The sequence below is a fragment of the Hibiscus syriacus genome, unplaced genomic scaffold (assembly GCF_006381635.1).
Source record: "Hibiscus syriacus cultivar Baekdansim isolate YM2019G1 unplaced genomic scaffold, ASM638163v2 tig00111388_pilon, whole genome shotgun sequence".
Taxonomy (NCBI): Eukaryota; Viridiplantae; Streptophyta; class Magnoliopsida; order Malvales; family Malvaceae; genus Hibiscus; species Hibiscus syriacus.
The window spans coordinates 536541-599624 of record NW_024063076.1 but is presented as its reverse complement, the minus strand read 5'-3'; the positions used below and the strand labels follow the sequence as shown (position 1 = coordinate 599624).

General features: G+C 36.3%; 5 protein-coding genes and 2 pseudogenes across 5 annotated transcripts; 3 read left to right on the top strand and 4 right to left on the bottom strand.

The window, feature by feature from the left end:
- The first annotated feature begins 26197 nt into the window (after positions 1 to 26197).
- LOC120159959 lies at positions 26198 to 29392 on the top strand. The gene is made up of 9 exons (XM_039170442.1): positions 26198 to 26524; positions 26967 to 27033; positions 27351 to 27383; positions 27478 to 27684; positions 27777 to 27839; positions 27911 to 27990; positions 28274 to 28514; positions 28785 to 29105; positions 29323 to 29392. The coding sequence occupies exons 1-7, from the start codon at positions 26198 to 26200 to the stop codon at positions 28478 to 28480; spliced, it is 984 nt and encodes a 327-aa protein (XP_039026373.1). The 3' UTR covers positions 28481 to 28514; positions 28785 to 29105; positions 29323 to 29392.
- A 5875-nt stretch (positions 29393 to 35267) lies between these two features.
- LOC120159958 lies at positions 35268 to 35771 on the bottom strand (annotated as a pseudogene).
- An 811-nt stretch (positions 35772 to 36582) lies between these two features.
- Positions 36583 to 37095, bottom strand: LOC120159956 (multiprotein-bridging factor 1b-like). Its single transcript, XM_039170441.1, has one exon. The coding sequence runs from the start codon at positions 37093 to 37095 to the stop codon at positions 36583 to 36585; it is 513 nt and encodes a 170-aa protein (XP_039026372.1).
- Positions 37096 to 38001: 906 nt separating this feature from the next.
- On the bottom strand, positions 38002 to 38478 carry LOC120159955 (multiprotein-bridging factor 1b-like). Its single transcript, XM_039170440.1, has one exon. The coding sequence runs from the start codon at positions 38461 to 38463 to the stop codon at positions 38002 to 38004; it is 462 nt and encodes a 153-aa protein (XP_039026371.1). The 5' UTR covers positions 38464 to 38478.
- A 3710-nt stretch (positions 38479 to 42188) lies between these two features.
- LOC120160051 (scarecrow-like protein 34) lies at positions 42189 to 45187 on the top strand. The gene is made up of 2 exons (XM_039170512.1): positions 42189 to 42289; positions 42593 to 45187. The coding sequence occupies exon 2, from the start codon at positions 42609 to 42611 to the stop codon at positions 44889 to 44891; it is 2283 nt and encodes a 760-aa protein (XP_039026443.1). The 5' UTR covers positions 42189 to 42289; positions 42593 to 42608; the 3' UTR covers positions 44892 to 45187.
- Positions 45188 to 46181: 994 nt separating this feature from the next.
- Positions 46182 to 47132, top strand: LOC120160052 (scarecrow-like protein 11). Its single transcript, XM_039170513.1, is given in 2 exon segments — positions 46182 to 46695; positions 46697 to 47132. Coding segments are annotated over 2 exon segments (759 nt in total). The 5' UTR covers positions 46182 to 46324; the 3' UTR covers positions 47085 to 47132.
- A 1505-nt stretch (positions 47133 to 48637) lies between these two features.
- Positions 48638 to 59757, bottom strand: LOC120160053 (annotated as a pseudogene).
- Positions 59758 to 63084: the final 3327 nt, after the last annotated feature.

Below are 63084 nucleotides of genomic sequence, written 5' to 3'. Positions count from 1 at the left end.
ACTTTAGTGCATGTCTTGATCAATCACAATGAAATACTGAGGAGTATATTCAATCATGTTTCCTGTAAAAAATGTTTTGAAACCCATATACCCCTAAACTTTACTCAAAGTAAAGCATAATAATCCTTTTGTATATAAAAACTTATTATTAATCAATGTTTTATATGCATTATGCTTATGAAAAGAAGTAATAAAATATAATCAAATGTTATTATTATCAACAAAAATTAGGAATGTGACATCATTTGGAGTCAATTTTTTTCAAGGAGAAGGCAAACATTACAAGAAGGATAAAAACCAAGTACCCCTGATATCAATTATAGGAATTCTTCAATCTTCTCACCAACAGTTTTTCTGAGGATTAACATATGTCTAGAGGATTCAGATCGTACTAAAGATGTTTGAGCATGAGAATCTCTCCAATATTCAAGTCGTCCTTTGCGGATTTTTAACTTGAATCCTCTTTTGGTTTCAAGATGTTAGTTTTTGGATTTTCATCTTGAACCCCATTTTTATTCTTTTTTTCATTTTCATTTTTTTACTTATTTTATTTTATTCATGTGTAATATCGTTGACTAAATCAGAATTCACAAGATTAGGCAATCATCTTCATCTATTTTAGTCAAAATTAGAGCTCCTCTGAAAAAGGGCCTTTTTCACGACGTAAGAGTCTTCCCAATTTGGCATTCACGTCCCTTAAAAGTCCTTTTAATACATCTAGCCATGACAGATAGCTCTTAACCTTTTTTCCTCAATTAAGGTCAACTAGTCGAACCTATTCTGTACCCAATCTGTTTCCTCTAATTTCAACTTCATTAGTAGTCTCAACAAAGCGATTTCCACTTCAATTGGTTAAAATTGCTTCTATCCCATAGACTAGTGAGAAAAGTGTTGCCTCAGTCTATGTGCAAACCAAGGTGCGATAAGCAAGTACAGTAAAGGGTAACTTTTTATGCCAACCTTATATATCTCAGTAGTCTTTGTGATAATCTTTTTGATGTTCTTGTTTATTGTCTCTATTTCCTCATTCATCTTTGAGTGATAAGGAGCCAATTATGATGTTTGATTTTGAACTTTGTGTAGATTTCAACCATTCAGTCATTGTTCAGATTTAAAGCATTATATGAAATATTTTTCTCGGGTGTCTCATATATTCAAAGATCTTTTTTTCAAGAATCGACAGATTACACCCTTTGTGACAATGGCATAAGATGCAACTTTAACCCATTTAGTTAAGTAAGATGGCCACAAAGATGAAGCATGCCCATTAGAAGCCTTTGGTGTGATTGGTCAAATTACATCCACGCCCCACATTGGGAAAGGCCAAGGTGCATTCATTACATGTAAATGTGAAGGGGCACATGAATTTTATCACCATAGATTTGGAACTTATGACATTTGCGGGCATAACTGATATAATACTCTTCCATTGTAGACCAGTAATAGCCTAACCTCATGATTTGTTTGGTTATTGTGAACCCATTGATATGCGTTCAACATATTCCTTCATAGACTTCTTTGAGTATCTTTTTGGCCTTAACTCATGTAAACATCTCAATTATATCTGGTCTTTTCTTTTGTTGTAGAGGACTTCCCTATCAAGTACGTATCCCATAACCAATATCCTCAAGTTTCTTTTTTCATTCTTCATAGCTTCAATTGGGTAACCTCGATACTTGGCATATTGAAGATGTTATAATACCACGAGAGACCATATTTTTCATCTTCCTCAATGTTACAAAGTGAGCTAGGGTTTCTCTTATGCTCATTCGGATAGGCATCATTCGAGCATGATCGTTATCTTTAAACATTGAAGTTAGCCAGGTCATCTACCATTTGATTTTCTTTACGCGGAAGATAAGTAAAAGGCAATTTTTTTCAAATTCTTTTATCAAATCCATGACTATATTCTTGTATTCTATCAATTTAGAATCTCTAATCATTCATTCTCCACAAAGCTGATAAATAACTAAGGCTGAGTCCCCAAATACATCTAGGATCTTAACATTTTGCTCAATTGTAGCTTGAATTGCCATGATACACACTTCGTACTCAACCATGTTATTTGTACATTCAAAATAAGTTGGTAAAAGGATAAAGATATCCTTTCGTGAAACCAACACTGCCTCAATTCAATGCCCTATTTGAGGCACCATCAAATTTTATCTTTCATACTTCATCTCTTGGAGCTTATTCTTCTTCTTCTTCTATGGACGTGAACATTAAGTCTTTGTTAGGAAACTCAAACTTCACTGGTTCATAATCCTTTAATGCTATACTTTCCAAGAAGTCTGCAATTTTACTACCTTTTGGCTCACATCAACTATATCAAATTCAGACAATAACATCTGCCACCTAACTATCTTTCTAGTTAAAGCTGAGGATTCCATCATTTATTTCAACGATTTTAACTTTGATATTAACCAAGTACTGTGATACAACAAGTATTGTCTCAGGTCTCAGTCTTTTTGTAGTATATAATAAGGTACAACACAACTTCTCGATTGGGGAATATTGAGTCTCGTAGTCAATGAACTTTTTAATAAGATAATAAATGGCTCGGTATTTCTTTCCATTTAATCGTGTTGTGCTAATACACACCCCCATTGAATTTTAAAAGATTGTTAAGTACAAAATCAGTGGTTTTCCTGGAATTAGGGGTACTAGAATGGAGCATTTGATAAGTAGTGTTTGGCTTTATAAAAACCTTCCTAACAACTGTCATCCCAAATCCTTGGGTTTTGTTTTCTCAACAAGTGAAATATTAGATCACACTTCTATATTAATTTAAAGATAAATCGAGAAATATAAATCAACCTTCTTAGGAATCCTCAAAATTCTTTTGGAGTTTTTGGTTGTGGCAATTCTTGGATTACTTTAACATTGTCAGGATCTATCTCTATCCCCTTTTTTCACTGATTTTGAATATGAGCAATTTCCCTTGAAGTGTCCTCAAAGGTACACTTAGTCGGGTTAATCTTCAATTGGTATTTCCTTAACCTAAAAAATAGCTTCCTCAGAACTTCAACATGCTCTTTTTAGTTTTTGATTTGGCAATCATATCATCTGTATATACTTATTTTTCTTTGTGCATCATATCATGGAATAATGTGACAACGGTTCGCTGATATGTTACCCCTGCATTCTTTAATCTGAATGGCATCACCTTTGTAACGCCCTGAAACCTGGGTTAATAGTTTTGGGCCCGAGTAAGTCAAATGGAATATATTGGCTTTATAGAGAAGATTGGTCAAAATTAGCTTTAAGTTTAGGCTTGGTTTGGGCCCAATCATACGAAAAATAGGTATTTTTAAATCAAGGATAAAATATGATGGCCAAAGGGCAATTTACCATTTTTCAAAACAAAAGCTGAAAACCATTAAAAATGGATTATATCACGCTTGTTTCCTTCTCTTTTTCCCAAATCTCCTTTGTCTCTTCTTCTTCCTTCTTCATCCCTTTATTTTCCTCCTTTGGTAGCTAAGAAATATGACAACTTGATAGTTCTTCAACTCTAATTGGGATTTTTAAAAATCATATCATACTCATCTCAAGCTTCAATTCAAGCTCTAAATCCGTTCATTTCACCATGGGAAAACCAAGAGCAGCTTTAGTGGGTTTTAGAAAACTATGGCAATCAACATGTTTTTAGAAGGTTTCAGGCCCTGGGAATATTTTAAATTCCCTTCTAAGCTTCTCAACAACTTTAGTAACATATATGTTTGATTCTTGTCTGATGTAAGGCTAACCAGGCTTCTTCAATAATGGAGAAGTTGGCAACCTTGTTGTTTCCCGATCTAGGAGAGACACCAAATGCTACACTTTAAATTGATAAGTAATCTGCAAAATTAAAAGAAAGAAATGATTAAGATGGAAATATAAATAAGAAATGGAAGAAGAAAGGAAATGATAAGAATTGAAATGGATAGAAATGTTATCAAAGATGGGTTGCGAAGTGTTGTTGAATTGTCCTTCAAATGTTGATGAATTCGGCCACCATTGGTGATGATGCACGTGATTCTTGATGAACATTGATGGATAATTCAATGATTAAGGAATGTGATGAATATGGTAAGGGGTTAATGATAGAGTTGGCGTGAAAGTGATGGATAATGGTGAAGGAAATAGTATCTTATAAAACTAAGAAGAACCAATGTTATAAAGAACAAAGACTTGTTTCTTATAAGTTTTATAAGGGATGGTAGTAAGGACTTTGACCCACTAGTTATATAAACTAGGAACCATAAGTATCTATGAAGGGATTATGCCACAAACTTCAGAAAAAGCTTGCTTAATCGATATAGTTCTAAAAAGAACTTGAAGAGAGAATAATCTCACAAGGGTTTTAATTTATCAAAGGGTTGAGTTTTACAAATGAATGCCAAAGCCTATTTATAGATTTGTATATGCTTGACTGAATAGATGAATGCCTTTTCGACAAATTACATAATTTAAATTGAATGATGCTTGGATGAAAGGAAATGTCATTGGCTGAATGGTCTTCTTATGGTTCATCTTGGCGCCAACTTTGAAGCAATGCCTTGCTTTGGCCAAATAGGGAGAAACCTCTTCACTTTGGCGCCCATTTCTCCCACACGTATGGCACATGTGTAGGCTGGTCATGAGGCACTCACATGGATGGTGTAGAATGCTTAAGTTGTGGACTCCTCCATGGCGTGAAGATGAGCAACAAGTTAAGCGTGACTTGGCATCAAACATGTGTCTAAATGACATGTCATCAATTGGGCAGCAACTAATTATGAAAGCACATTTGTGTGAAGCAACCTTTCATCATTTGAGCTAATTCCCATGGGTTTGAGCTGAAGTTGAGCTGGCCATAATGAAGGACATGTGTATAAGTTTTAGGACAGCTCCTTGTGAAAAGGCACTTCTCGGAATGACAACTCTTCGCGAAAAGGTACGAATTCACAAAATTTGACCTAGACCATATTTAGTGCTCTGTGTGGTGAAGATGATGGTGCAACTCTCCAGCTGAATTGAGGTCTCTAGCTAGCTCAAAAGTCCAGCTCAAGTGAGCTATGAGCTCGGGGGTCAGCTGACAACTTTTCACCATTTGTTCTTCATGATCTCCCGAGTCATCCTATGTAAGTTTTCCTAGCTCCTTATCCTTAGTTAAGCTCAAATTTAGCTCCCATCATGTGGCTGAATATGCACATATAAAAGAAAGCATTTATAAGATAAGGAATATAAGATATAAATATATAAATATATGGTTCATAATAATATCTTCATACATTCATAATATCATCATCAAAACTATAAATATAATGTATGTAAGCTATTATCATAATGGTATAAAGAAAGATTAAGTTAAAGAAAATCCCTTTGATTATTGAGAAAGGTTGGAGATACAAGTCCATTTTTGAAGCTGAATTGGTTCACATCATCCCCCTTTCTTTAAAGCAATTTGTCCTCAAATCGAAGGTGGTTTCTTTTCAATGTTCCTCCATTCTATAGTTGCTAATTTGTCAGAAATTGATCCCTTCAATAGGTTCTTGAGTGAGATATGCCCATGTAATTTTGCTTTGAACATTTAGGTCCCTTGATTTCCCAAAAGTGGTGTCTCTTAATACTCTAATAGGCATGATCATTAAATCCTCATAGGTCACGTCCATTGGTTCTTCCAAAGAATTCTTTGAATGCAAAATGGTATCCTTTTGATGTTTGATGGACACGTCTTTTTCATTCCCAAAGGTCACTTCCCCTAATTCTTCATTTTGGCAAATGGCGTCCTTGGGTACATCCTGCAAGTCAAAGAAAAAATATGCATGTTCAAAGTTAGAATAATCATCTTCAACCTTGTATTCTATCAATAGGCATCTCGAATCAAGCACTTTGAAGAATAAACACTTGTTCTTGGATCAGTTTCCTCCATGGTTGTTGCTTTTCCTTTCCTTATAGCCTCAACACTTTGCTTCATTTTGGCTTGATCATTCTGGACTTGTTTAGGCGTTAAAGGAGTAAGGATAATCTTCTTCCCTTTATGGCTGAATGAGTATTGATTGGTAAAACAATCATGAATAGTTCTTTTGTCGTATTGCCATGGCCTTCCAAGAAGTAGATGGCTAGCGTGCATAGGGGAACATCACACATAACCTCATCTTTGTATTTGCCAATGGAAAAAGAAACTAACACATGTTTGCTAACATCGAGTTCTCCTCGTTCATTGTGCCACTGCAACTTATATGAATTCGGGTGCTTCATTGTCTTCAAACCAAGCTTTTCCACCATTATTGTACTTGCCACGTTAGTACAACTTCCACCATCTATAATAACAAAACATACCTTTTCATTCACATGGCATCGGGTATGAAAAATGTTCTCTCGCTGTGCATTGTCTTTTGTGACTTGAAGATTCAAACTTCTTTTAATTACCAAAGCTTCTCATTGATCAACGGGATCTGCAAGAGTGATTTCTTTATTTATTTCAATGGGTGCCTCTTGTTCTTCCTCAGATTCAGATTCTATTTCACCATTTCCAAGTAAAAGCATGGTGTTCCGGTTAGGGCATTGTGTAGATACGTGGCCCCTCCCAAACATTTAAAGCACCTAATGTCTCTTGAACGTTCAGTAGTTTTCTTTTCTCGGTTGAAATCTTTATTTACTTGCTGATTCTTTGAAGATTCATCTTGATCTTTGACTGGAGGAGGAGTTGGCTTCTTAATGTTATTTGGACTCTATTTGGATACGTGGGTAATATTGCGAGATGTATGTCTCCTCTTTAGTTGCTTTTAATTTTCATTGCCATTTGCACCATCTCATCAATTTCGATGTAATGATACAACTCCAAGGTATTGGCAATTTCAGAATTAAGTACAGCAAGGAATCTTGCCATAGTTGCTTCACGATCCTCCTCAATGTTGACTTGGATCATTGCCACTTCCATTTCTTTGTAGTAGTCCTCTAGCCTTGTTTAAGATTCTGTAACTTTTGAAACAAGTCCCGGTGATAGTGAACAGGAATAAATCATTTCGCATAATACCTTTCATTTCATGCCAAGTTGAGATGATCTTTCTCTCCTTCTTCGGTTAAGGGTAAGTTGATCCCACCATTTAAATCATAGTCTATGAACTTCATGGTTGTCAATCTCACTTTCTTCATCTCGGAATAATTATGGCAACTAAAAACGTGTTCCACTTTGCTTTCCCATTCGAGATAGGCTTCAGGATCAGTATTTCCTTAGAATTGAGGAATTTTGATCTTCATATTGCTCAAATTATCATCAACAATGGCACGTCTAGGGCCTTGGAATATTGCTTGTTCTCCAGTATCTAAATTTTCTTGAACATCTTCTTCTGGAGGTGGTGGTTGTTGTTGTCTTCTATGGGCTCTATTATTACGTCCTGGTGGTAGATCCTGGCGTTGATCTATCTTTTCATGAAGAGCTTCAAACTCTTCATGAAACATTCTCATCATTTCTCCAATGAGTGCCTGCATTTGTAAGTTTGGTGTTCCTGCATTTTCTCTGGGGTTTTGAGACATGTTAGTAAAATATTAAAAACCTTACTAGCACACTCACAAAACCTCACTTAATCACTCCAAAGAAAAATTTCAGATTGCACTCCACTCATACTCGTGTTTGTACTCGGGGATATATGTCTTGGCTTTTTTTTATCCCCTTCTGATCTCACCCTCTCGTTTACCTTTTTCCGCTCGATTCTCTCTTGTGTGTCATTTTTAAGAACTAACTCAAGATTGATAAAGTATTTTCTTTCTCTTTTTGTTTTTCTTCTTTGTTTTTCTTTTTGTTGCTTTTGTTACAGCACTTGATTTTCAATCCAACAAAGCTCTGATTACCGCTTGATGTAAGGCTAACCAGACTTCTTCAATAATGGAGAAGTTGGCAACCTTGTTGTTTCCCGATCTAGGAGAGACACCAAATGCTACACTTTAAATTGATAAGTAATATGCAAAACTAAAAGAAAGAAATAATTAAGATGGAAATATAAATAAGAAATGAAGAAGAAAGGAAATGATAAGAATTGAAATGGATAGAAATGTTATCAAAGATGGGTTGCGAAAGTGTTGTTGAATTGTCCTTCAAATGTTGATGAATTCGGCCACCATTGGTGATGATGCACGTGATTCTTGATGAACGTTGATGGATAATTCAATGGTTAATGAATGGTGATGAATATGGTAAGGGGATAATGATAGAGTTGGCGTGAAAGTGATGGATAATGGTGAAGGAAATAATATCTTATAAAACTAAGAAGGAACCAATGTTATAAAGAACAAATACTTGTTTCTTATAAGTTTTATAAGGGATGATAGCAAGGAATTTGACCCACTAGTTATATAAACTAGGAACCAGAAGTATCTATGAAGGGATTAATGCCACAAACTTTAGAAAAAGCTTGCTTAATCGATATAGTTCTAAAAAGAACTTGAAGAGAGAATAATATCACAAGGGTTTTAATTTATCAAAGGGTTTAGTTTTACAAATGAATGCCAAAGCCTATTTATAGATTTGTATAGGCTTGGCCGAATAGATGCATGCCTTTTCGGCAAAGTACATAATTTAAATTGAAAATGCATGATGCTTGGATGAAAGAAATGTCCTTGGCCGAATGGTCTTCTTATGGTTCATTTTGGCGCCAACTTTGAAGTAATGCCTTGCTTTGGTCGAATAGGGAGAAGCCTCTTCACTTTGGCGCCCATTTCTCCCACACGTATGGCACATGTGTAGGCTGGTCATGAGGCACTCACATGGATGTGTAGAATGCTTAAGGTGTGGACTCCTCATGGTGTGAAGATGAGCAGCAAGTTAGGCGTGACTTGGTATCAAACATGTGTCTAAATGACATGTCATCAATTGGGCAGCAACTAATTATGAAAGGGAACATTTATGTGAAGCAACCTTTCATCATTTGAGCTAATTCCCATGGGTTTGAGCTGAAGTTTGAGCTGGCCATAGATGAAGGACATGTGTATAAGTCTTAGGACAATCTCCTTATGAAAAGACACTTCTTGAATGACAACTCTTCGCGAAAAGGTACGAATTCACAAAATTTAACCTAGACCATATTTGTAGTGCTCTGTGTGGTGAAGATAATGGTGTAACTCTCCAGCTGAATTGAGGTCTCTAGCTAGCTCAAAAGTCCAGCTCAAGTGAGCTATGGCTCGGGAGTCAGCTGACAAATTTTCACAATTTTTTTTTTCATGATCTCCCGAGTCATCCTATGTAAGTTTTCCTAGCTCCTTATCCTTAGTTAAGCTCAAATTTAGCTCCCATCATGTGGCCGAATATGCACCTATAAAAGAAAACATTTGTAAGCTAAGTAATATAAGATATAAATATATAAATATATGGTTCATATTAATATCTTCATACATTTATAATATCATCATCATAACTATAAATATAATGTATGTAAGCTATTATCATAATTATGGTATAAAGAAAGATTAAGTTAAAGAAAATCCCCCTTTGATTATTGAGAAAGGTTGGCATGCAAGTCCATTTTTGAAACTGAATTGGTTCACATCATTGTCTAGTGAGAGAAGTTGGAGAAACCTCCAAGAACGAAGGAATGAAAAACTTACATTGGGTTGAGCTTTGACAATTCCAGTAGTTTAGAATCAAAGGTAACTCATCTCTAACTCAACTCTACAACATGTAGGTCATTTAATGTGTGTGGTAAGTTGCATGAGTAACGAACCATATTCTTGGTACAAATTAGAAATCAATACTTTCACATTGTTTAGCCTCTTTATGACCTTTATAATCATACATAAGACATTAATAACAAGTGGGACTTTCAATAAGAAGTTAAAGGTCTAAAAATGTCATTTTTCTAGCTTGAAACAGGGCATTTATGGGCACGAGTATCATACTGAAAGAACAATACCGATATTATTCCTCAAACATTGAAAAATAAAAGAAAATTAAGAAGAAAGTATCAATACTCTTTCATTGGGTATCAATACTGGGAGTTAGGTATCAATACTTGCAGGGTGGTATCGATATTGAGATCACTTAGCAAATTCCAGTAAGCAATTTTGGTATCGATACCTAAGGGGGTATCGATATCGATATTGATACTCTCCATTAAGGTATCGATACTTAGTCAATTATCAAAACATCGAAGCTTAAAATGGTATAGATACCCAGGGTCAGTATCGATACTTAGAGGTCAGTACCGATACTGAAGGCTTAGTATCGATACCCACAATAGTTTTGGGTAGAGAACCTAATAACTAAAGGGGTTAGTTCTACGGGTCTATTTATACCATAATACCATGAAATAAAACTACAAGAGAGAACACTGAATTAACTCAGAACATCTAGAAAAGTAACAATTAGGATGACATAAAACTAGCCTTATTTGATGCTCAGGATACAAATAGGACACCTGAGTTACTCTAGAAGAATACGACATTTAGTTGGATATCCCAGTCAGTGTCAAGGCACTCATGGCCAGCTAGGCGCAGATGCCTTAAGACTCACAGAATAAGTTGGCTGGGTGTATATTTCTGATACAGAATTCAGATCTCACCCAGAGTACCTTCGCATAATCAAGTAGTCTAGAGGGATGCATGAGCTCCAGATATAAACCCTCACTCGCACCATAATGTTAGCCACAATATAATAGTCCAACACCTTTTATGTTCTTATACTTGTGCCACTAGCTAGCATATTTAGCGACTTCATGTAGTACAATACATTTTTAGTGAGGCATTGAGCTCGTAAGCTCAGCATTCAGAATGTGTTTTGTGTGCAAGTTAGGAGACCGTTTACGGGAAGTTATCGTCACCAGACATTCTAGTGCAGCATGCCAAATTAGCCAGAGTATCTCAAAGTATGTCTTGAGTCACTTTTAGAGGGCATATACTATTTATGGACCCTTTTGTATTTAGCTGTAACTCTATTTTCTTTAAAACTCGAATTGTATTATTTTGGATATTTTGAGAGCTCTCTCATATTTGTAAAACTTAAATATTATGCTTTTATTATTTTTAGTACAGATGGATTTTATCAGATGTTTTAAAATCAGTTATGTTTAAAAGAAAATTTTGGGTTAACCACTCAGGTAGTCCCGTGTGACGTCATGATCCAATGATCTCCAGGTCAGGCTGAATTAGGGTGTTATAACCTTATAGCAAAATGTTCCATACATTGTCACAAATATTGTCTTCTTCATGTCTTCAGGGTCCATCTTGATCTGATTGTACCCTGAGAAGCAGTCCATGAAGGAGGAAATAGCATGCTTAGTTGTGTTATCAATCAAGGTGTCAATATGAGGAAAGTAGGAAGTTGTCTTTGGGGCTCGCACGATTAAGATCTCAGTAGTCAACACACATTCTAACATTTTCGTCTTTTTTGAAACTGACACAATATTAGCGACCCATTTAGGATACTTAGATACCTGTATGAATCTAGCATCAAACCATTTCTTTACTTCTTTTATTTTCAACAACATGGCTGGTCTCATTCTTCGAAGCTTCTACTGTATAGGCTAGTATTCTGGTTTTATTGGTAGCTTATGTATAACAATATATGTATCCAAACCCGGCATATCCTGATACGACCAAGCAAACACATCTTTGAAATTATGTAACAGGTTTATGAGGTCTTGACTTATTTCTAATGATAGTGGGGTGCCGATCTTGACCTCATTTTTATCTTCTTTTATCCCCAAATTCATTGTCTCGTCATCTCATGATGAGGCAAAATTTACTTATTTTCTTGCTCCATCAATCTAACAAGTTCAAGGTTCAATTCACATTCATCATCATCATTATAACCCTCAGATTCCTCTAGACACATTTAATTTTCAAAATCACCATTTGGTTCAGAAATATCATTATTCGAGAAATTGATATTCGAAGACCTGCGAATGAAAAAGAACATGTTCAGGCTATGGACAAGAATTCTATTATATATTTACCGAAAGAATAACTATAATAATGTGATAAGAAAATAAATAAAATGTTTTCCATGAAGAGAATGAGGGAAATGCATCATTTCATTAAAGTAATGACAAATAACAATTTTTTCTTTTACAAAAGGAAAAACACAAAATGATTGTTATTATGCATTACTTTGAAACGAGCTAGTAGAATATAGGGAGTTCTTTGACAATATAGTTGTCCAAAGTAAATATTGGAGGGCAAAGACGAATCAAAGCTCATGAGAATTATGTAGCGGATTCATTTATGATAGCATTGATTGTTAAGTTTTCCATTATAACCTCAAATTTCACGGTCTATTTGTTAACCAATGGGTGCTCTAACGTATTAATCATGAAGCCGCCAAATGAGAAGGTCTTAGTGATATGCGGTATAACCATAGGCTTCCAACTAATATCCTGACAACCTACTATTGTCTTCCTTCTTTCTCTAAGCCTCTAAGCATTCCTAACCATGTCTTGATAAATGGGTTTGTGCCAAATTCCAAAACCATTTCTCTTGGGCACCGAAGTTAAACCCTCGGTGATTCCTTGTAACCTCTTATCAAATCATTTGTCAACTCAAGCTCCTTGAGCTATAGTTTTTTTTCAACTACATTATAGTGCTTTTTGACAGTCTAGGAGAAGGTATATTTTTCTCTCAAACACAAAAGTAGCATTGAAAAACTCAAAGGCAGAAATAATTATTCAAGTGCATTCTCATTCACATTCACATATTGTGCATCAGTGGTGATAAACGTTATGATTTCTTCTTCAACTTTGATGGTTACCAAAGTTCCTTCATAAATGAATCGAAGCTTCTGAGTAATGAAGAATGAACTCCCAGCCATATGTATCATGGCCTTCTTAGTAGATAGTTATAGTTTGGATAGATGTTCATGACCATAAATTTCACCTCAAATGTAGTCGGGCCAATACGGAGGGAAATTCTGATTTTACCCATAATATTCCTTTCAGTACCATCAAAAGCATGAATAGTGTTGCCACAAACCTTCATGTGTGAAGTCTCCATAGGGAGTATATTCAATGTTACCCACGATATGACATTCAAAGCAAATCCATTATCTATCAGCACTCTAGAAAAAATAACCCCTTTATAGTGAACAGTTATGTGTAATGCCTTGCATCTACCTTTCTCTTCCTCAGGTATCTCTTCCTTATAAAAATAGATGAAGCTATCAGTGTTGATATGATTCACCAACCTATTAACGCATTCTAATGGTATATATTTTGGCACGGATATCTCATTTAGCACTTTTAACAACGTGGTTCGATGTACCTCATAATAAAAAGAAGAGATAATATCGAAATTCATGTCGGGGTCCTTCGAAGTTGATCCATAATGTTGTATTCACTGTGCTTCAAAAATTTAGGAATTCCTAAGCCTCATCGATGTGAACATGTTCATTCACCCTATCTCAGGTTCGTTTATCACTACAGCTCTTGTCTTTTTAACTAAAACAAGGGCATAACATTTACCCGTCATAGTGAAGCCCCTAAATTCGTTAACTTCCTCTTTCTTTTCTTTAACGGTATTAATTTGGCTTGTGTAATTCCACATGACCTTTTCATTGCTTGTATAAGAAAACATAGTCGTGGTTATATTACCACCTTTGACATTGTCTTTCCTTTTTCATCTCATAACTAGGTTTAGAAATAACAAAACTGGTTTTTTCTTCAATCCTTGAACCTTCTCCGAACTTCCTTTAAATGCATAAACATCATCTTCATGGCTTGTTGAACTCTATTCGAATAATTGTATTTCTTTATTATTCATCAATTCTTAGACACCTATTTGAATTCCTAGCATTCATGGAGTAGATTATCTTCCTCACAGTAAATCTCGGATTTATCATCAGTAAGTTCCTTCTTGGGTCTTACTAATCCTCTAACTAAAATTTATTTATACACCGCTCAAAGGTGTGCTGACCTCTTCCACTTTAGTTTTGGTCCTTCGACCCGCATCAATGACATTGACGCCTTGATTTTGGTGATTTGGGAGTGGATTTGCAGCAAGCAAGGCACTTCCAATCATTGAACGACACTACATTTATCTTAATCAAATCTTCCACTACCCTCTTGAAAGCAATGCAATTTTCAATTTTATTCCCAAATATTAGTGTGGTACTCGCAAGTTTCATTCTTTTTGTACCATTTTGGATATGGTGGTTCATATTGGTTCACATACTTTGGAGCTACCACATGTGCTTTGACTGAACCCTGGAAGAGCCCACTATATGTCATCGAATGGGCATAAATGACATATTCTCAATTTTGTTTTCACACTTTGTAATACATTGTGAACTGTATCCTCCCGTCTTTGGTTTGTTCACAGAAATGTTTACATTATTCACTTATCCTTCCTTCTTTTTTACAAAATGTTTCTTTGTTGAATTTTGCCCACCAGCAATTTACCCCTTTTTTTAATACCCATTCAATCATTTTCCCATACATGACTATGTCAGATAAACTTTTTGTAGCTACCCCTAGCATATGATCAATATAAGAAGACTTCAGTGTGTCTAAGAACATTGTTATGAATTATCTTCCAACAAACAGAGGATGAACCTGAGCCATAACATCCCTCTAACGCTGAGTGTACTAACAAAACTTTCATTCTTCTTCATCTCCATATTCTAGAGAGTTACCCTATTAGGCATCTGAGCTCGGGTTAACTGATTATACCATCTTGCAACAGATCTAGTAAGATTGACTTAAAAACAATGAATCAAAAGTTAATTGTCTCTGAAAAAACCTGTCATTCTCCTGATAAACATTGTCAAGTGTGTGACAAGACATTTCTTACCCTCATATTTTTCAAACTCATACATCTTAAATTTGGGAGGAAGTATCAAGTCAGGTACTAAGCTCATGGGAAATATACACTCCCATCTATTTGAAAAAAAATCCTTACACCAATCATTCAGGCATTAGGGTATTTCATTTATGGTTCTCTCAATCTATCAATGTATAGCACCATATGCTCACTTGGATCGCTTTGAGGATCATTTACTACCACTTAGGTTTTAGTGGAAGATGATCCAACAAGATTCTTATTGGTCTTCTCAGGTGTGATGACCAATCTCGGAGCGCAAAGTGGAGTACATTCAATAGTTTCTACTAGTGCAACAACCGACTTTTTCTTAGTCTCAACCTTTACTGTAGTTAACCTTACGACAATTTAATCAACCATACTGGATTGGTTTTGCATGATGATGTCTACTACAGAATTCTGAGTCTACTCCATTTTTGTCTCTCACTCATGTTACATTTTAATTAAATTATCTTATATATATTTCTTCATCTGTTTGAATTTTGCCTTCATTCTTTTTCTTTAAGTGTTATGTCGATATGTCATTTTTTCAGCAAGTATCTTCTGTCACATAATCTTTCAATTTTTTTTGTTCTGCCTGGTTTTCAGTCCTCTCTATTTTTTGAATCTCTCTAAAAATGGTCTCATCTATGCCTTTATCTTGTGTTGCAGGTTGTATTTGGAGCCTGGATTTCGTCTCATCGAGGGGATATGGTATGATTACCCTATTGACAGTCCCAATTTGATCTCAGGATTCTTTATTTGTTTTATCTGTGTAAAAAATGTATAAATTTTAATGGTTTTTATCTCTTTTTGACTGATTAATGTGTGTTAATGGTCAATTGAGATGACGTCGATGATAGGAGTAGACAACAATGCGGTGGCAGGAATGGACAATAGACGTGACTTTTTGGTAGTGACAGTAGGTCTAGGAGGTGGCAGCAGGTCTAGGGTTCTAAAAACCCTAGCCTCCTTTCATCTGGGTCATTCAATCAAGCACAAATTCAACAACTAGGAGCAGGCGGGGGTTGGAGATAGGGTGAAACACTAGATGTGTTGGATTATCATGTATAGGCTTAGGGTTTTTCCTAGGTGTTGGGTTTGTTGGTTTTGTTCTTGACCCGTCTGAATCTAGACCCGTCTGTAACTTGTTAGTTATATAAAGAAACAAATGAGCATATTTATTTAATTATTTATATTTATTCCATGGCACTTTCAAACTAAACTTTCATTTTTTTAATGACACTAATATATTATTATTTATTTAAACTAACGTTAACCAACACAATTAACACTAACTAATAATAGCTACTAATATATACATGTAACCTAATAACGATGATAATAAATAAATAAATAAGATCAGACAAAATATGGTGTCTACAAAGGTTACAAAATATAAGTATTTAAATATGGGGAGCTACCAACAATAGTCTCCAAAATACATAAGTGTAAAATAAGTTTATGACTCAAATAACAACAAGGGTCTATGACAGTACATACCTACTATAATACTTGAGACGTACTCTACCAAAAGAACAAGTTTGGAAATCCCAAATCTGACGACGAGCTCCTCGAATGAGTAACTTGGTTGCAGATTGTATGGTGACAATGGCGAATACAAGTCATTTTGGTTGTCTCTTTTTTGAAGATCCTCCTATTGTGGTGAAGATGATTATTGAAGTGGAAACCCATGCTAGTGATTTTTAGTTAACCTTTTAGCTTATCATTTGTTATAAAAATACTAAAACTATTATAAAAATAATTTTTTGAATATATTTCATAGGTTATAAAAATTACTAAAACTTTTATAAAATAATAACTTTAAATTATTAAAAAATATTTTTAAAAAGATATGTTATACTACATAATATATACATGTAATATATAGGCATATTATCAATACTTATACAAAGTATTCTTACTGTATTAATCGAGACTTATAAAATTTAAATTAGTTGAGAGTTATAAATTTTAGATTAGTCGAAATTTACAATGTTTTTTAATTATATTTTATGTCAAAACTTATTATATAATTATCTTTTAAATTAGTCGAGATTTACAAAAAAAAAATAGAAATAATAAGTTTCGACTAATCCAAAAATTCTAACCATCGGCTAATTTAAATTTTATAATTCTCGATTAATCCAGTAAGAACACTTTTGTATAAGTGTTGATAATATTCATATATGTTACATGTATATGTTATGTATAATATATATTTTTATTTTTTTAATAATTTATAAGTAATTATTTCATAAACAATTATATATATTCAATTTTTAATTTTTTATAGCAGTTCTAGTATTTTTAATATGTATATTCAACACAAACCAACTTACTTCAGTGGTTAAAAGAATTGTTGTTATTCCTAGAGGTCACGGGTTAGAGCACTAGTGAACTGCAACATGGTGATTGAGAGTTCATTGGCAAATGATTGAGAGTATTTAAAATAGATACTATTTTGTAATCATCTTAACTTAGATTAAAAAATCATATGTATATTTAATTTTTTAGTAATTTAATTTTTATTTTTAATATTTTTATATTTAACTTTTTAAATATTTAAATAATTTTATATTTATAATTAAAAATAATTTTTATTTTAAAAAATAAATAAGACCTTGAACTTAAAAAACCATTTTTACCCTCGAACAAAACTAAAAAACCAATTTAGCTCATCTTTCATGTCATCAATCACAACATACTACCACGTCAGTATTGTTGACTGCCACATTAGCACTATTAATTATCACATCAGCACTATAATGATCAACGATGGAAGACGTTGGTCAAAAGGTAACATTGTCACATTGATTTTTTTTAAAGTACAAGGATATTTGATGTCTTTTTGTCTAATTTAAAAAAATTAGTATTTTAAAAAAATAACTTTTTAGAAAAATATGAGACCAACACATGTCAGTTAATGGTCAAATTTAACGGCTGTTAGGGTGTAGGTACCTCAAAATGTAATGTTGAAAACAATAGATACCTATTTTGAATGAAAAAAATTTAGTCACCTAAAATTAATTTTGGGTATAATTTAGACATATTTATATAAGCCTATTAAATTTTAATGTATTTTAAAATAATTTATTTAGAATAAATATTTAATTACTCAACTACTATATATATTTTTTATTTTAGTCATTAAAAGTAAATCCATCACTAGTGTTATAATTTTTATTTTAGTCACTAACTATTAAAAAATTAATGAAAATATTGACATGATATGACGTAATAGTAATTTTAGTTTCTAAACTTTAAACATTCAATCAATTTGGCTTAGGGTTAAATTTTGGTAGCTCTACTCTACAACAACCTAATTTAAGGTTAAGGAACGACAAGAAATGGGTGCGACTTAAATGTTATAAAATCATAACATTTTAGGTTGTGTGCAACTTAAAATGTTAACTTTTTAACATTTTTTGTTCAACCGAAAATGTTATAAAGAATATTTTCAATTGAAAAATGTTAAGAAAAAGTTAACATTTTAAGTTGAACTTAACCTAAAATGTTTGAGTTTTATAATATTTTTAGTCACGTCTTTCTTAACCTTAAATTATGTTATCTTTCTTTTGATTCTCCTGATAAATTTATGGTTGTTGATGTGGGATGATGATGGTGATGTGTTTAAGGACTAATTTTACACTATTTTTAATTGAATGTATGAGTTTTGGATCACAACAATAAATGTATAAGTTTTAGAAATTAAAATTATTATTATATTAAATCACATCATCATACATCATATCTATTAAATTTTATCGAAAATTTAATGATCTATAACCAAAATAGGAAAAATAAAATATTAGTAATGAATTTATCAGGAAAAACATTTTGTGACCAAAATAGAAACAACAATAATTAGATAACAAATAGACGATTCACTGTTTTGTTAAAAAAATTGGTGAGATTTTTTGTGTGCTTACAAGTAATAATATATGTTCTAAAGATTCTCAACTATTTGATAATGAACGTTTAAATATATTATGGTTTTTGGTGTCGAATTTAAAACTTCTAAAAATAAAAATTATTCTTAAAACTATTGAGATAATTTGATTCTTGTTTTTGGTTAAAGTTAAATTTGAGCCAAAGTTATTCAAAAACATGTTTAATAAATAATAATTTATTATTAATATATTAATAAGAAACAAATTTATCGAAGTGGAAGCGTGAATGCTTTACCTTCCTTCTACAAATCATTAAAAGAAACTACTAAAATAAAGTCACTCTCTTTGTGACCCAACGTTTTTCTCGATCCTGAAACTGTCTTATAGCCGTAGGATTGAAGTTGGATCCACGTGTTATAAGATCAGAGGGTGGGTCACCCCCCCCAACGAAGAACTAGTCTCATGTGGTTCCTTCTTACCGGTCATAACCAGTGGAGTTTATGGTAACTACCGATATTCCTGCAAAAGCCCAATGCTGGGTGGTTTTCAGAGAGTTTTGATCCGATGGAAAAATATAATTATATATTTTCTTTTAGGACAAGAAAATGAAATTTTAGTATTTTGTGAGAAAATCCCAAATGGTTTTTGTTTGGATAACGCATTAAAAAAGATTTCACCTTTTGTTTTGTCGGGAAGATAATGGGACAAAAATAATTTAACAAAGGATTGTCTTCATTTTCCTCCTGTGAAGAAAAATTTCAAGTTTCTTATTTCTTTATGCTATCTTATGTTTGGCTCGGAATTTCGTATATTGATTGATCATTTCGTTGTTTAGAGATCAGAAAATCTTTTTTTTAATCATTTTCCTTTGCAAATTCGCCGAAAGTTTTGATATTTTTCGTAGGTTTTCTGTGGTCCAGTGTTTGGTTGCCAAGAAATGGATAGAGAGTTGAAATAAATTTTGATTCAAGTACGAAGTTTTTCGAGGACCCTCACGTTATAATCTTCTCTAGCATACTTGCGCCATCGAATGCTTGTACTTCTTTTTCTGTGTTTTCAGTTTTCGTTGAGAATTTCTTAAAGTTTGTCACTTTTGACATTGAATTCATTTGTTTGTCGATAGTTTGTGTTATGACGTATTCGATCTGGGAATTTGGAGGCAATTTGTTGGAAAATCCTAGGAGATGATCTCAGATTCTTTCTTTATTATCAGTTGTTTATATTCTTTTCCTCTTTGGGGTTTTTCGGGATGTATCTTTCTTACAGGGGTTTGGATATTCGTAAAAGAGAAGTTTCTAAATTACGCAGAGTTCCTCACGTAGATGCCTAAATATTTGGGACTGGATCCTTGTGTCAGGGTTTTTCACGTGGTTTAAGGGTTTTCTGTTTAAGTTTAATTTGCTAATTACTCGTGATTTCTTCTCCAGTTCTTTGTCTTGAATTTCGAAGAAGTTTAATGTTCTAAAAAGAGAATTCAATTAACTATATATATAAATGTTTCGATCCTTCTTGAATGTAAAAATTTCATACAAAACCATTTTTTTCATTGGAAGTGACGGTCGATGGTGGCATGGAATGGATTTTCCAGTTCTCATCAGATCATTTGCTCACAATTGTGAGAAATTCTCTGTTGGTTACTTTTTTTTGTCGTGAATGAACGGAGTTGGTGGCCTAAATTCCTATTCGAAATTTGAATGTAACCAATAAAAGCTTGAAAATTATAAGCACGGCTTCTGGTTTTGATTGTTTTGGATGAGTGGCTATCGATCCAAATATTGTGTGGCTTTTGGTACATAGATGTTTTCATCTCTAATTACTTTCTATTGGTTTGAGAAGGAAAAATTTATGTTCTTTGATTCTCATACCATGCCTTGAAATTTCATTTTATTCCTTAAATGACAGTATATATCATTTCAGATTAACTCTCACATTCGTCTCTTATTTGGATCTAAGCTTGGTTGAGATGAGATACTTGTGTCTCTTGGAATTGATTCAGAAGTGCCTGTGAACTGCATATGTTCTCTTTATGCTATGATCTTTGAGACGTGGCGCTGCAGAAGAGGTTGGACTACGGGTTCAACGGTTATAAGGTGCCTGCTACTCCGCAAGCAACCAGATCATCCAGGGTAATGTATCTTACCGTGATGGTATTGTAGTTCGTGTTTACGTATCTCCGTTCTTGTTTTGTGAAAGCACTGATCACTTTTAAATTGCTGCTCTTACTATTTTATAGAAAAGGGTTCCATTTAGAAAGAGAGTTGAAGACAAACAAATAAGTGCTTTCGACTTGCTGGAAGTAGTTATTACTAGATAAAGGAAGTACTCCTGCATCTAGTAATACATTGACTGCCGATGATCGGTCTGCAGTTGAAAAGAATATTGTAAAAGAGGAAAGACGGGTGGAGATCAATCATTGAAGCTAGAAACTTGCAATCAAGACGGCACTGATAGGGAATTTGTGGTTTCTCAGCTTGTCTCACAATCTAATGAACTAAACTATAGTTCTAGGGAATCACCGAGCCTTAAAAATGACTCCCATTTCGGATTTACCTCTGTCATAACAACTTCCGGTTGTTCAGAAAGATTGAATGTTCTGAAGTTGATGAACAGAAAAATCAAGAATGAAACGGGAAGTTTGCCTTGTAAGGTAGAGACAAGTCCCCCCTTTATGTGTGGGACATCTGGTGATCGTATTAAACTAGAACCTGAATATAAAGGGCTGACAAGTGAGGATCTGGATAGAACTGATAAGGTTTCTATTAGAGAAGTGGTTGATTCGTGCCCCTTAAAGAATCCAGTAGTCTTGGATGGTAAACCTCCGGTTCTAGTTAGTTCAAACAGTAGTTGTAAGATACATTCACATGGTGTTATGATGGCAGGGAAGTTAGGGTTTGATCGTAGTGATTTGGGGGAACTTTCGAAGAGAAGATTGGGAGGCAACAACAGAATTTGGGAGAGAATCGAATGAAATTTGGGATTGAAAAGGGGACTAGGGATTGACATTCTATCTGAAGAATTGGGAATCGAAGTGAAGAGTATACAGTTGAGGGTATATGTGGGGTGTGTTAGTGGGTTTATTATGACAACCCAATTTAAATTACTGGTGGGCTTATATGTTGGGCTTGAGTCTGTTAGAACAATATTAGGAGAGAAGTTTGGATGGTGAGTCAGCATTAGGCAATTATTTTGTTAGATATGCTGATACTTGTATATATATAATTTGTACCAATCCTTTAAGGATTATCTTATGAATGAAAGCACATTTTTTGTACCTAAGTCTCTCTATTTCTGAAATCCCTAAATTTCTTCTACATTCTCATCCTAAATCATAACAAATTGCTAATTAGAGCTGACTTAAGTGATCCAAAAATATTATTTCACGCTGAGAAAGACAAGGAAGATGCAGAAAACTGGAACCAATGAGGTACCAGAACAGACCATGGAGGTGAAAGAGGAGTCTTTACCATCATGGTGGACTGAGCAGAAAGCTGAGTTGGAAGGAAGGATACAAACCTTAGAAGAAGGAATGACTGAAAACAGAGAGTATTTGCAGAGGATCCTACAATTGGTCAATCAAGCAGGTGAGGAGAAAGATTCACCTCAATCAATTAAGAATCAACCAACAGCAGTTGAAAAACAGAACAAAAATGGAGGTAAACAACCATGCTTGATTACGGTTCTTAGTGAGCATGAGAAGTATACTTTTCAACCTAATGAACCAGGGATATTAGCTTCTAAACCTGTGGGGTTTACTGGTCATCAAACTGCTAATCCAAAGTTACCAGAAGAAAATCATATGGGTAGTTCTAGTGACATTAAGGGGGGAGGAGATGAACATGTGGACACTAGAAACTATTTTAAAAATCCTTTTGGGAACACAAGTTCTGTGTTACCTAGACCAAAATTGGAGCTACCAATGTTTGATGGTAACAATCCTAGGGGTTGGATTAGGAAATGCCATAAATTTTTAATTTGTTTGGAATACCAGAGGAGCAGAAACTGGAAATAGCTGCTATGTATTTAGTTGGGAAGGCTGAACCCTGGTTTGATGGTTATATTATGCAGAAGTATAGGGTTACTTGGCATGAATTTGAGGCTGATTTATGTCATATTTTGTGACAAATTATTTTGATATTATTGAAGAATTCAATAAGCTAATGCAAAAGGGGAGTGTGGAGAAGTATCAAGAAAGGTTTGAGGAGTTAAGACCCTATCTGTTACAACAAAACATGTATTTAGGGGAGGAGTATTTTGTTTCCAGCTTTATTAGTGGTCTTAAGGAGGAATTAAAACATAAGGTGAAGTGTTAGAGCCCAAGAATTTATTTAAAGCTTCCAGGCAAGCTAAGTTTATGAATTGGCTAATGAGATTGAAGGAAAGAAGTATAAATCTCCTACAAAAATTTTTTCTTACACTCCTTCAAATAATCAACAGGGCAGTGTAGTTAAGACTTTTTTGCCTAAGTTGTTCCTCCTCATACAAACACAAAGCATAGTCTGTTGGACTATAGAAGAACCCACAATTTGTGTTTCAAATGTGGGGAGAATTTGTTCCTGGGCACCAATGTAAAAGTAGACAACTGAATTGTATGGAGGAAGAGCCTACTGAATCTGCTTAACATGATTTAACAGAATGAGAGAATGGAGAGGTGGAAGATCAAGCTAAAGAAGCCCTGGAAATTTCTATCAATGCTATTGCAGGGAATGTGGGACTTACTACCCTGAGGATTCAAGGTTTTATCAGAGGAAAACCTATTAATGTGTTAATTGATAATGGAAGCACCCATAGTTTTGTAACTCCTAAATGGGCCAAGGAAGGGGTTGAATTGGTTCATACCCAACCATTAGTTATTACAGTAGCTAATGGGGAGAAGCTGTTCAGTACTGCTAGAAGCAATAAAGTGAGTTGGAAGATGCAGGGCTATGATTTCCAGCATGATTTCAGAGTATTATCTCTGGAGGTAGTGACATGTATTGGGGGTAGATTGGATGGAAGAATTCAGTCCTACAATGATGGATTTTAAAACTAAGACCATCAGTTTTGAGAATGATGGAGAAACTGTAGTTATAAAAGGGTCTCAAAAGCTGCCATTAATCAAATCTATCACAGGTGAGAAATTCCAGAAGTTAACAGAAAAAGACACTGAATTGAGTGGGGAGATTTATTTGTTAAGTGCTGAAGTAGAAGACAGTGTAATTCCTCTACCATTACAAGACCTACTAGAAGAGTTTAAAGAACTTTTTGAAGAACCAAGGGGAATGCCTCCTAGTAGGAAACATGATCATGCAATTGTCCTTAAACAGGGAACACAACCAGTAAATCTTAGACCTTATAGATTTGCTCATCATCATAAGGCTAAAGTTGAGAAATAGATTACTGAAATGTTGTCCTCTTCTATTATTCAGGTGAGTAAAAGTCCTTTTGCTTCTCTATATTTACTTATTAAAAAGAAAGATGGAACTTGGAGATTTTGTGTGGATTATAGGAAACTTAATTCCACTACAGTTAAAAATAAGTTTCTTATTCCTATAGTGGAGGATTTGTTAGATGAATTGAATGAGGCTGCTTTCTTTTCAAAAATTGATTTGAGGTCTAGATATTGACAAATTAGAATCAAGGATGAAGATATTTACAAAAATGCTTTTAGGACTCATCAATGACACTATGAATTTAAAGTAATGCCTTTTGACCTTACTAATGCTCCAGCTACTTTTCAAGCTTTGATGAATGATTTGTTTGGAGCATACTTAAGGAAGTTTGTTCTTGTATTTTTTGATGATATATTGGTTTACAGTTCTAGCTTGACAGAGCATAAACATCACCAAAGAACTGTGTTGGAGGTTTTGTGGAAAAACAAGTTATATGCTAAAAGGAGTAAGTGATTCTTTGGACAGCAACAAGTGGAATATCTAGGGAACTTAATATCAGCTGATGGGGTGGCAACAAATCCTGCTAAAATTAAAGCCATGCAACAGTGGCCTTTGCCTAAGAATCTGAAAGCTTTAAGATGATTTTTGGGTTTAACTGGATACTACAGAAAATTCATAAGAGGATATGGGGAACTGAGTAAGTCCTTAACCAATATGTTGAAAAATGATGGGTTTTATTGGTCTCAAGAAGCTATATCAGCTTTTGAAAAGCTAAAGGAAGTTATGTGTAATGCTCCAGTTTTGGCTTTGCCTAATTTTGAGCAGATTTTTTTTGGAAACTGATGCTAGTTCCAAAGGGATTGGAGTTGTTCTTTCTCAAGCAGGGAGACCTATAGCCTATTTGAGTAAAGCTTTGGGTCCTAAGCATGCAGATCTTTCAATCTATGAGAATGAGTATTTGGCCATTTTGATGACAGTTTCTCATTTGAGGCATTATTTGGAGAGTGGTTCTTTTGTCATTAAAACAAATCATGAGCCCTTAAAACATTTACTTGAACACAAGTTAACTAAAACTATACAGAAGAAATGACTTACAAAGTTATTGGGGCTGGATTATACTATTCAGTACAGGAAGGGTAAGTCTAACAAAGCTGCAGATGCACTCTCTAAACAACAAATGGATTCTGGTGAATTTGTTCAAATAGGAGTTATTATCATAGCACCTAGTTGGGTACAGGATATTTAAAAGAGTTATAAAGAAGATGCTATAGCCCAAGAAAAAATCCATATTCTGGTTATTAAGCCAGACCATCTACAGGATTGAAAATTACTTAAAGGAGTTTTGTATTTCAAAAATAGGATTTATGTGGGCAGCAAAGGGGACCTTAGGCAGAATATAATTGTGGCTTTGCATGATTTACCACAAGGAGGTCACTCAGGTATTCAAGCTACTTATCAGAAAATTAAGTCTTATTTTTTTGGCAAGAATGAAAGTTTTAATTTAGGAGCATATACAACAGTGTGATGTGTGTCATAGGACTAAAACAGAACATATTTCTAAGCCAGACTTGTTACAGCCTATTCCAGTCCCCAACAATGCTTGGAAAGTGATTACAATGGACTTCATTGAAGGTTTGCCATATTTAACAAATTATAACTGCATTTTGGTGGTGATTGATAAATTCACAAAGTATGCTCATTTTATGCCACTATCTCATCCCTATACAGTAGTGGAAGTTGCTAGGGTTTATCTTGATCAAGTTTATAAGTTACATGGTCCTCCAAGTGGCTATTTCTGACAGGGACAAGTCTTTCACTAGTCTGTTTTGGCAGGAATTAATGAAGCAATTGGGTTCAACTACATTATTTGGTGCTGCCTATCATCCTGAGACAGATGGCCAGACAGAGAGATTGAATCAATGTTTAGAACAATATTTGAGGTATATGTGTTTCTTGAAACCTAAGACTTGGTCAAAATGGTTAGCTCAGGCTGAGTGGTGGTACAATACTAACTATCACTCTGCTCTACAGATGACACCATTTGAATCTTTATATGGGTATAAAGCTCCTAATGTGACATGGACAACAGACTCCAGGGTGGAGGCAGTGCAGGATGTCATGCAACACAGGGAACAATTGAATTCATTATTAAGAGAGCAACTACTTAAAGATACCAATAGAATAAAGTAGATGAGTGACAAACATATAACAGACAGGGAATTTCAAATCGGAGATAAAGTTTACTTGAAGCTCCAGCCATACAAACAAACATCGCTGGCCCTGCGAAGAAATTTGAAGCTTGCTGCCCGATATTTTGGACCCTACAAAATTCAAAACAGAATTGGTCAGGTTGCTTATAAATTAGATTTTCCTGCAAATTCGAAAATACATCCAGTCTTCCACATGAGTTTACTTAAGAAGAAAGTAGGGAAAAAGGGACTTATCTCGATCGATCCTCCAGAGGTAGCGTCGGATGGACAACTGAAGATTTACCCACCCCTTGTTTTGGATCAACAAGTGATTACAAGACAAAATCGAGCATTCATTCAATTGCTCATTCAGTGGACGAATATGGGACCAACAGAAGCAACTTGGGAGGATTATATAGTCTTGAGACAACAATTTCCTTAATTCGATCCTTGGGGACAAGAATCTTCTAGAGGAGGGGGTATTGTTATGATGGAAGGGAAGTTAGGGTTTGATCGTAGTGATTTGGAGGAAATTTCGAAGAGAAAATTGGGAGGCAACAACAGAATTTGGGTGGAGAATCGAATGAAATTAGGGATTGAAAATGGGGCTAGGGATTGACATTCTATCTGAAGAATTGAGAATCGAAGTGAAGAGTAAGGGATACGGCTGAGGGTATATGCAGGGTGTGTTAGTGGGTTTATTATGACAACCTAATTTAAATTACTGGTGGGCTTATATGTTGGGCTTGAGTCTGTTAGAACAATATTAGGAGAGAAGTTTGGATGGTGAGTCAGCATTAGGCAGTTATTTTGTTAGATATGTTGTTTTGACAGCTGGTACTTGTATATATATAATTTGTACCAATACTTTAAGGATTGTGAATTAAAGCACATTTTTTGTACCTAAGTGTCTCTATTTCTGAAATCCCTAAATTTATTCTACATTCTCATCCTAAATCATAACACATGGGTTCAATAATTTCCTTAGTTCTTTACTGGCAAAGCGGGATGATGTAAATGTAGTTGGTAGAGATGACGATGAAATTCTTTAGGGTGTACTTACCCTGGCCCCATAAAAAAGTCATTTAGGCCAGCTCCACTTATCGGAGACAAAAGAATAAAGAAGACACTGGCTTCTAAATAATCAAAATTAGCTCAAAGAGTGAAGGAGACTTTATCCAATTCCGGTATGTTGCTTCTTAAAGTTAAAATCGTCTCAACTTTGAGTAAATTGTTTGGAACCATTGAATGAGATATTGAAAACTATGTAATATCCTTCAGATGAGAATTCGAAATCTGCCTACTGTGATAGCAATGCTTTCAAGCGATTAAGATCTGAAAAGAACTACCCTATCAAAAAACGCAAGTTCTTACACTATAGCTCAGTATCAAATTCAGATGGAGGAATCAGCAGTGAGGGCATTTCCAATTCACCTGAAGAGAGATTCAATGGAAATGTTTCAGGTGTATATCCAAAGACGCGAGGAGGTGATTTCCGTACTTATTTTCCGTTATATTATTTTCTTGGTACTTGAAGCAAACAGCAGTTACTTTGCTAACTGATTCTGAACCTATGTCAGTCACTGGAGAATCACCTTCATTAGCAGACCAACGCAAATCATTCCACTCTCGGGATTCTCACTGTATGAGACCCTTTGCTGGAGTTCAACATTCAAAGAGGTTCTTACATCACAATATCTTTCCTTTTACTCAGTGAAGTTTAGGATCAAATCTTTCAAGGTGCCAGAATTGTTTATTGAAATTCCAGAATCTGCAACTGTTGGTTCATTGAAGGTAATGATTACTGACCCATGTCATTATGGTAAAACTGTCTGGTCATTTTGTGTTGGCCAATGGAGGTATCTTTGGATTTCTTTTGCTGCATGTTGCTACATTTAGACCTCGAAGAATTAGTTGTGAAGGTTTATTTTGTCTCTTCAGGCACATCATCTTGCTCCAAATCATGATGGATATCGATTGCATCTGTCGTAAATTGTTATTCTAGTGGCTGGTCTAATTGCTGCTTGCTCATTAGACTTCTTTCTAGTGATAATGACATGAAACTGTTTTAATGTAGAGGACTGTTATGGAGGCAGTGACAGCAGTACTTGGAGTTGGACTGTGCATTGGTATACTTTTTCGAGGAAAGAAGGTTAGAGATGACAATAAAACTCTTCTGCAAACGGGAATTTCTCGTGATAACCAGATAGATGCACTGGGTTTTAGCCTGGAGCCTACACTTCACAAACTTTTCCATTGCTATGTACTGGAGGTTCTCCAATGACGCTTCCATGTGACACACCTCTACCTCTTGCTAGGTAACAAAATAATTTTACAAGGTTAGTAGATATCTACACATGGATGATGGTTCAAAATCTGGTCTCATTTTGTTGTTTCTATTTCTAAACACAAAAAAGAACAATAATTTATTATTAGAGGCTGAGTTTTTGTCTGGTAACAGCATTTCCCCCCCAAGTCTGCATGGATACATGCATGAAACTTCTTGTTAGTCATTTGAAGTTGTTGCGTGATAATGTCCCATGGTTCACGTCGTTAAATACCAATGATGTAATACTGTTTGTTGCCAGGTATCCAGCAACTCCTGGTTTAGTTAATTGTGTTACTCATGATCCCTTGCCCGACCATCACATGCCTAATTTGGGCAACTTCGTCGAAAGCGATCATGATTAATCTGCATCCTCGCCTACTGACATGTCATTTGACAAAAGCACAACTGATTCTAAAGCCCTGGTTGCAGTACCAGCAATGAGCGTGGGGGCAGTAGATGTGGCTCCACCTCACAGGAAATCAAAACGATCTGAAGTTGTGCAACGTAGAATTCGTCGACCTTTCTCTGTTGCTGAAGTTGAAGCCCTGGTCCAGGCTGTTGAAAAACTTGGAACTGGAAGGTATGTTTTGGCCCACTGAAGAAACTATGAGGAACTGTTGAGGTGCTTAGAACAGTTGGCATAATCTTATGGTAATAATACCAGATATCTCCCTTGTGCTGGGAAGGACTTCACCCTGTGGTGTGGTTCAACCCATGGGCCCCTGGCAGAGTCGCCCTCCCCCCTTGTTCAGTGCACCCAGCATGGTATTGGTTTTAATGGCTCTATTAATCTGCAGGTGGCGCGATGTTAAATTAAGAGCTTTTGATAATGCGAAGCACCGGACTTCCGTGGATTTGAAGGTAAGTAAAAGCTCTACACCTGCCGATAAGTCCACTTCTGTCTTATCTTTAATACATTCGCATGGGATGATTCTGCTGCTTTTGGTATTTTGTGAAAGCATTACGACATGATGGTGATGGTGTTTATCTAGGAATCGTGCACGATAAATGGAAAACACTAGTTCATATGTTAGACAGCAAGGACTTGCAGCAAAGAAAGGAAATAAACTTGGAGAAGAAATGCATATTGTTTTCACCTCAATTAGCACCTTGCTTACACTTACATTTATAGCTCTCTAATTAACAAACTCAAACACCCTAACAACCCTGAAACTAATTCCTATCAGACTTCACGTGATGGTTAACTGACGCCAGACAGAATAGTGATTATCCTGTAGGCTAGCTCCGACAGACTGTTCACAAGAGAAAATTCGCCCAAAAACCAGAGAAAAAAAGTCTCTAAGGTTTAATAAAATATTATAAAATCAAAAACAATCCCCCAAAAAGCAGTCCACAAGCCGAACTGTTATAGCAAAAAAATCGTCTTTATTCGAATTTTGCCAAAAATAGCAAAATCCCGAAAATCACTCTAAATTGAAATTCGAAATAAAATAAGCAATCTCCCAAAAATCCGGCCTAAATCGGATTTAAATTGACTTCCTAATTAACAATCGAAATATTACCATAAATAGTAAAAAATAACTAAATCTAGTAATTCGGAGGGGAAAACGACAGAATTTGAGGTTGAAAAAAAGGCCACATGGAGCGTTCCGGATTGGGGTCTTATGCGCGATTCTGACACCTGTAGCCAAAGTTATGGCCAAAAGACTGAGACATACTCAAAACGACCCCAATGAGGAACATGTCACAATCAATTCCCGCCTTTGCGCTGATCTGCCAACTCATGGTATCTCAGCGCCATCAACGTGCAATCTGACAGCTCAGCATCATCTGTCTCGGATCCCCCTGCATCAGTCACCCCGGGTTGGAAAGAACTCATCCTCGAGTTCAGAGTAGTGTCATCAGGATCCACAAAACAATGACTCAGGTGCTTCACATTAAAGACATCAGAAGTCTTCAAGTGACTGGGAAGTCGCAACCTGTAAGCATTATCATTGATCTTCTGCACGACCTCACAAGGTCCAATCTTCCGATCCTTAAGCTTATTATACTCACCAACAGGAAAACGATCACGAGTTAATACAGCCCAAACAAAATCACCAACATCAAAAAGTACCTGACGACGATGATTGTCGACCCGAGTCTTGTACTTGGTATTGCTCTCATTAATGGTCTGTTTCACCTGCTCATGGATACCCCGAAGATACTTTGCCATCTCATCTGCTTTAGGACTGAAACGTCCTATACGTGGAATAGGGGCTAAGTCCAACACCCCGGATGGGTTCTGACCATAGACAATCTCAAATGGGCTTAAACCTGTGGTTCTGTTTTTTGATCTGTTGTAGGCAAATTCTGCCTGAGGCAATGCCAAATCCCACTGCTTCGGCTTCATTCCTGCCAAACACCTTAAAAGGTTTCCCAAACTTCGGTTCACCACCTCAGTCTGGCCATCCGTCTGGTGGTGGTAGGCGCTACTGAAATTCAACTGCGTTCCCAGTTTCCCCCACAGGCTCTTCCAGAAATGACTGATGAACTTAGTATCACGATCTGAAGTGATGGATCGAGGAACACCATGTAAACGCACAATCTCCTTGAAATAGAGATGGGCAATCCGGTCAGCATCTATAGTCTTTCTGCAAGCTACAAAATGAGCCATCTTGGAAAACCTGTCAACCACAACAAAGATAGAATCAGAGGCCCTTTGGGTGCGGGGTAAGCCTAGTACAAAATCCATGCTGACATCGAACCAAGGAGCTTCAGGAACAGGTAAGGGAGTGTACAATCCCGCATTGGTGAGAACTCCCTTAGACCGCTGGCACACATAACAACGGTCCACATAATGGGCCACATCACTAGTCAACTTGTGCCAATAAAATTCAGAAGAGATAAGGGCCAATGTCTTATCTCGGCCAAAGTGTCCCTCATTATGGAGTTCACTTATAATTTGCTACCTCAATGAACAATCTGGAATGCACAATTGTAATCCACGAAACAGATACCCATTATGCAAAACAAAATCATGACGGTGACCCTCAGTTACCTCCTGAAATATCCTTCCAAAAGAAGGATCAGCTGCATACATATCTCTGAACGTCTCAAATCCTGCAACTTTAGTACTCATGGTGGTGAGAAGTAAGGTACGACGGCTCAGGGCATCTGCGACGCGGTTCAAACTCCCTGCTTGGTGCCTCAGCGTAAAAGTGAATTCTTAAAAGTATGCTACCCACTTGGCATGACGTCTACTCAGCTTGTGTTGGCCATTGATGTACTTCAAGGCCTCATGATCGGTAAACAGAATAAACTCCTTCTGTACTAGGTAGTGACGCCAATACTTCAGGGACTGAACTATGGCATAGAACTCCAGATCATAAGTGGAATAATTTTTCTTTGATCCCGATAGCTTCTCACTGAAAAAAACAACCGGACGACCTGCCTGACTCAGAACACCACCAATGCCAACGCCAGATGCATCACAATTTACCTTAAACACTTTGTCAAAATCTGGAAGTGCCAAAACTGGAGCCTCGGTCATCTTCTGCTTGACCAGTTGAAAACTGGCCTCTGCCTCCTCAGACCACTGGAAATCACGCCCCTTGAGGCACTCTGTGATAGGGGCGAAGTACTGAAATTTCTAATGAATCGACGGTAAAAAGACGCCAAGCCATGGAAACTTCGGATGTCATGTAAGGTTCTTGGTCTGGGCCACTCCAAGACTGCATCTATCTTTGACTGATCTGCATGAACACCATCAGTAGACACAACAAAACCAAGAAAAGTCACAGAAGTAGTGAAGAAAGAACACTTCTTTTGATTGAAAAACAAGCACTCCGTTTTCAGCATCTCAAAAACAGCACGGAGGTGATCGAAGTGTGAAGTCCATGTCGGACTATAAACGAGGATATCATCGAAGTAAACTACAACAAATTTCCCCATAAAAGGCCGCAAGACCTGATGCATAAATCTCATGAATGTACTGGGCGCATTAGATAACCCAAAAGGCATGACCATCCACTCATACAACCCTTGTGGCGTTTTAAACGCCGTCTTTCACTCATCTCCAGGCCTTATTCTGATTTGGTGGTAACCGCTCTTAAGGTCAATTTTTGAGAAGATCTTAGAACCAGATAGCTGATCCAACATATCATCTAGACGGGGAATTGGAAACCGGTACTTCACTGTAATTCTGTTGATCGCTCGGCTGTCAACACACATACGCCAAGAACCATCTTTCTTTGGCACTAACAGAGCAGGGACTGCACATGGGCTTATACTCTCTCGGATATAGCCCCTCTCCAACAAATCTTCCACCTGTCGCTGCAACTCTTCGGCCTCCTTGGGACTGAGGCGATATGCTGGTCGATTTGGCAAACTTGACCCAGGAACAAGGTCAATTTGATGCTGAATATCCCTCATAGGTGGTAGTCCAGGAGGAAGATCCTCTGGCATCAAGTTAGAGAATTCTGCTAGCAGCCGCTGCACCTCTACTAATAAATCTGTATCCACGTCTACTGCATTGTTCTCGCAAGGTAGCAAGGCATAGACCATGCCGCCATGCTCAATCTCATCTAAAAACCTGGACATAGAAAGCAGATTAGTATTATGGGTTACTGGGGTAGGAGTAAGTCCTTCCCGCCGGGGTGCCAACACAATCTTTTTTCCCTTGATGCTAAGGGAATATGTATTCTTCCGTCCATCATGAATGACACTGCGATCATACTGCCAAGGTCGACCCAACAATATATGACACGCATCCATAGACACAATATCACACCAGGCATTATCAAAATATTTTCTACCAATTGAAAAAGACACGAGGCATCGCCTATCAACTGTTACCTCACTGTCTTTATTTAGCCATGACAACTTGTATGGCTTAGGATGACGGTCCGTCTTCAACTGCAATTTCTGGACAACCTCCTTGGACACTACATTCTCACAACTGCCGCTGTCAATGATCATTTTGCAGACTTTATCTGCAACTGTGCAAGTCGTGTGGAAAATATTGGTTCTCAACCAATCGTCCCCTGAATCGCTCTTGGGGGTAAGTAGACTCTTGCGAACGACCAAAGTCTCATGACCATCTCCATACAGCACATCATCAGTCTCATCATCGTCATACACGGGTTCGCCAATCTCCTCAGTCTCGTCTTCCACGTTTTCCTCAATCAACAAATTTTTGCCCTTTTGACTAGCAGGCTTCCTGCAATCAATCGCCCTATGCCCTTGTTCACCACAACGAAAACATCTAATAGTAGGGTTAGAATTACCCTGCGGTGGCTGCTGAGCAGGACGGGACTCTTGAGGGCGAACTGGTCGACTGTTGTGATCGCTCTTGATCACTGGTCTCCTGTTTTGCTGTTTTTCAACAACAAGTGCACGCTGGTATGCTTCCGAAACACTCCACGATGAATGAAGGCTGAGGACATCTTGCAAGGGCTGGCGTAAACCCCCCAAATATCACGCCACCATCTGCTCCTCCGTCTCAGATAAATCGTTCCGGGCGACCAATTGGTAAAACTCCTCCGTGTAATCATCGACTGATCGCGCGCTCTGCCTCAACGCATGAAGTCGCTGAAATAAGGTTTGCGTGTAGCCGAAGGGAAGGAAGTGGCCCTTCATCTTCTTTTTCATCTTCTCCCAATCAGTGATCTTGGCTTTGCCCTGTCTTTCTCGTGAACGTCGTAACTGTTCCCACCACGCAGATGCTCTGCCCTTGAGTTTGATGGCGATCAGTTTCACTTTCACGCGATCGGGGACTTCTTTATATTCAAAAATACGCTCCACTTCATTAATCCAATCCACGAATCCCTCGGCCTGTAACGTACCAGAAAACTCAGGGAGATCGACCCGAAAATCGAGGTCTCCATGACGCTCTTCCCGACCACGGTGCTCCCGGAATCCTGCGCCCCGGAATCCTGCGCGATTGTGATATGGGTTTTCGAAAGTGGAATTGGTATCGTGATCAGAGGCCTCACGATCCTCGAAATCCTGCGCCGCCAGGCGCTGGGTTAATTTTGCGACTTGCCTCTGCAAATCCGCAATCATCACATCCTGAACGCTGCGATCACGGCGTTGGGCTTCCTCATTCGGAACCTGCTCACGACGACCACGACCACGACCTCCAGCCATTGAAAGTGGTGAAATTTCCCAAGAAGATGTTGAAGCTCTGATACCAACTGACGCCAGACAGAATAGTGATTATCCTGTAGGCTAGCTCCGAAAGACGATTCACAAGAGAAAATTCACCCAAAAACCAGAGAAAAAAAGTCTCTAGGGTTTAATAAAATATTATAAAATCAAAAACAATCCCCTAAAAAGCAGTCCACAAGTCGGACTGTTATAGCAAAAAAATCGTCTTTATTCGAATTTTGCCAAAAATAGCAAAATCTCGAAAATCACTCTAAATTGAAATTCGAAATAAAATAAGCAATCTCCCAAAAATCCGGCCTAAATCGGATTTAAATTGACTTCCTAATTAACAATCGAAATATTACCATAAATAGTAAAAAATAACTAAATCTAGTGATTCAGAGGGGAAAACGGCAGAATTTGAGGTTGAAAAAAAGGCCACATGGAGCGTTCCGGATTGGGGTCTTATGCGCGATTCTGACACCTGTAGCCAAAGTTATGGCCAAAAGACTTAGACATACTCAAAACGACCCCAATGAGGAACATGTCACAATCAATTCCCGCCTTTGCGCTGATCTGCCAACTCATGGTATCTCAGCGCCATCAACGTGCAATCTGACAGCTCAGCATCATCTGTCTCGGATCCCCCTGCTCAGTGGCACCAGTATAGAGATTGGATCCTGTTCAACATCTTCCCTCGCAGCTTCATACCAAGTGCCCTCTCGAGTTTATCAATTATCTGCTGGTTAGGAATAGCTTTTCTAGATTCATACTCTTGTATGGTTTGAGGCTTCTCATTGATCATCTGGGCAAGTTGAGCCTGGGTGAGTTTCTTATCCATTCGGGCTTGCATGATGGCTTTCTTCAGTTCTGTTGGCACTCATTCATGAGCAAAATTTTCAGTTTCTTCATCAAGCTTCATTGTATTCAAAGTAGTACCACTAGATGCTGCCTTGTTCGTCCCAGCATTCGATTTCTTGACGGATTCGATCTCGGCGCCAGCTCGATGGGCGACGTTGACGACTTTCTCATCCTTCTTGGATCCGGCGCCTGAGGCTTTTTTTCAAATCACGACAGGCTCCCAGTCTTGAGTCAAAGGTCCGATTCCGGCCATTTTAGCAATCTCTTGAATTTCTTTGATCGGATTAAAGGGAATGGAAAGTAAGGAATTGAAAAGAGATATTTTCTTCTTGACAACCCTCACGACCACCGCCACCTCCTTATGGATGTTCTCTTCCACGAGGAAATCGAAAACCTTCTCCAAGAACCCAACAAAATTTGCTGGATCCAAGCTGGTAGTAAACGACGCCGGTTTAGCAGCTGTTGCCGCTGTCGAAGATACCGATGGCATTTGCTCCTCCTCTTCCATGCAGCGAAAGAAAAAATATAGTCAGGACTGTTTGGCGATTGATATCATGTTAGGAAACTAGGTTGAGCTTTAAGATTCAACAAACATTGAATTCTTTCTTATTGATTCCAGTAACCAGATACATTGCTTTTATAGTAGGTAACAAAAGCTTAGCACAAGTCTAGAAGCTTTGTAACTACCTTAACTGACTGCTAACAACTCTAACTCTCTTAACTAACTTTAGCTACTTAGTTAATATAATATTCCCTCTACTTTCTCCTCCTCCTTGTAGCACGCACATCATAACCCTGAACAATTGAAAAGATGAACAATTGAATCGAAAGTGCATATGCTTTCTTCCGTTCACTTGAATCAAAAGTGTCGATGCTTCCTTTCGTTCTTTTTGAATCGAAAGTACCGATGCTTCCTTCCATTCACTTTGAATCGAAAGTGATGATGCTTCCTTTCGTTCTTCTTATTCACCTTCATTTCTTTCTTGTTCACCCTCTTTTACAAGGATCCTAGACATATTTTTTTATGGACTCTTGACTGTGAAGCTTTTAAGTCCCATGACACTTTGAGATAAAAGCAACAAAATGAATACAAAATTAAACTTTTGTTACTCACAAAAAAGAATTATACTACTATTTAGAAATAGCGGTGATAGCCTTGTTAGTGGCAAGTATAGAGATTGGATCCTGTTCAACATCTTCCCTCGCAGCTTCGTACCAAGTGCCCTCTCGAGTTTACCAATTATCTGCTGGTTAGGAATAGCTTTTCCAGATTCATACTCTTGTATGGTTTTAGGCTTCTCATTGATCATCTGGGCAAGTTGAGCCTGGGTGAGTTTCTTATCCATTCGGGCCTGCATGATGGCTTTCTTCAGTTCTGTTGGCACTCGTTCATGAGCAAAATTTTCATTTTCTTCATCAAGCTTCCTTGTATTCAAAGTAGTACCACTAGATGCTGCCTTGTTCATCCTAGTATTCGATTTCTTGGCGGATTCGATCTCGGCGCCAGCTCGACGGGCGACGTTGATGACTTTCTCATCATTCTTGGATGCGACGCCTGGGGCTTTTTTTCGAATCACGACAGGCTCCCAGTCTTGATTCAAAGGTCCGATTCCTGCCATTTTAGCAATCTCTTGAATTTCTTTGATCAGATTAAAGGGAAGGGAAAGTAAGGAATCGAAAAGAGAAATTTTCTTCTTGACAACCCTCTTGACTACCGCCACCTCCTTATGGATGTTATCTTCCACGAGGAAATTGAAAACCTTCTCCAAGAACCCAACGGAATTTGCTGGAACCAAGCTGGTGGTAAACGACGCCGGTTTAGTAGCTGTTGCCGCTGTCGAAGATGCCGATGGCATTTGCTCCTCCTCTTCCATGCAGCGAAAGAACAAATAAAGTCAGGACCGTTTGGCGATTGATATCATGTTAGGAAACAAGGTTGAGCTTTAAGATTCAACAAACATTGAATTCTTTCTTATTGATTCCAGTAACCAGATACATTGCTTTTATAGTAGGTAACAGAAGCTTAGCACAAGTCTAGAAGCTTTGTAACTACCTTAACTGACTGCTAACAACTCTAACTTTCTTAACTAACTTTAGCTACTTAGTTAATCTAATATTCCCTCTACTTTCTCCTCCTCCTTGTAGCACGCACATCATAACCCTAAATAATTGAAAAGATGAACAATTAAATCGAAAGTGCAGATGCGTTCTTCCGTTCACTTGAATCAAAAGTGTCGATGCTTCCTTTCGTTCTTTTTGAATCGAAAGTGCCGATGCTTCCCTCCGTTCACTTTGAATCGAAAGTGATGATGCTTCCTTTCGTTCTTCTTATTCACCTTCATTTCTTTCTTCTTCACCCTCTTTTACAAGGATCCTAGACATATTTTTTTATGGACTCTTGACTGTGAAGCTTTTAAGTCCCATGACACTTTGAGATAAAAGCAACAAAATGAATACAAAATTAAACTTTTGTTACTCACAAAAAAGAATTATACAACTATTCAGAAATAGCGGTAATAGCCTTGTCAGTGGCACCAGTATAGAGATTGGATCCTGTTCAACATCTTCCCTCGCAACTTCGTACCAAGTGCCCTCTCGAGTTTACCAATTATCTGCTGGTTAGGAATAGCTTTTCCAGATTCATACTCTTGTATGGTTTGAGGCTTCTCATTGATCATCTGGGCAAGTTGAGCCTGGGTGAGTTTCTTATCCATTCGGGCCTGCATGATGGCTTTCTTCAGTTCTGTTGGCACTCGTTCATGAGCAAAATTTTCAGTTTCTTCATCAAGCTTCCTTGTATTCAAAGTAGTACCACTAGATGCTGCCTTGTTCATCCCAGCATTCGATTTCTTGACGGATTCGATCTCGGCGCCAGCTCGACGGGTGACGTTGACGACTTTCTCATCCTTCTTGGATGCGGCTCCTGGGGCTTTTTTTCGAATCACGACAGGCTCCCAGTCTTGAGTCAAAGGTCCGATTCCGGCCATTTTAGCAATCTCTTGAATTTCTTTGATCGAATTAAAGGGGAGGGAAAGTAAGGAATCAAAAAGAGAAATTTTCTTCTTGACAACTCGCACGACCACCGCCACCTCCTTATGGATGTTCTCTTCCACGAGGAAATCGAAAACCTTCTCCAAGAACCCAACGAAATTTTCTGGATCCAAGCTGGTAGTAAACGACGCCGGTTTAACAGCTGTTGCCGCTGTCGAAGATGCTGATGGCATTTGCTCCTTCTCTTCCATGTAGCGAAAGAACAAATAAAGTCTGGACCGTTTGGCGATTGATACCATGTTAGGAAACTAGGTTGAGCTTTAAGATTCAACAAACATTGAATTCTTTCTTATTTATTCCAGTAACCAGATACATTGCTTTTATAGTAGGTAACAGAAGCTTAGCACAAGTCTAGAAGCTTTGTAACTACCTTAACTGAATGCTAACAACTCTAACTCTCTTAACTAACTTTAGCTACTTAGTTAATCTAATAGCATACATGCATAACACACACGAGTATACTGCATGACATACAGGCATATCTCAACATCATACAACAAGGATATCGCCGCAGCAAAGGCGGGGAGAGCTGGTGCCCCAGGAGCTCTTGGACAGGGTCTTAACCGCGTACGCCTATTGGTCCCAGCAGCAAGCCAAGCAACAACTGAAGGTGCAGCAGCCGGAGAGCTGTCTTCTCCTTTATAACTCTTAACAATGAGATCTAGTAGCAGATGTGATGGTGACGAAAAAATCTTGGGTTGATCATTGATGGTTGGGTTTTGGGGAAAGATTGTGTACTGGTTATTGTTTTTCACGTTCTTGTAATTTGTTGTGATTATTTTAAAAGGAAGAAATATGAAATATTTTAGCTGCTCTACTACTGATTATTCTCCTACAAGGCATGACCTTTCTATAAAATCCTTTTCATTTAGATTTAATTATATCTAAAAGGGATTTGTGTGGATCAAGCCAAATGTCTTATTAATGACTCTCTAGAAACTCCCAAGCCTCTTGTTTTCCTTACTTATACCGATTTTGTACGACAAATATTTAATTAAAAAAGGGTAAAGTATAGTAATAGTCATTAAACTTTTCTAAAGCTTTCATTAGGTCCCTTAACTTTTAAAACTTACAATAAAATCCCCCAACATTTAGTCTGTTTGCAATATGGTCCCTCAACAGTTACGTTGAGGACCATATTGCAAACAGATTAAATGTTAGGGGACCATATTGCAAACATACTAAATGTTGGGGGATTGTATTGCATTTTTTAAAAGTTAGGGTCCAAAATGAAAGCTTTAGAAAAGTTCAGTGACCATTACTATACTTTACCCTTAATTTATTTAAAATTTTATTTGTAATTTTACATTTCTTCAATTTTGTCCTTAAATTTATATTTTTTTACAAAATTGATCAATGATTTTTTTTTGTAATTTACTCGAAATCATATACAATTACAACTTGAAATTCAACAATCACGAAAGATGACAAAATAATTAATCCAAAATTAAAAACGACCCAACCTGAACTCAATCCGTATCTGGTAAACATTCGACCTGAATTTTATCTATCAATGATGTGACCCGATCTGAACGAGATCTGATTGAAGTCCACCTGAACCTGAATTAACCTGATCTTTATCTGCTTCGGACCTGAACTGTTTTGACCTGAACTAACATCGATCAGAACTGAAAATGACACGACTTGAACCCAATATGGATCTGGTGTTAATCAACCTGAAAATAACCCGAATTGATTTGACTTGTACCCGACCTGATCCGAGTCAAACCATCAAATTAACCTGACTTGACCTATACCCGATTTTACCCGGCCTGCCAGGATCCGACTGAAACCTGACCGATTACCTGATTTTACATCCTTAACTGACACCTTCTTGAGTAGACACTCCACCACGCCGGGCTATTGAGGTCGCCCTCTAAGAACGAGGGTAAAGATGTTGTTTGGGTAAAATTATTGAATTCTTACTTAATAAAGTTAATCACCAAGAAATTTTTAATCATTCGAATTATAATAGAATTGAATTTAATTATTAATTAAAATTTAAATAATCTAACAATAAATTATATAATACTCTAATTATATTTATAACATAAAATATAAGATTAATTAATACTTGAATATGATATATTATAAAATAAAATATAAAATAAATAATATTTGAATTAAATTATCACTAAAGTTAATTAATTGGGTAAAGTATAGTAATGGTCACTAAACTTTTTTGAAGCTTTCATTTAGGTCTCCCAACTTTTAAAACTTGCAATACAGTCCCTCAATATTTAGTCCATTTGCAATATGATTCATAACGTAATTGATGGGGCCATTTGCAAAAGAACTAAATGTTAGGAGACTGTATTGCAAGTTTTAAAAGTTGAAGGACCTAAATGAAAGCTTTAGAAAAGTTCAGTGACCATTACTATACTTTACCCTTAAAAAATTGTTTTTAGAAAATGATTTTATTTTGATAAAACATATAAGTAGTATGCCTAATATAATATTTTAAATAAGAGAACTAAAAGACACGTCTAGAGAGTAATATATACACACGTAAACATAATACATGGGCTAAAGGAAAGCTGAACACGTGTGGTTATGACCTCATGGCAGGTAAGTTGCAGCCTGTTGTCCATTCAGTCAAATGAGATAAATATCACGTGCGCAGTTTTAATATACACTTAAAAAATATTACTGATTTTATTATTATTATTTAATATTTTTTAAAAAATTATTAAAAATATTATTATTTCTATTGATTTTGTTATTTTTAGATATTTTATCAGTTTTATTAATATATTCAGTAAAACATTATTTAAAATATTATTTTTATCGATTTTATTATTATTGAACACTTTACTGAAAATATTAAAAAAAATTAATATTTTAGGAAAAAATAATAATATTATTAATAATTTTTTATAAAAAATATTTTAAAAAATAATAACAAAACTAGTAATATATTTTTTTAATAAAATATTAAGAGTAACGTACGGAACAACTTCCTAATCAAATAAGATACGCATTAAAAAATAATTCGTATAGCTAAACCGCCACACATTCTTCAGTCAACTTGTGCAAATAAATCCAAAGGCCTTTTTCATCGCAATGAATACTGAAATTTTGTTGCAATAATTTGATATTATCTATTTAATATCTTATAAAGCAAATTGTTGCAGCAATTGCTTGGGTTTAGGGATATAAACGAGATGAATAATGTTCAGTTTAAAAAATGTATTTATACGTTTAAAATTATTAAATTTTACTTGAGTTTTAAATAAAAAATTACAGCTTGAATTAAGTTCGAAAAAATTGAACTTAAAATATTTTCATATTTAACTTGATTTCAACTTAAATTCTAAAAATTCTCATATTTAATTCGATCAAACCTAAATTTAAATTTAAAATACATAAAATTCTTTTACTACCATTATTTTTAAAAGCAACATACAAATAGAATTCATTTAAGATATTTATTAACTATATTTTAATTAAATTAAACTCAAATAATTTAGAATATATGGCAATCCTGCATGAATTATCTGAAAATGGTACACATTACATGAACCCAGAAAAGATAAGATGGATACAGTTGAGATAATATGTTGACTAACCAATAGCCGCATAATAACAGGGTCCTTCAATCTCTTCCAGGAAAGTTCCTCTCTTTTTTTTTGGTTGCTTTGGCCTCACGGGTCAAAACTCTCTTCTTCTATTTATTATTCAACACCGCCTCTTTATCTTTCTCCCCACGTCTTCGCCTCCCTCTTCTTCCTTTAGGGTTGAGAGTCTGTCTCCATCTTCAAGGTACGTTAACTGTTTTTTCTCCTTGCTTCTTATCCACTTTGTTGAACTGGTTCTTTCTCTTCATGCACATGCTTCCCTTTTATTTGATTCATTGGTTTCTCTGTATGACTTGTAAATGGTCATTTTTGTTTAATTCTCTGCAAGTTTTAATCTTCAAAGGGTCTTGTTTAGATATACCCGTAAAGCTTTCTCCTTTGATTTTATCGAACTCCAAGCCTTTTTCGGCTCTGTAGTATGTTTTCTTAGTTGAATCCATTGGTTTTTAAAGCGTTTGACTTTCTAAAATTTCCTTTTGGGTTGTAGAATTTGGGATTTTTAGATGACCATGGATCCGAATTCCACTGAAACCTTTGATTACATCAACGGTTTCAAAGCTGAAGACTATGCATTCCACAATGGATTTCAATTCGATATCCCATCTCCAGATCTTAACTTTATGAACATGTATGTTCATCCTATTATACCTCCTGAACCCGACCCTAGTATCTTTGTTCCATCCGTTACAAGTTCAGATGGTAGCTCTTTTTCAGCTTCCTCGGGCTGGAGTCCGGTTGGGGAGTCTGATTCACCTCCTACTGACAGCGACTCAACCGATCCAGTCCTCAAATACATTAGCCAGATGCTTATGGAAGAAAACATGGAAGACAAGCCTCATATGTTCAATGATTATTTGGCTCTGGAAGACACCGAAAAATCCTTATATGAAGTCATCGGTGAGCAATATCATTCGAATACTCAAATGGAGAGTCCTAACAGTAATCTTTCTGGTAGTAATGGCCATTCGAATACTAGTGTTGGCACTGGTAGTGAGTCTAGTTATTATGTCGATCATCACGGTGTTGGTGAAATTGGAGGGCCTTCTCTTTCCTTGTCACAAGCTCCTTACTCTTTGCAGCCCACTTTGGAACAGTCTGGTTCACATTTTTCTGTGAGCTCTGCTAATAGCTTGAGTAACATTGGTCATGGGATGATGGAATCTTCGGTTAGTGAGCTTCTCGTTAAGAACATGTTTAATGATAAGGAATCTATTTTGCAGTTCCAGAGAGGGTTTGAGGAAGCCAGTAAGTTAATCCCTACTAATGAGCAACTAGTTATTGACCTAGAGAGCAACGCATTTCCCATTCGGAAAAGGGGGGATGTAAGGAAAGTTGTAGTCAAGGTGGAGAAGGATGAGAGGGAGAGTTCTTCTGATGGGTTGGCGGGTAGGAAGAATCATGATCGGGACGATTGGGAATTGGAAGATGAGAGGAGCACCAAGCAATCTGCAACTTGTATAGAAGAGAGTGATCTGTCTGAAGTATTTGATAGGGTGTTACTTTGTACTGAAGGAAACACTATGTGTGGCACCAATGGAACTGTGAAGCATGGAGAAACCAATACGTTGCAGCAGAAAGATCTGTCAAATGGATCTAGTGTTGGAAAAACTCGGTCTAAGAAAACGGGGAACAAGAAAGAAATGGTGGATTTGAGGACTCTTCTGATTCTCTGTGCACAGGCTGTTTCTGCTGATGATCGTAGGACAGCGGGTGAACTGCTAAAGCAGATTAAAGAGCACTCTTCCCCTCATGGTGATGGAAATCAGAGGTTGGCCTATTTCTTTGCAGATGGCCTCGAAGCACGGTTGGATGGGAGTGGAGCTCTAGTTCACAATTGTGTTGCTTCTCTAGCTTCCAAGAAGACAACAGCTGCTGATATCTTGAAAGCTTATAAAGCTTACCTTTGCGCTTGTCCGTTTACGAAGCTAGCAATCGTCTTTTCAAACAAAACGATTTACCGTGTGTCTCAGAAAGCAAGTGTCCTTCATATTGTAGATTTTGGTATTCTGTATGGTTTCCAATGGCCCATTCTTATCCAGCATCTCTCAAATAGACCTGGAGGGCCTCCTAAGCTACGCGTTACCGGAATCGAGATTCCCCAACGTGGTTTCCGCCCAGCAGAAAGAATTGAAGAGACAGGTCGTCGCTTGGCAAAGTATTGTGAGCGTTTTGGCGTTCCATTTGAGTACAACCCGATAGCAGTTGAACACTGGGAAACCATCCGGATTGAGGACATGAAGATCAATCGCAATGAGTTTCTTGCCGTGAATTCTCTTTTCCGGTTTCAGAATCTACTTGATGAGACCGCCGAGGTGGACTGTCCGAGGAATGCCGTGTTGAAATTGATCAGGAAAATAAACCCAGATATTTTTGTTCACAATATAGTGAATGGAGCTTACAATGCTCCCTTCTTTGTTACAAGGTTCAGGGAGGCTCTATTCCATATCTCTGCAATATTTGACGTATTCGAGAACACATTACCTCGTGTGGATCCAGCTAGGTTGATGTTCGAGAGGGAGTTTTATGGGCGGGAAGCAATGAATGTTATAGCATGTGAGGGGTCGGCAAGGGTTCAGAGGCCAGAAACATACAAGCAATGGCAGATTCGTACGATCAGAGCAGGATTCAAGCCGCTTCCGTTGGAGCGAGAACTGATGAAGTTAGTCGGGCATAAGTTGGAGGCTTGCTACCACAAAGATTTCGTAATCGATGAAGACAACAACTGGATGCTGCAGGGATGGAAGGGCAGGATTCTTTACGGTTCGTCGTGTTGGGTACCTGCATAGGAGGCTGGACCGGAATATCGGCTACAATCAAGATCGTGACGGAGACATTCCCTTGGAAAGGATAGTTTCAAACTATGGGGGAAGCTAACAATCCAGCTCACACACACATTATTTGTATACATGCATGCTTTGCTGACTTTCATATTGAGATGTGTAATCAGTTAGTAATTCCTTTCCTGCTTGTTTTCCCTGTTACTGGGGTGATATCCATCACCCATGGGGAACATCTCATCTTTTTGTACTTGTACTGCATTAGTTAAAAATATTAGTCCATGAAAGTGAAATTTTGTAGAAAACCTTTTTCTTGCTACATTATCTACGTCAGATATTTAAATTACAAAAGCGTTGTTTTCTGCTTCATTGAGCCTGTTGCAGGTCAAAACAGTGCACAATGAATCTGTTAGTTGATGATTCAACGGGAGAAAGAAATTATATCAAAACTTGTTGCTATATATGATTCAACGGGTTTTCTTTCCTGAGTATCGGATTTGACAGCTTGGACTCTGAGCTATTAATTTTCTTTGCTCGTAGGCTATACACAATTTCTCACTTTTATCAGAATGCATTATTATAAGTGGGAAAACTTCAATAAAAGTGAATCAGATCCACTCAATTGGATTTTCTTTTCCTTTTCAACTTTTGTTTCCAGAAATCATTAGCTTTCTATTTCTTTTTTTGGATTATGATAGGCCTCCTGTTGTTAAAGTATGATAGGCCCAATTTATATGTTCATGTCTATCTCGTCTTAATATAATTGTATAAATTAATTAAATTAAATCTTTTAGAAACTATAGGTCCGTTTGTTTCACTGAAAACAATTTTCGGAAAATGAATTACATTTCTGAAAAATATTTTTCAGAAAATATTTTACATTGTTTGGATGCTGCATTGTAAAATGTGTTACACTGTTTGGTTAGTTTTTCTGAAAACAATTTACGAAATCTGTTTTTTATAAAAATTTATATATCTATATATTTTTCTTGTTATTTTCCTTTTAAATTTTTTTAAGCTATTTTTATAAAATTGTATTTTATAAAATTTTGAAATTAAATGTTTCATTCCTAAAACGAGTCATGGAATAATAGACAGCCGACACAACATCGATGCAGTATCCCGCTGCAACTGAATCATTCCATACAATACATCTACCTTAGATACTCATCAGTAAGATAAACCAATTAAAATCAAAAAGTTTATAGCTGCTAAACACTCTCTCAAGACACAATGGCATCCCACAAGAGGGCACCATCGTATTCGCCATTAATAAGCAATAGGACTTCGGCTGCCGACATCCTTAAAGCTTACGGGGTGTATGTTTTAGCTTGCCCTTTCAAGAAAATGGTGGATTTTTACGCGAATAAGAAGATAATGGAAGTTGCAGAAACTGCAACCACGCTCTACATCGTTGATTTTGGCATTTGTTATGGTTTTCAATGGCCTTGAAGCGTCTCTCAGCAAGAGCCGGTGGACCTCCCAAACTTCGTATTACTGGCATTGAGTTCCCACAACCAGGATTCCGACCGGATGAAAGGGTTGAAGAGACAGGTCGTCGCTTGAAAAGGTATTGCGAGAGATTCAATGTCCCGTTTGAGTACAACGTGATAGCAAAGAAATGGGAAACCATCCAACTGGAAGAACTAAAGATCAACAAAGACGAAGTCGTCGTTGTAAACTGCTTGTATCGGCTAAAGAACCTCCCCGACGACACACTGTCGTCGAGCAGCGCAAGGGACACTGTCCTAAAACTGATCAGAAGCATCAACCCAGAGTTTTTCATCCATGGGGTTGCAAACGGAACGTATAACGCCCTTCTTTGTCACAAGGTTCAAGGAAGCACTGTTCCATTTCTCAGCTCAGTTCGATATATTCGAAGCTAATGTGTCTCGGGAAGATCCGCAAAGGATGATGTTCGGGAGGGAAATACTGGGGAGGGACATAATGAATGTTGTTGCGTGCGAGGGAATCGAGAGGGTGGAAAGGCCAAAGACGTATAAGCAATGGCAGGCGAGGACGCTGAGGGCAGGGTTCAAACCGATTCCGCTGGATGAGGTGCTTGTGAAGAAAGTGAAGAATCTGGTCCAATCTAATTATAACAGGGACTTCATTTTGGATGTCGATGGGCGGTGGATGCTGCAGGGATGGAAGGGGAGAGCTCTTATTGCCCTTTCATGTTGGAAACCTGCTAGGAATTAAAATGCAATGGAGAGCAATAGGGCAGTAAATTGCAGATTAGTTTACATTTGAAGCTATAATATTAAGGTGACATACGAATATAAAATGATTAAGTATATGTATGTAGTTAAGTCTGAGTCGTATATGTGTAAATACTTGATTGCTAAATTTTATAAATCATGGAATTAGAAATTAGTGTTAATGTACAAAGTTATATAGAGTTATGATCTTCGAATGAGTTTCATAATTTTAACATTTGAGTTGGAAGGCAGTCTCTGTCTCTGTAATATTAGTTTGAATTAGTTAATTAATTAATCAAATATAGATGATTTTATAAATTTAAATACACTCCTGCATTTAATTTATTTTTTAATGATTTAATAAATAAATCTACCGTTTTCGTTTTGTTATTCATAGTGCACTTTCTCTTTCTAGTGCTTTGAAATTGATTTTTTTTAAAGTATTTCAAAATTTGAGTTTTAATCATTTTATTTAAGGATACTTATCAAGCTAGTCAATTATGAGATGAATAATATTCTGTTCGTATTCGTTAAAATTTTTTATTGTTGCACTCAATTTGTTGCTTGTTAAACTTGTTAAAATTTTGCTCGACTTGTGCTCGTTAAAAAGTTTGTTTGCTCGACTCGATTCGTTGATTGTTGAGCTCGTTGTTTGTTTTACCTTATTTTCTTAGCTATAGGTAAAATCTACTAATATTATATAGAACTTAATGTAAATATACATTAAAAAATTTAACCAAAAAATTATTAAGAGAGTGTAGAAAGCAATTTCAAAATTTAAACTCTAAAGTAATAAAGAGACATGGGAGGAGCTTTTAATGGTGATCCTAACCATGAGAAAACCATGAATACCAAAGAATTCAAATCTCGTGATCTACTTACGTGTTTGAGCCATCAATCCTTCCTACATAAAGGAACCCTTCACAGGGGAAAAAAATATAATCTTACTGCAAGAAATGGAGTTGCACAAGAAGTTTGCTTTTCTTATAGTTGCAACGGCCCTGGTTCTTCTAGCCACGGGTCCGCCGTCAGCCTTTTCAACTCGAAGCGAGGTCATCTTGACTTACGATGTCGAAACCGAACCAAATAATGAAGTTAGCAACATCAGGAACCCTTTGGCCATGGTTTTCGAGGCTTACAAGAGTCCCAAAAACTGTATCTCTAAAGGTTCGTGGTGCGGGTGGAACCCAACTGGTTGCTGTAAGCCTTGTGGATGCCTTGTAGGGTTTTGCTATGCACAGGGACCATGCAATTGAGCTCTCCAATGTTAATGTTTTTATTTCATGTATTTAAATAACGTATCTTGTGTTGTGTCCCTCTCTGCTTTAGCTTTAGCAAAATAATGTTGCTAGAGCTGGTGATTGCAAAATAATGAATAAGGATACTTTCGAAAACAAAGAATAGAATAAATGATTCTTCTTTATTGAAGGATGATTAAAGTGAAAGATACAAATCAGAAGCACAATTTGTTAGTGGGAATGTGATATTACAAAATCTGGGTATTTTTTATGCCATTGTTGTGTATATTAAGCCATAACCGATGTCTGAATTGCAAGCTTCTTCCCAGAATATGCAACACCTTCTGCTTTCTTAGTATCTGATTCCCACAGCTTCGGTAGTGCTTCCCTGATGTTGTGTATGCTCTCCAATGCATAGTCTGCTCCATTTGTTCTATGGGAAGTCCCCACCTACATTGTATATCTCCCAAAATATCAAACCCTGTTCTGTAATAATCATGATACTACAAGTGCTTTCTCTGCAATTTGTCAATTAATATCGACTTACCAACACAGTGGGAAGGCCTATTTCTTCTTGCAGATTGTATGTTGCGGATGCCATCGTCAAAGAAGAGCTGCGGTCAACAAGAAAAGAGGTTTAGCCCCTTTACTTTGTCGAAATTTAAGTTTTGATCCCTTTACTTAAGTCCAAATTGATAATTAGATAGACTTACTGTTTTTTGAGGATTGATGTCAGCTATCTTGAAGGCTTCTTGAAATGCATTTTTAAATGGTTTGCAGATAACTTGAGTGTCTGGAAATACTGATGTGTTGGCATCAAGAATTTCAGCACTAGATGTGTCTGAAGTATTGATTCCATTAGTGGGATTAATGGTGTCGAAGCTTATAACCCTTTCAAAGCAATCCTCCAAGCCTGTTAGAGTATTATTCTAGATGTGGTAGTTAGTTAGTTGTAATTGTTGGTTAATTTGTTGTAACTGATTCCTATTCAGTTGGGCCGTTCAGCTGGGCTAATTAGTTAAGCCTTGATTGTTGTATATATAGTGGACCTGTCCACTATTCTAGATCCATGAATGTAATTCTTCTCTAAGGGGTTGTTTGTTTGGCTCTGAATGGAACCATTTAGCGCTGAATGGAACCATTTAGCGCTGAATGTTGAACCGTTCAGAATTCAACGCGTTTGTTTCTCACCTCTGAATGATTCAGTGTTGACTGGTTCAGCAAAATAGTGTTGAATGATTCAGCACAAAAGTACATTCTGAATGATTCAGAGCCATTATCAAACAACATGTCACATTCAGAGCTTATTCATACAAAGCCTCTGAATCATTCAACATTTGAATCATTCAACGCTTAATCATTCTGAAGTAAACAAACAACCCCTAAGTCTTTGTATGTTCAGCTGTTATTGACTTTAGCCAAGCCTTTCGGTTATCTTCAACCTTGATTCTTTCGTTCTCACTTAGTTTACCTTTGTTAGTTTACTGTATCCTAGCTTGTTCAATTCTTGTTATGGTATCATTCGCCTAAGTTCCTGCAGCCTTTTGTCTTCCGTTCTGCTTCATCTTCACTTGACCTAATAGTGAAAATTGATGCAAATTGCCTGGTGATTTTTTTCGGCTTCTTGACAAAGTGGATTTCCGTCTGTGCTTTGTTCTCAGGTTGATTTGTCGCATCTTATCTACCCCGGTTGCTCTTTGATTCTTGATTGATTCGTCGTATTTTCTTCGCTCTTTGGTTGATCTTCTATTCCGGTGAGATCGTTTTTATTTTTTCATTGGATTGACGTTCTGCATTCTGTTCTTTCTCTATTGATTTCTGGTTGAAATCTTGTTATTAGACTTCTGTCTGTATTGTTTTCTATATGGAAAATACTATGGATGATAGTACTCTAAATGCTACTGGTAGTTCTGCTTCTACTGCCTCTAATAGACTATTTTCTACTAAGAAGATTAATGTGACATTAGATGATCACAATTGTCTAATATGCCATCAACAAGTCTTTCTTACTATTAAAACACATAGACTTCAGAAGTATATAGATTCAAACGTTTCTTGGCCTACACAGTATGTAACTTCAGATGGTGTAGTTAGTTTGAACCCTGAGTATGAGCTTTATAAGGAGCAAGATGGAGCTCTTGCTTCGTGGTTGCTCTCTACTGTTAGTGAAGAAGTTTTGCCTCATCTCATAGGACTCAATACTGCAGCTGAGATCTGGAGTATATTGCATAGGTTATACAGTGGTAAAACTACTTCTAGGTTAATGTCCTATAAGAGAATGCTTCATTCTCAGAGGAAGGGAGAGCTGAGTATGAGAGATTACTTGATGAAAATCAAATCTATTTGTGACAATCTAGCTAGCTGTGGAGAGATAATATCAGAACATGAACATATCACTGTTATACTGAATGGATTGCCATCTGAGTTTGAATCAGTTATTACTGTTATAACTGCTACTCCCACTCCTCCATATTTAAGATATGTTAGCACTATATTACTGGATTCTGACACTAGAAAATCACATTCTTTTAATCATGTCACATCTTGTGCTCATGTCACTACTCAAGTTACAAATGATCAAATGGTCTCTAATAATGTTTCACAGTCTGAATATCAAAATAAGGGTGAATTTGTTGATAATACTGGTTAAAACATCAATAATAGTAACAATAGTAATAGAGGTAGAGGCCGAGGGCGTTTTTCATCCTTTAGACCATAATGTCAATTGTGTGGCAGAATGAGACATCTTGTTGAAAGATGTTATTATAGGTTTGATATGAGTTACAAGAATGAATTATCTTGCCCTACACAAAATAGTAATAATAGAGTCTATTCCAATGTTCAAGCCAATATCAGCTCTTATAATTCAAGCAATGACAACTTCACCCCTTATAATTCCCCTTATAACTCAATGTATTATGCTCCTTCACCTTTGATAACAACCCCTGAAGTTTTTACTTTTCATCCACATGTTTTTCCTTTTAATGTTCATCATCAAGTCTACTCAAATCCTCACAATATGCCCTCATTTCCTTTTGGAAATTCATCTCAGTCCACTACTGCTACTCAACCACATGTCACATCTCAAGCTTATATAGCTACACTTAAGACAGTGGATGACAATGCATGGTATCCATATTCTGGAGCAACACATCATATAACTAAAAATTTTAGCAACTTACAGGTTAAAGACACTCACCCTGGAACATATAGTGTGATTGTTGGTAATGGTAATTCTCTACCAATACAGAGCATTAGTCAATCTTATTTTTGTGCTAATTCCAATAGGTTTCATTTAAATAAGTTATTGTATGTTCCTAATATCACTAAAAATCTGTTATATGTTTCCAAATTCACTTAGAACAATCAAGTTTTGCTTGAATTTTATCCTAATTTTTGTCAAGTTCGTGACCTGCATACCTGAAAAGTTCTATTAAAAGGGAGTGAAGCTGGAGGTCTGTACAAACTCAATATTTCCATGAATAATTATGTTAATAATGACAGTTGCTTGACTACTGGTGATGGGGTTCATGTTAATAATTCTGCTCGTAATTCTTTGTCTTCAATAAGCTGCCACATTGTAAATGCTAGAGTGTCTATAGACATGTGGCATAAAAGGCTTGGCCATCCTTTTAAAGAAGTTTTACTTTCTGCACTAAAACATTACAATTTAATTCCTTTTGATATAAATAAAGAACAAATTGTTGGGATTTTTTGGAAGCTCGATTCGATAACCGGAATGGTTTGCAAAGAGGGGTCGGAACGATTTTTGAGTTTAGTGAGTAAGGAGATTAAAAGATAGAAAATTGCACAGCGATTTAGAGTGGTTCAACTTTCTACACCAAAGTCTACGTCCACTACCTTAACTCCTCACCAAGGATTTTCCAACAAATTCACTAATTTGTTCTTTCTTTTGAGGACAAAGTGATAACCTTATAAACTCCCTAGTTTTTCCGGGCTAAACTAGAACCTTTCCTTAGCTTTTACACAGGATTAGTAAGAACCTTTCCCTTTACAAAAGGATAAAAGAAGTAAACAAATAAACCTCTCGAAGGTAGGTGTTTACAAGATTGAGCTCACAAGAACAAAATATTTACAAGAGAAAGATGAAATAAGAATGAAAAACTCTTCTCTTGTGTTTGATTGCTTGGATGGTTGTTCTCATACTTCTTCAAGTGTCCTTAGCTTGTATTTATAACTTGGAATGTGTTTGATGTCGTATATAACCATTGGGGATGTTTTGGAGCCATTTGGGGATGATTTTTCTACTCAAAAAGGCTGCCCATAACATGGTGCATCGGTGCACTATCAAGGTGCATTGATACCCCTTAATTAAATTCAAATAAACTAGTCGTTGCAGCCTTGGTGCATGGATGCAGAGCAGGATGCATCGATGCACTAATTGCATTCGAAATGGAGTGCATGGATGCACTACATGGTGCATCGATGCACTAGTGGCAGGTGCATGAATGCACTGCAGGGGTGCATGGATGCACTTTGACACCCTTTAGCATTTTTGCTCAAATCCGAATTTAATGGACTTTGAATTATTTTTTAAACCTTTTTAAAACTTTGAATAAATTCAATTCAAGTCCAAAAACATTTTACCTTTAAATTTGTTATATCGAAACATAATTCAACAATCTCCTCCTTTTTTATATAACAAAATATTCGAAAAATTGTTTTTGGCAAAACTTCCCCTTAATAAAATGTTTAATGAAAAAGATACCAAATGTTTGTTTGAAAATATATGAAAATGTTAAGCTCTCATTTTTCATTAAGAAATTGAATTTTTCAAACCAAAACTTCTCCCCCTTTTTGTTATATAAAAAATAATTCAATCTTTGAAGTTCAAAATAACTTTGGAGAGTAAGTACTAAATTTGACATTTTAAAACTCATTTGAAAAATCAAAGCTCCCCCTCAATAAATGCATTCAAAAAAAATTAGCTTTAAGAACTTGACACTTAAACAAAATTGAATTTCAACAAAGAATAACAAACATGTTAGTAGTACATGAAATTCAATATATCCAAGTCTAAAATACTTTATGCAATATTAATTATTGAAATTAAGTGCATATGCATAAAATTTTCCAAAAATGTTATGCATTTGAAAATTTTGATATCAATTGTTAGAGAGATATCATTTTCATTTAAATCACAAGAATAAACATTTAAATTTAGGTCAAAATTTTAAAATTTGTAAAATCAAATTTTTTAAAAAATTGATATCAATTGTTAGAGAGATATCATTTGCATTAAAACCAATTTTGACCAAAATTTTATTATGATGAACAAAAAAAATCATTAAAAATTTAAAATGTTCATTATAACCATTTTTTTTAAACATACATGAGATTAAAAACAATGCATAATCATTTAAAATTAAAACTCATGCATGCATAAATCCTATGAGCAACCAAATACCTAAAATTAAAAACATTAAGCTTAGAGGTTACCCATTCATTTTCATGTGTGGCTAGAGCATCTTGAATATCATCATTTTCATCACCATTGCTCCCACACACCTACAAGAGACATTTAAGTAGATTTTGGTATCCAAATTGCTTTAGATCCTTGAACGTTAGTTTCAATGCCCCTTGTTCCTTTCAGAACCCATACTTGTCTAATTTTAAAACGTTTTCCTTTCTTCAAAGGACAAGTATGTTCTTTATGATCATGATAATGACAATGTGAACATATTGTCATTATTGAACTAGATGAATTATTTAAAATGATCTCTTTTTCTTTTGTTAAACATTCAAACTTAACTTTCAAATCGAAATTTTCTTTTTCAATACTTTCAAAATTCATTTTTGAAAGCTCTAAATTCTTCTTCAAGATTTCATTTTGATTTTCAAAATCCATTTTCGTTTCAAGAAGAAGTTTGTTTAATTTGAAAATTTCTTTTTCAAAGTTTTCAGATTTTATTTTTGAAAGCTCTAACTCATTTCTCAACATTTCATTTTGATTTTCCAAGTCTATTTTAGTTTTCAAAAGAAGATCATTTTTAGCAATAAATTTAGAAATCAAATTTTTATATTTGGAGTTCATGGTCTCAAACTTCGAAAATAATTCATCATAGGAATATTGTAACTCATTAAAAGAACGTAAATTTAACTTATTTGAGTTTGAAGATACCTTTGGCTCTGTTAGAGCTAATAGAGACATCACCAGAATTTTCTCTTCTTTCTCGTCTCTATAGATTTCCTCGAGCTTATTCCAAATCTCCTTAGCACTTGAACATGAAGAAACTTCTTCATAGACTTCAGGACCAAATGCACACAATACCATGTGCATGGTCTTCGCATTAAGTTGAGCTTTCTTCAATTCTTTGTCACTCCACTTTTTTTCCTTCTTCTTTGGAGAAGAGTAGCCACTCTCGATAATCTCCCATGCATTAAGATCATTGGATTGGATGAATACCTTCATTGTTTTCTTCCAATGATGATAGTTAACTCCATTGAAGTATGGAGGCATATCCGTTGGTAGGGAGTCTTCCATGTGGAACGAGCCGGAGGTGGAAGCCATCTTCTCGGTTGTGTTAGGAATTGGTAGAGCTTCTTCGAGGATCGCCTCAAGGTGGTTAAACCTTCTTAACGAGTTAGGCTCTGATGCAAATTGTTGGGATTTTCGGAAGCTCGATTCGAAAATTGGAACGGTTTGCAAAGAGGGGTCGAAACGGTTTTTGAGTTTAGGGAGTAAAGAGATTGAAAGATAGAAAATTGCACAGTGATTTAGAGTGGTTCGACTTTCTAAACCAAAGTCTACGTCCACTACCTTAGCTCCTCACTAAGGATTTTCCAACAAATTCACTAATTTGTTCTTTCTTTTGAGGAAAAAGAGATAACCTTACAAACTCACTAGTTTTCTGGGCTAAACTAGAACCTTTCCCTAGCTTTTACACGGGATTAGCTAGAACCTTTCCCCTTTACAAAAGGATAAAAGAAGTAAACAAATAAACCTCTCAAAGTTAGGTGTTTACAAGATTGAGCTCACAAGAACAAAATATTTATAAGAGAAAGATGAAATAAGAATGAAAAACTCTTCTCTTGTGTTTGATTGCTTGGATAGTTGTTCTCATACTTATTCAAGTGTCCTTAGCTTGTATTTATAACTTGGAATGTGTTTGATGTCGTATATAATCGTTGGGGATGATTTTTCTACTCAAAAAGGCTGCCCATAACATGGTGCATCGGTGCACTATCAAGGTGCATCGATACCCCTTCATTAAATTTAAATAAACTAGTCGTTGCAGCCTTGGTGTATGGATGCACAGGAGGATGCATCGATGCACTAATTGCATTCGAAATGGAGTGCATGGATGCACTGCAGGGGTGCATGGATGCACTTTGACACCCTTTAGCATTTTTTCTCAAATCCGAATTTAATGGACTTTGAATTATTTTTGAAACCTTTTTAAAACTTTGAATAAATTCAATTCAAGTCCAAAAACATTTAGCCTTTAAATTTGTTATATCGAAACATAATTCAACACAAATGTTATGCAAAGCATGTCAACTTGCCAAATCACATAAGCTACCATTTTATGACTCACACACTGTTTATACACAACCTTTAGAGCTTGTAGTGTCTGATATATGGGGCTCTACTTCTGTATATTCTAATGGGTTTAGGTTCTATGTTGCTTACACTGATGCTCATAATAGGTATACTTGAATTTACTCTTTAAAACACAAATCTGAGGTCAATTATGTTTTTCTTCAATTTCATAGACAGGTAGAAAGATAGTTTGGTGTCAAGCTCAAGGTGTTTCAGTCAGATGGAGGGGGTGAGTTTGGTGCTCTTCAAGCCTACATTAAAGAGCAAGGCATTGTACACAGATTTTCATGTCCTCACACTTCAGAACAAAATGGCTTGGTAAAAAGAAAGCATCGAAAAATAATTGAGGTAGGTCTTTCTATGCTAGCTCAAGCTTCAATGCTTTTAATTTTTTGGAATGATGCATTTTCTAGTGCAATGTTTCTTATTAATCGGTTGCCTACATAGGCATTGGCTGGCATTTCACCATATGAAAAGATTTTTCATAAAACACCATATTATAGTTTTTTTTAGAGTTTTTGGTTGTGTGTTACCCATTTTTAAGACCTTATAATCAACATAAATTTCAGTTTTGGTCATCTGCCTGTGTTTTCTTGGGTTATTATCATGCTCATAAGGGATATAAATGCTTAGATTCTAATGGTCGTGTTTATGTGTTGAGACATGTCTGTTTTAAAGAAAATGATTTTCCTTATCAAAAACTTCAAAACTTTCCTAGTACCTCTACTCTGCCAATGGTAAACAATCCTACTAGAACTGGTCAAAAGCACTCAAGTGTCAAAAACATTTGCTTTCAAAACAGTTTGTTTCATCCTTCTTCTTTTTCTTCCACTAACACACACAATCACAAGTCAATTTTACCATCTTCCACATTTCCTCAACAAGTGTCAGAATTCCATCTCCAATATCATTATCTCATCCTTCAAATCTATCATCCTTCACACCATCAACATCATCACATTCACATGGTTCATTTTCATCACATCCATCCACTTCATCACCACATGATGTATCTTTATCACAACAACAATTCATCTAATCTTTATCTCATCCATTCACAACTACTACATCACTACCATTATCTCCATCATCATTATCTCCGTTACTATTACCACCACCACCGCCATCTCCACCACTACCGTCACTGCTAGTTCAGAATACTCATTCCATGGTTACTCGTGGAAAAACTGGCATTTTTAAACCAAAAGTGTTGCTTGCTGAGACAAGTCCTCAAGAGCCAACTAATGTCTATGAAGCATTGTAGCATCCTGACTGGTGTGAAGCTGTTCACAGTGAGTATGTTGCTCTTATGAAGAATGGTACATGGGAGTTAAAGTCTTTGCCACCAATACACAAAGCTATAGGTTGTAAGTGGCTTTTTAAAATGAAGAAAAAACATGATTGGTCAGTTGATAGGTTTAAGTCTCGTCTAGTTGCCAAGGGTTATTCACAAATTATAAGAAGATACTTCTCTGAGACATTTAGTCCAATAGTTCGAGCAAGTACAATAAGGACTGTACTGGATGTTGTTGTCATGAATGATTGGTCGCTTAGACAGATTGGCATCAACAATGCATTCCTCAATGGAAAGTTAACTGAGGAAATATAAATGAGTCAACCTCCATGATTTGAGCAGAAAAGTGAAGATGTGAAGGAGTTAGTGTGTTGTTTAAAGAAGGCACGTTATGGGCTTAGACAAGCTCCTAGAGCATGGTTTGAGACCTTGAGAAAATTTATAGTTGAAAGCCTGGGTTTATTGTTTCAAAAGCTTATTCTTCTTTGTTTATCAGAAATTCAGCATGCTCTCAAGTGCTCTTAAAGGTGTATGTTGATGATATAGTCATCACAAGAAGTCAGGAGATAGAAGTGGATGCCATAGTGCAAACAATCAATGAGAAGTTCTCATTTAAAGATTTGAGTCAGTTAGAGCTTTTTCTTGGTTTTAAATCAGAAAAAGTATATTTCTGAGTTGTTGAAAATATCAATCTTAGATGAGTCAACACCCACACTTACTCATATGGTCCTTACTCCTAAACTTAAGGAAAATGATGGACAATTGTTTGGTGATGTTCATCTCTATCGTAGCATTGTGGGAGGTTTGCAATATCTATGTTTAACAAGATCTGACATAGCCTATGTTGTTAACAAGGTTAGCAATACATGAATAGTCCATGTGATACTCACTGGAGGGCAGTGAAATGCATATTGAGATATCTCAGTTGTACACTTGAGTATGGTTTGTTTTTCACTCAAACTGGAAATTTCAGTCTAGTTTGCTACACTGATGCAGACTGGGCAGCATTGGTGGAAGATAGACGATCCACAACAGATTATTGCATATATCTTGGAGGCAACCCGATTGCATGGTGTTCCAAGAAATAAAGTGTTGTCTCTAAGTCCACATCAGAAGCAGAATACAGAAGTCTTGCTAATTTTGTTTTTGAATTAATTTGGGTTGAGCAACTACTTGATATAATTGGGATTGTTGTAACTAGAACACCTCTACAATTTCTATGGCTGCAAATCCAACACATCATGCTTGTATAAAGCATGTAAAGATCGATATTCATTTTGTAAGGGAAAAAGTTCTGGCAGAACAACTTAGTGTGAATTTTGTTCCTTCTGCATAACAAGTGGCTAACATACTTACCAAGCCATTGTCACCTACAGTATTTAGTGATATGCACTCTCGTTTTGGTGTAAAGTCTTGGGCAGAAATCAACAGTACCATCTATGAGAAGCAAATCTGAAGAAACCAAGAAAATGTTGAAGTGACAATTCAGATCATAAAGAAAACCATGAGAATGTTAGAATATTATTCTAGATGTGATAGTTAGTTAGTTGTAACTGTTGGTTAGTTTGTTGTAACTGATTCCTATTCAGTTGGGCCGTTCAGCTGGACTAATTAGTTAAGCCTTGATTATTGTATATATAGTGGGCTTGTCCACTATTCCAGATCCATGAATGTAATTCTTCTCTAAGTGTTTGTATGTTCAGTTGTTATTGACTTTAGTCAAGCCTTTCGATTATCTTCAACCTTGATTCTTTCGTTCTCACTTAGTTTACCTTTGTTAGTTTACTGTATCCTAGCTTGTTCAATTCTTGTTAAAGCCTAGCTCCTTAAAACTTTAGCCACATGGACCTTGTCCCCATTTGAGAATATCTGTTTCAATGGTAATATGAATGAATCAAAAGAAATTTCCCAGATAAAATGAGCATGCTAATCACAGACAGACAAAGAAATACTTACAACTTTGCGAATCGGCAAGCTAAGCAAAAGATTCCTCAAAACATGATCATGTTTCAGATTCTCATAAGGCAATCTCCCATGAACAAAGCTGTGGTATTCATCGTAGTCAAAGTTGTAGCCAATAGCCTGCAAATGCCATTAAAAAACACAATAAGATCCACAATCCAATAATTTGGGAACCCGAACCACAATAATCAACCAAAAAGAAAGGATCATAGAATTTACCCTGAGGCCAGCTATTGATGTCCCATAGTTTCTGTATAGCACACGATTAACCTCCGAGACTTTGTCTCCTTCAACTCCAAGCTTTTGAACCATAAATTCTGCATAAATAACCTAAGTATTATATTTCCACAAAGATAACCCAATTTTGCCAACATTTACATCAAATATGCGGTAGTATATACCTTCAATGTTTCTGGTGCTTGCTTTTGATAAACCAGAACTCAGAGGATAAAGGGTATCATCGACATCAAAGAGAAGACAGTCATATTTTGCTTCTGCAACATGCTGATACTGGTTTTCATACTCCATTATTTATATCAGCAATAACAACTAAGCCTTCCCTGAACGTATGTAACGAAAAACAAATAAGGCAACCGAGAAGGGTAAAGCTAGAAGAATAAGATATATGGAAATGGTGAAGATGGCAGTTTATATAAGGGAAGAAGCCATGGAAATAGAAGCATCGATTGTTAAGGAAAATGATGTGAAAGGTAGGGTCCTAACGTATGAAAAACAAATGTGAGACCGGTGACTGGAAACATCAATTTGACCAACAAGCCTGCCACGTCCAAACTTTAAGGAGTTGAAAGACCCTGTTAAGTTTCTTCAATCGTCTCTACTTTCTTTAAAGCGGTAGGTTTGGTGCAACCATTTCCATGCTCGCACATTATCATGGTCTAATTTTATTTTTACTCCCCCACTTTTATAATGTTATTAATAGGATTAAATTGAGTTAAACATGGATGCCTATTATTAGTTAAATATTGTTTACTAGTGTTTTACGTGACCAACCTTTGAAACTGAATGAACATAATGACGAAAGAAATATTTTTAATATTTGATTGAATAACTATTTTGGTTCTTATTATTTTTTTAGAGTTTTTTGGAGTAATTGTTAGTCAACAAACAATTAATAGTTTAAAATAGGAATCTTTTTATCTTAAAATTAAATATTGATGGTCAAAATGCTTTAAAAAAACTAATGTAATTAGTATTAAACTTTGAGTTTTTTATACTAAAATAAAACATTAGGACAAAATACACCAAACAAATAAAAATTAAAAGGATTATTTAAATATGAAAAATATTTTTTTATCGTTATATAATGAATAATAGTAAAAAGGAAACAAATTCGTGTCACCACATTAACAATAACTAACTTGTTAATTAATTAACAGTGTACAAATAAAAAATATTATAAAAGCAAAAGATTAAATAATGTGAAATTAAAGTATAAGGTTAAATGTTTGGTTTCAGCACAATAGAGGGATCAAAACCATAATTAGGCCTGAAATATGTGATTTTGTTTGAAGAATCTCGAATAAAAGATGTTATCCAAGCATGTTGAGGCTGTTGGTTTTTGGCAAAAGTCCCACATTGGTTGTGTATAAGGAGGAGGGGAAATTCTTTTGTTATAAATAAAGCCCTCCTCCTCCTTAGTTAATCATCCCACAAATATAAGCCTTCTTCTATTTTAAAGGCTATTTGTATTCTTTCTCTCTTTGTAATATTTCCTCTATTAGTGAAATATTTTGGTGTTCTCTTTTATGTCTATTTAATAGCTATTGTCGGGTATAGTTGTTGTCAATTATTGTCCTATTAAAATTACTTGTCTTGGTAGTTCTGTCTAAGGAAAGTGGGTTTTAAGAGGGACCATTGTGACCCCTCCTCTTTCCTGGGAATCTACCTTGGGGTGATTTTTAGTACAATCGTTTTCACACTAGTCACCTAGATAATAGTTTTCACGGTGAATCTGTTATTGGTGGAAATTAACCCGAATTTCACAACAATTGGTATCAGAGCTCTTGGTTTATTTTAGTATGCTCTGTGGTTGCGGCTTAGGCTGATCTTCCACATCAGAAAAATTTCCTTGGGATAATTGACATTCTGCATTGGCAGCTATTAAATAGAATTTGTAGCAGAAATGGCAGACGCTTCTTCATCTTCAATTTTGGCAAGAAATGCTGTGACAAATGTTAGATTTGCAGTGGAGATTTTTGATGGCACCGGTCATTTCGGCATGTGGCAAAGCGAGGTTCTAGATGCCCTATTTCAGCAGGGTCTAGACATTGCTATTGAAGGAGAGAAACCAGATGATGTTGAGGAGAAAGAATGGAAGAGGATCAATAGAATGGCATGTGGTACTATTCGATCGTGTCTTTCTAGAGAGCAGAAGTATGCATTTTCTAAGGAAACTTCTGCAAGTAAATTGTGGAAGGCACTGGAGGAGAAATTTTTGAAGAAAAGCGGTCAGAACAAACTCTACATGAAAAAGAGACTGTTCCGCTTCAACTATGTACCAGGTACCACTATGAATGATCACATTACTAGCTTTAATCAGCTGGTGACTGATCTGATGAATATGGACGTGACTTTTGAAGACGAAGATCTGGCTCTGATGTTGATGGATCACTTCCTGATGAGTTTGAGTATCTTGAAACTACTCTACTTCATGGGAAGGTTGATGTGTCTCTCAGTGAAGTAACTGCTGCCTTGTATAGTTATGAATTGAGAAAGAAAGACAAACAAGAAAACACAAGTGTCGAAGCAGAAGCTCTTGTTGTTAGAGGCCGTTCCAAGAGTCAGAATAAAGGAAGCAGAGGGAGATCGAAGTCAAAGTCCAGATTGAGCAAAGATGAATGTGCTTTTTGTCGAGAAAAAGGGCACTGGAAGAAAGAATGTCCCAAGCTAAAGAATAAAGGCAAACCTGAAAGGGGGAAGGCTGTCTCAGAATCAAATGTGGTCGAGTATGATGATGGAGATTCAGATTTCGCATTCGCTGCTACGCCATCAACCAGCTGTTCCAGTTCATGGCTGTTAGATTCAGCTTGTAGCCACCATATGACCCCCAATAGAGAATGGTTCTTTGATTTTAAAGAACTAAAAGGTGGAATTGTCTACACAGCAAATAATTCCCCTCTTGACACACTTGGGATTGGTTCAATTCGCTTGAGGAATCAGGATGGATCAATCAGAACCTTAACAGGTGTCCATTATGTACCAGATTTAATGAGAAATCTCATCTCTGTGGGAACCTTAGAGTCAAAAGGTTTAGAAGTGAGGGCAAAAGATGGGATTATGAGGATTATCTCTGGTGCACTGGTGATAATGAAGGGAATCCGAAAAAGAAACAATGTGTATTACTTTCTGGGTAGTACAATTGTTGGGACAGCAGCAGTGGCAGCTTCTACTGATGAACAGGAGTCAGAAGCAACCAGGTTATGGCATATGCGCTTGGGGCATGTTGGTGAAAAATCCTTGAAATTACTGATAGATCAAGGATTATTGAAGGGTGCTCGGGCTTGCAAATTAGCTTTTTGTGAGCATTGCATCAAAGGGAAGAAGACGAGGGTGAAATTTGGAACAGCAATCCATGATACTAAAGGTATTTTGGATTATGTTCATTCAGATGTATGGGGGCCTTCCAAGACAACTTCATTGGGAGGAACACACTATTATGTCACCTTTGTTGATGATTTTTCCCGGAGAGTTTGGGTGTATCCAATGAAGACAAAGGATGAGGTGCTAGGATTTTTCCTTAAATGGAAAAAGATGATGGAGACTCAAACAGGCAGAAAAATCAAACGTCTCCGTACAGACAATGGTGGAGAGTACAAAAATGATCCATTTCTGAAAGTCTGTGAAGAGGAAGGTATTGTTAGGCACTTCACTGTCAGAGGTACACCACAACAGAATGGAGTGGCAGAGCGTATGAACCGGACAT

Excerpts from the sequence above, each read along its gene's own strand:
- LOC120159959 (XM_039170442.1), top strand. The coding sequence starts at position 26,198 with ATGAGTGACAAACATATAACAGACAGGGAATTTCAAATCGGAGATAAA. Across the intron at positions 26,525-26,966 it reads CCCTTGTTTTGGATCAACAA|GAGAGAAGTTTGGATGGTGA; the intron begins GTGATTACAAGA and ends GAACAATATTAG. Across the intron at positions 27,991-28,273 it reads CAACTGTTGGTTCATTGAAG|AGGACTGTTATGGAGGCAGT; the intron begins GTAATGATTACT and ends GTTTTAATGTAG.
- LOC120159956 (XM_039170441.1), bottom strand. The coding sequence starts at position 37,095 with ATGGCAGGAATCGGACCTTTGAATCAAGACTGGGAGCCTGTCGTGATT.
- LOC120159955 (XM_039170440.1), bottom strand. The coding sequence starts at position 38,463 with ATGGCCGGAATCGGACCTTTGACTCAAGACTGGGAGCCTGTCGTGATT.
- LOC120160051 (XM_039170512.1), top strand. The coding sequence starts at position 42,609 with ATGACCATGGATCCGAATTCCACTGAAACCTTTGATTACATCAACGGT.